This window comes from Erithacus rubecula, assembly GCF_903797595.1.
Source record: "Erithacus rubecula genome assembly, chromosome: 2".
Lineage (NCBI taxonomy): Eukaryota > Metazoa > Chordata > Aves > Passeriformes > Muscicapidae > Erithacus > Erithacus rubecula.
The window spans coordinates 102263045-102333809 of NC_136685.1; the positions used below are offsets into that span (position 1 = coordinate 102263045).

The window sequence follows — 70765 nt, forward strand, 5'->3', positions numbered from 1 at the left end:
TTTTGTCTAACTCCCCTGTGAAGAGAACCTACCAACACTTAAAATGAAGTTCACAGTCTCACACCAACTCAGCACAGAATGTGAGAAATGTGAAAGCTTAAACTAAAGGCATCCATAGGAAGGACTCTGAGACCTTTTCCTGTGGTGTGAGCCCATGGAAGCAGTGGAGCCAAGGAAGATCTCAGCTAGAAACTGCACTTCAGGCAGGTTTTCTCTGTTTTTAGATGCTCTCCATGCTCTCTTTTAATTTTTTGCCTAGCTTTTCACTGCTTAGCAGCTCTGCTCACTCGCTTTAGATTTCTGTCCAGCTTTTCACTGGTTTCTGTAGTTCTAGTGGAATGCTGTTTGTCTCCCCCATTGTACATACGAGATCACATCATGGTCACCAGATATAACATTGATTGGAGCTATGGTCGGAGACAGGCGACACGACTCTCTGTGATCCATGTGACAAAAAGCCTCTTTATTGTTCTGAGCCCTCTTTAAAACGAGGGTCTGGATTTCCTGGGCATACGCATGTGATTGGATGGGAGTTTGGATTGCTCAGCTCTCTGACCAATGGATCGTCATTGGGTGAAATCCATGTTTGGGTTTGAATATATGTTATCACTGTTCACCTAGGGGCCTGTTTGTTGAACTAGGCTAATCAAACTGAATCTCTTATCCATGGCTAAATTAATTGCCTAGCTACAAGCCAGCTTTTGCTGTGACAGGAGTGTTGATCTGTTGGGGGGTACAAAGTCTCTGCAGAGAGATCTGAACAGGCTGGATCATGGGCTGAGGCCACCTGTATGAGGTTCAACAAGGTGAAGTGCCCCATCCTGACTTTGGCCACAACAACCCCATGCAGGCCTCAGGCTGGGGGCAGAGTGGCTGGAAAGCCACCCAGCAGAAAAGGTCATGGGGGTGCTGGTTGGCAGTGGCTGAACGTGAGCCAGAGAGTGCCCAGGTGGCCAAGAAGGCCAAGAGCATCGTGTCCTGGTATGTGCTTTAGTGGTGGCCTTGGCAGTGTTAGCAGTCTCAGGTTATCAGGGGGATTCTCTGGTCTTAAAGGTGTTGTCCAATGGAAACAGTTCTACCGTTCTAAACTTCCATTCCTTTTGAAGGCACTAGTCCCAAATAGACCTGCGTTTGTGTTTTTAAGGAATTCAGCATCTACCTTTCCTTGAAAGTAAAAGGAATAATGCTTTAAATGCTCTTGAAACACTGTTATTCTTTGGCCTTAAGGTGTGTGTTTGAATTGAGGTGCTTTTGTACAGAAAGGTTGGCCTTTTCCATGGGATAAATGCAGGCAACTTAGCTGCAATGGCACTTGTTTCATCTGCTTTTCTGCTTCTTTTCACCATGGGTGGCAAATTTGGGAATATTTGTCTTGTCCTTTCAGTTCTGGCTCAGATTTGCTCACGGATGTGTTGTAAAATCTTATCTACCCATTTCTCCTGAAAAAATCTTGCTGACTGGTGGAATTGCTAGAGACAAGGCTTTCAACCCAGTTGCCAGCATTATTAGCCCAATGTCCCTGCTTAAATCCAAGTATGCTCATATTAAAAAGGAAGAAACTATTCTAACTTCCTTGCCCCCTCTCCATTTTTTTAGTAGCTCTTGGGGCAAGTGCTGTATGGCATTCCAAGGCTTTGTTATCAAATGTGAAAGTGTTGAAGTGTTGTTGCTGCTGTAGCAGCACCCTGAGTTCAGTGGGAACAATTCCAGAGCACTGGGTGCCACAACAGTGGGCACGGTGAGAGACTCGTCTCCACTGCCATGGTCATCCAGCCGTGGGGAGAGCAGCTGCTGGGGCTGCCCCCATTCTGCCGACAGCAGTTTGCCTCCAGCATGTGGACTGTGTGGCCATGCTTTTGACAGAATGTGGAAAATGCATTGTTTGAATATATTTTTATGTTGTCTACCTACACCTGACTGGAGCAGTCTGGAAGGCAGGATGCCCTGTGGGCAGGGCCATGGCAGGGATCAGTGGCTGTCACTTGCACTGGCAGTGTCATTTTTCCAGGCAGGCTCCTGATACAGCTGTGGGGGAAGGCATCAGCAGCTGAATCAGGCCCAGGGAGCAGCAGCAGCACATTGAGGAGACCCTCATCTGCAAAGAGCCCCTGACCCCCTTTGCTCCCCCATGGCAGCACAAGATGATTCCACTGCAGGTGAAGGGTTGCAGCAGACTGGAGACTCCTTCAGCCAGGACTTGCTACAATATCATTCCTGCAGCTGTGCTGGGAGGATGATGGCTGCAGCAGGTGTGTCCATACTCAGGAATGCTGCTCAACTCAGGGAGGCAGAGTATGTACAAAAGCTGCATTCAAAGCACTGATCATGAAATTCTGGAGCCACTGGCAAGTGCAGCAGCTCTTCTTCATTCCATACAAGTGAGAGCCCAGCCTTGGAACCTGTCCCTGGGAGCAGGGAAACACTATGAGTATAGTTCTGAATTTTCAGGGACAGTCAAAACGAGAATCCTTTTGAGACTGATGTTGCAATGTTGTGTCTGCAGGAAAGAAAGCAGGATTAAACCCCTGCCACAATGAAGGAGAATCTTTGCATGGCCAATTTACACCCTACAGATACACTGATCATATTGGCCTACTGAATACTGGGAGCATCTAATGCAGAGTGCAAAGCTTCTTTGAATAGATAGGAGAGATGAGACTTGAAGAAATAGCTTTGCTGATGCAGGAAAATGGATCAGACCCACTGGTCCCTTGGCTCATGCTCAGTTCTGCCAAATCAAGCATGATTAGTTTTAACCACTCTGTTGGAGAGTATTTCAGAAGGATCTGCCTCATGCTATTTCATTAAGAAAATTTTGAATAGTCAAGAAGTGCCAAGATCAGAAATGTTTTGAGGCAAATCATGTTCATGTTTGGTTTGGGTGTCTCTGCAATAAAGAAAACAGGAAATAAACCCCCAAAGCAATAAAGCAGAACAAAGGTGGAAGGTTTGATCAATTTGTTCCCTACAGGTATTGGCCAACTGAATTCAGGGGTCATCTACTGGGGAGTGCAAAGCTTCTTTTACTTCCAATGCCTGGTGCCATTGTTTATGTACCACCACTTTATTTGTTGTGAAGAGAAATAAACAAAATCCCACACCAACAAGTTGCAACCCAGAACTGAGTGGAAATTACAGAAATGAAGGCCTTGAAAAGTAGTTTTGGAAAGTATCAACTTCCTAGACAAACCCTCAGGCCTGGCTGGGCCGGGCCCGGGGCTGGCTGCCCTTGGGAAGGGAAGGGAAAGGGATGGAATTGGGTTGGGGGCTCTGTTGCCATGGAAACAAGAGAACCACAGGTGAGTGCATCACAAAGGGGCAGCCCCGCGCTGGGGCTGGGAAGGTTGTGGGTGACACAGACACAGCGACAGGAGACGCGTCTGGCTCTGCCTGTCTGTGCCCACTGCTGGTGATTGGAGTCACCCCACCTTGTTCTAGGGCTGGGGACCAGGCTCCTGTCGCTCTCTACTCCCAGAGAGTTCCCAAATTGAACCCCAGATACTTCTGCAAGGCAGAAGCACGGGTACAAACATGGATTTTACTGGAAAAGGAAAGACCACAGAAGGAAAAGGTGAGGATAGAAAGGAGCTGCAAGGCCTGAGCCAAATGGAGAAAAATCCCACCAGCTTTCAGGGAAAATTGGTTCATGGTGGTCAGTACTGGCTCTATGTCAGAGTTGGTGGCTGACAGCTACAGGTGACCCTGCAAAGACACCCATGGCACCACAACATTCTGTCATCAGTTTACACTGCTTTCTCCTTTTTAACAGTAGCCAAATCACTCATACTATCAGCCAGGTCAGGGACTGTGGCCACAGCTGACCACAAACTGGACATGGTCAGGAGGTGCAAGTCCTGTTTCTTTCTTTGCCATCAATGTTGGGTCTCACTACAGATAAATTTCCTGGGTTTCCTCTCCTTGGTGATTGGATCCAACACTGAGGATGATCTTACAGTGCTATAAAAACACCAGCAAGGCCTGCCTGCTTGCTGACAGCTCTTTGTGGTATGCAGAAATAGCAGTCACAGCTGTGTGGGCCTTTACTGGACTAACATAAAGAAGGAAACTTTTTCCCCCTCTTATCATTGGAGCCTTCTACTTTGCCCATCAGACTTGCTAACTCAATAGTATTCAGAAGGATTAAACACAAGATAGTTCCATAAAAATAAAACCCAAGAAATTTTCTCAAAATTCAAAAACCCCTCTAGTTCCTCACTCATTAGATATCTATATGGTGGGATGAAGGAAGGAGTTCACCTAACTCACCTGTTCCCTTGTGAGCATGGCTCAGCCTCACACAGAGGTAAGGTGGCAGCTGGGCTCCTCTCTGCCAGGAGGAAGAGTCTTGTGCCAGCCTGGAGAGCCTGTGCACATTGCCAGGGAACAGTTCTGCCCTGCAGGTGCCCCCTGCCATGAGCTATGCTGCTCCCAGTGCCCCATGGAGCTGTAGGGCTGCTCAGCTGTGGGGCATGGAGAGGAGCAGGAGGCTGCATGTGCAGCTGAGCCATTCCTGGAAAGCACAGGGCTCTGGGCTCCCTGCTGTCCCACGGCAGCCCAGAGGCCAGGCTGTTCCCCTGGCAGCTCTGTGCATGTGGTGTGCCCCTGGCCTGCCTCAAGGGGCTGCTGGCAGGAGCATGTTTCCCTGTGCAGCTATTTAGAAGTTTCCCGGAAACATGTCCCATGGAATATGGAGCTTCAGATGCTTTTATTTTACATTGTGGCCTCAGTTACATTTTGTGTCTCCGCTTTGCAGGCCTGACTGGCTACCCTCTTGCCCGAAAGTATTTCCTGGCAAATCCTTCTATGCTCCTTCCCTCCAAGCCATTGCCTCCCATCTGGAAGAGCTATCCTCCTACCAAGCCAAACAACTTGTTCAGAGGAGAGCAAGAAAATGGGGAAAATGGCACTGGCTATTATGGTGAAAGTAGAAACAACCAGGAGCTGAATTCAGAGGGAAAAGGTCATAAGGTAAGAAGACCAAGCTAAGTCCGGAGCAGTAGATTTTCAGTTTATGTGCTGTTGGAAGAGCTCGGAGAACTTTTCCTTTGGTGAGTGCCCAGGGAAGCAGCGGAGCCAAGAAAGATCTCAGCTGGACACTGCACTTCAGGCTGTCTTTGCAATGGGGGTGTACTGCAGAACTCATGTCCTGAGCGTGTATCAATAGCAGGAGAGATCTTTGAATGATTTCTGGGCTCTGTATTGGTTTATGCTCTACCTTATGGCTGAGAAAACCCCAAGAAGAAGGCAGAGCAGCTAAAGTTGTCCAATCTGGCCAAGCAATCCCCCTACATTTAGTAACCTACAGGTATCTGTTAACCATATCTATGTCTTGGTGGTGTTTTCTGTCAACTCTGTCTGGTTGGGAAGGAAAAAGCTGGAACAGGCAGTCCTGCAAAGCCAGTTCCAGGTTGTCTCAGCTTCTGAGTTGTACAGCCATGGTCTTCTGCACAGTTGCCTCTGATGCTATTTCTAGACTTCATCAGCTCTCTGGGCAGCTGTGTGCTCTGGCATGGCTCTGTCCAGAGGGAAGGGATGGGAGGTGGCCATGGGGAGAGCAGCCCAGAGCCCAGCCACACGATTGCCTTTGCAGCAGGGCCAGCACCTGCAGTTGTTTTGGGGTTGCCGTGGGGTGCAGGAGGAGGCAGATGAACAACAGCTTTGATAGACAGAAGGTCAAGTCAAAGGCTTGTGTACTTCATGTCAGCCTTGCAGAGAAAGAGCCCAATGTATCCCTGACAGGATTTGATCCTTTCACTGGAGTTTGAACTAGTCCTGATTTGGCTCCTTAGCTGTGCCAGAAATGATGGGATACTAAGGAAGGGTGTGCATCTGCCCCCACTGCCTCCACTCCCCTTCTGGGCCATGACATGGGGGCCCAGAGAAACTTGGGCAGGCAGAGAGCTTCCAGAGAGCAGCAGGGCAGGGAACTCTGCTAATCTTCCTGAATGCCAGTGAGGCTGAGATGCTGGAGGTGTGGGAGCTGGAGAGCACCTATCATCCCGAGAGCTCAGCAGCTTCTGGGCTGAAAGGCTGCTGGAGAACTGTAAGAGGGAGGGGCAGCAGCAGAAGAAATGAGGGACTTGAGAAAAGCAGGTTTTGACATGCTGCAGAATGGCTTTGTGGAGACGTGGCTGGAGATCAGCAGTGGCTGTGAGGTGCCTAAGGGGCAGGGAGAGAATAGTGATCTAAACCCATTCCCATACCATCCAAAAGGCCAGTGGAGACAGTGGCACCCCAGAACATCTTTATGCCAAACATGTGGATTCCAGCTGTGAATGTGGCCTCACTTGCAGAGAAGTGAGCATGAGGAGAGAGGTGGCAAATCTCGGACCAACCAATGGGCCCAACCTCAACACTTCCCTTTCCACTCCCCATCCAAGGCCGAGCTTCCCCATGCATTTCACTTGTCTTTTCCTGCTAGGTCCCAGTTAAAAGCATGGCTAAATGTCTTGAGCCACAAGTGGTGGAAGGCTGGATGCTTGATCTCAGCACGGTGTTCTAAATTTTCCAGGCTTCCTTGCTGTATCCCAGTGGTGGGGATATGAAGAAGCGGTCACTGGGACTGCCTTTGATCCCCCCTATACGCAAGGCAGCAACTCTGGATGCCCAAGAGTCCCAGGAGATGAGGTAAGCCAAGGTGTCTGCTGCTCCACTGTGCTGCTCAGCTCACTCTTCCTGCCTCATGAGGTTCTTTTGCACAGTCAGCTCTCCCATGTATTTAGGCAAACCTCTGTATTCACCATTTTGCCCATCTCTGATGATCCAGCCCAATGTCAAATCCCACACCATGTGTCCCAAGAGCAGAGGTAGTGGTGGGGAAGAGGAGGCAAGGCTTAGATGCACTTCAAGGCCAGTCCTCTGCTGGGTATGGCTATTGATTCCCTCTGTAATGTTTGTGGTGTCATTTGGGAACTGTATTGCTCAGGTCTGGATCCTGAAGATCACTGAATACTGTGATCCTTAACTGGCAACTTCAGCATCCACAAGAATATGTTTGGACAAATATGGGCTGCTGGAGAGGTGTCTGCAAATTCCAGTTCTGCTTCTTTTACTCTTAACATGGGGAGTCGTTGTTCATGTGCCAACATTTCCTTTGTTGCAAAGAGAATTACCGACAACCAACAAAACTAACCCAGAACTCAGTGGGAGTTACAGATAAAAGGCCGTGAAAACTGTCTTTGGAAAGCAATTCCTTGATGGGTGTAATTGTCAGATTCTGGAGACCGCTGTGAGTTGCCAAATGGTGGGAAGGGATCCCAAAGTAAATGCCAGGAGTAACTTCTCTGTGCCTGGGCCTCCACTGTGAAATGAGATCCCAGATAAGTTTTGGGGTATAGATGTACAGTCTGATCAATGTTGGATATTGAGGCCTGGGATTAAAATCCAAAAGGGCAAGGTGCTAGGGAAGAGTTCAAGGGGTCTACCTGATGGACAGATATTGCTTTGGATGGGTGTGAGAAACTGCAGCTTTCAAGCTTATCGAGATGATAAAAAAGAATGAATAACAAGAGAGAAGGAGTCACAGAAGTATCATTCCAATTGAAAAGCTTAGGTAGAGCTTTTAAAGTGCAATCTAGATATCCTTGCCTAGCAGCTGAGTTGGAGAAAGCCTTTTTCTTGAAAGAGCAATGGGGTGGAATATCCTTCTCTGGACACAGCACTGCTCTGAATACATGTAGCACGAGACTGGCCCCAGTGTAAGGCACGAGCAGGCAAAGTCAAGCTTTGGCAGCAGCACCAAAGTAGCTGCCCCCCACACAGACTCATGTCTCAGCTTAGCAGGTCTTGCTGCTTCAGAGAGGCTTGTAGGAGCCACTGGGCTCCAAAAGGAGAGTCAGCAAAACTGGGGAGTTAGGATGCAAGTTGAAAAATGATTGCTGTGTTTCAGCTGCAGCTTGGTCAGCTGTGTCTGACTGCAGCAACTGAAAGCTTAAGGACAATTCATCAGCTTTGCATCATGTTATGTTGATGTGTTGCATTTCCTGTTTCTTCTGAGTGACCAAGCTAGGAAGGTTTGCCTCCTTTCATGCTACACTCTTCCCTCCATTCTCTTTCTCCCTCCTCATATGTTCATTTGTCCTCCATTTTCTCAAGGGCAAGATCCAGCAGCAGAAGCAAAGAAAAGAAGTCTGAACATGCAGGTAGGTACAGGGCATGTCTGTCCTAAAATGCCCATTGGAATCTTAACTCAGAGGTGACATTTTGAGAGCTTGGATAAAAACCATTCTTTTAACAATTTGTTTAAAATAATTTAAATGCCTTGATGGGCTCAGTGGACTCTCACAGATCCCAGTCACTGGGAGTGTGCTCCAGTGGTGCAGTGAAAATTCCTCCAGTGTGGAATGTTGGGTGGAAGGAGCTGGAGTGGGATCTTGGGACCCTAGAAATGCAGCACAGGATAAGGAAACAATCCACTCCATTCCACACACGCCTTTCATCTCCATGCAGCCTTTCTAGTGCTACAATTAGTAGAGAAAATGAAGGCATTTAGCATGAAATGAGAAATGTTCCCACTCCTTACCCCTGCCCTTGAAGGAGAAAGCCTTTCCTTGGGGTAGTTTCTGAGCTGAACCCTTGGAAATCTGAAGGAGATTCACGGACATTGCCTGGTTTTGCACATGAAAAAATAAAGAAACCTCCTGTGACAGAAAGTCATTTTGAATTTTCCAGTTAAGGAGCAGGAAACTTCCAAATGGATGCAGCCTATGCAGGGTCTGAGTTAGTCATTCCCTGACAGCACAAGCCCAAAGCCACTTATGGCAGGTCCACAATAACAAATCTCTTTCCCGACTCTCTCTCTCTCTGTGTCATACACACAGGCTGAGGCTGGGTGAGGAGATTCCTACTGACTTGCCCCAGTCCCCGCCTTGCCTGATCCCTGACAAGTAGAATTGTGCCAGACAAAATGTGGTCTCTGGTGCAGCTGTGTCAGCCAATGCCTTCCAGTTGAAAGCCTCCATGAAAGTCTGTTTTTGTTCCTTTGCCCTCTTCTGGGCATGCAATGATATGAGAGATGAGACTTGAAGAAGTAATTTTGCTGATGCAGAAAAAGGGATCAAATCCCCTGGTCGCTTTGCTCAGTGTTAGTTCTGCCAAACCCTGTATACAGCCCCTTTGGAGTGACTCCTTCATTGCTGATAAGCAGCTGGAATGCTTCATGCAGCTAGGGAGAAGTATTGCTCAGTAAGTACAGTGACATTTTTGCTGGACTCATGCTGGAGTAGAAATGAGCTATCTCGCTTAACCTTACCTGTCTCTCTTTTATTACTGACCAAAGCATTCTACAGGAGGAAAGAACTCGGTTTTAAGACTGTAATTCCTCTCTTACTGCATGGCTGCCCTATGATTTTATCCTGTGTGAGGCCATGTAAAGATTGATTAATCCTCTGAGTTTAATACCTCTGTTGGAGAGTATTTCAAAATTATCTGCCCTCTGCTATTTCCATTAAGAAAATTTGAATGGCCAGTATTAGTCAAGATCTAAAAACGTTTTGATGCACATGATGTTTTTCTTGAGTTTGGATATGTCTGTAGGAAAGAAAAAGCTGGGAATAAACTGATGGAAGAGTGAAGCAGAGCAAAAATGGTAATTTGCAATTGGATGACCAATTTTTTCCCTGCAGAATTGGGCTTCTTGAATACTGGGGACATATAATGGGCAGCGCAAAGGTTCTTTAAGTTCTAACATGTGCTGCCATGGTCCATTTGTCAGGACCTCCTTGGTTATGAAGACAAATAAAAGCAACCAACCAAACCCAGCACTGAACTAATTGGGAAAGGCCATGAAAACTAGTGTTGGAAAGCAATTTCTTTCTATATGTAATTGTCAAATTCTGAAGACCACTGTGGGTTGCCAACTGTTTGGAAGTAAAGGGATCCCAAAGTAGTGGATGGGCAATGAGCAACACAAAAGCAAAGGAGTAGAAGCTCTCTCTCCTGGCTTGCCAGCTCCATACTGCTCAGAGGAATTACAGTGATGCTAGTTTCATGAAAAATGAAAATAAAGCAATTTTTTGAATCATTTATAACTCCCTTGGATGCCTCATCCATTAGATGGATTGATTTTAAAGGTGGGAGTTCACCTAACTCACCTGTTCCCTTGCGAGCATGGCCCTTGCGAGCATGCCACCTTACACAGAGGTAAGGTGGCAGCTGGGCCACTCTCTGGGGGGAGAAAGGGTCTTGTGCCAGCCTGGAGAGCCTGTGCACATTGCCAGGGAACAGTTCTGCCCTGAGGTGCCCCCTGCCATGAGCTATGCTGCTCCCAGTGCCCCATGGAGCTGTAGGGCTGCTCAGCTGTGGGGCATGGAGAGGAGCAGGAGGCTGCATGTGCAGCTGAGCCATTCCTGGAAAGCACAGGGCTCTGGGCTCCCTGCTGTCCCACGGCAGCCCAGAGGCCAGGCTGTTCCCCTGGCAGCTCTGTGCATGTGGTGTGCCCCTGGCCTGCCTCAAGGGGCTGCTGGCAGGAGCATGTTTCCCTGTGCAGCTATTTAGAAGTTTCCAGCAAATGTGTCCCATGAAACATGGAGCTTGAGATGCTTTAGATTTACATACCACCTCTGTTACATTTTGTGTCTCCACTTTACAGGCCTGACTGGCAATGTTATTGCAAATAATCTTCCCAGGCCACCTCCCTCTATGCTCCTAACTGCCAAGCCCTTGCCTCCTATCTGGAAGAGCTCTCCTTCCGGCAAGCCAAGCATGATGTGCTATCCAGAGAAGGAGCAAGGGAAAAATGGCACTGGCTACAATGATATCAGCAAAAAGAAGCAGGAGCAGAGTTCAGAGGGAAAAGGACCTGAGGTAAGGAGACCAAGCTAAGTCCTGTGTAATAGGTTGTCACTTTATGTGCTATAGTGAATCCTGGAGAGACTGATCTGGAACAGAGACTAGAGTTAAAGGAATACTGTAGGTATTTATTAAGAGGCCTTAAAAGGATACACCTTGGGCAGTACAAGAGCTTGGGCAGTACAAGAGCCTGGCCAGGGCTACACCCAAGATGGATCCAAGATGGATCCCGCTCATATTTTTTGCACTTTTATAAGTTTTGGTCCCATTTACATATTGAGGGTCAATGGTCCAGTTACAGCTTCAGGTAACGAAGTTCCAGCCTCCTGGTCCTCTCCCTTCACTTTGCCATTATTTATGCTTTTTGGGTAGTGGTTGTCTTTGATTCTCAAGCTGGAAAATGAATTTTGTGTTAAACTACGCTGTGAAGAGAAATTACCATAACTAAATATGAAGTACAGAGTCCCACACCAAGTCAGAACGAAACCTGTGAAATATGAAAGCTAAATCTTAAGGCATCAATAGGAAGGACACTGAGACCTTTTCCTGAGGTGTGAGCCCAGGGAAGGAGCAGAGCCAAGAAAGATCTCAGCTGGACACTGCACTTCAGGCTGTCTTTGCAATGGGAGTGTAATACAGACTCCATGTCCTCAGCATGTATCAATAGCAGGAGAGATCTTTGAATGGTTTCTGAACTCTGTTGCGGCTTCTCCTCTGTCTTATGGCTGAGAAAACCCCAACAAGAAGGCAGAGCAGCTAAAGTTGTCCAATCTGGCCAAGCAATCCCCCTACATTTAGTAACCTACAGGTACCTGTTAACCATATCTATGTCTTGATGGTGTTTTCTGTCAACTCTGTCTGGTTGGGAAGGAAAACAGGTGTTTGCTGGAACAGGCAGTCCTGCAAAGCCAGTTCCAGGTTGTCTCAGCTTCTGAGTTGTACAGCCATGGTCTTCTGCACAGTTGCCTCTGATGCTATTTCTAGACTTCATCAGCTCTGGGCAGCTGTGTGCTCTGGCATGGCTCTGTCCAGAGGGAAGGGATGGGAGGTGGCCATGGGGAGAGCAGCCCAGAGCCCAGCCACACGATTGCCTTTGCAGCAGGGCCAGCACCTGCAGTTGTTTTGGGGTTGCCGTGGGGTGCAGGAGGAGGCAGATGAACAACAGCTTTGATAGACAGAAGGTCAAGTCAAAGGCTTGTGTACTTCATGTCAGCCTTGCAGAGAAAGAGCCCAATGTATCCCTGACAGGATTTGATCCTTTCACTGGAGTTTGAACTAGTCCTGATTTGGCTCCTTAGCTGTGCCAGAAATGATGGGATACTAAGGAAGGGTGTGCATCTGCCCCCACTGCCTCCACTCCCCTTCTGGGCCATGACATGGGGGCCCAGAGAAACTTGGGCAGGCAGAGAGCTTCCAGAGAGCAGCAGGGCAGGGAACTCTGCTAATCTTCCTGAATGCCAGTGAGGCTGAGATGCTGGAGGTGTGGGAGCTGGAGAGCACCTATCATCCCGAGAGCTCAGCAGCTTCTGGGCTGAAAGGCTGCTGGAGAACTGTAAGAGGGAGGGGCAGCAGCAGAAGAAATGAGGGACTTGAGAAAAGCAGGTTTTGACATGCTGCAGAATGGCTTTGTGGAGACGTGGCTGGAGATCAGCAGTGGCTGTGAGGTGCCTAAGGGGCAGGGAGAGAATAGTGATCTAAACCCATTCCCATACCATCCAAAAGGCCAGTGGAGACAGTGGCACCCCAGAACATCTTTATGCCAAACATGTGGATTCCAGCTGTGAATGTGGCCTCACTTGCAGAGAAGTGAGCATGAGGAGAGAGGTGGCAAATCTCGGACCAACCAATGGGCCCAACCTCAACACTTCCCTTTCCACTCCCCATCCAAGGCCGAGCTTCCCCATGCATTTCACTTGTCTTTTCCTGCTAGGTCCCAGTTAAAAGCATGGCTAAATGTCTTGAGCCACAAGTGGTGGAAGGCTGGATGCTTGATCTCAGCACGGTGTTCTAAATTTTCCAGGCTTCCTTGCTGTATCCCAGTGGTGGGGATATGAAGAAGCGGTCACTGGGACTGCCTTTGATCCCCCCTATACGCAAGGCAGCAACTCTGGATGCCCAAGAGTCCCAGGAGATGAGGTAAGCCAAGGTGTCTGCTGCTCCACTGTGCTGCTCAGCTCACTCTTCCTGCCTCATGAGGTTCTTTTGCACAGTCAGCTCTCCCATGTATTTAGGCAAACCTCTGTATTCACCATTTTGCCCATCTCTGATGATCCAGCCCAATGTCAAATCCCACACCATGTGTCCCAAGAGCAGAGGTAGTGGTGGGGAAGAGGAGGCAAGGCTTAGATGCACTTCAAGGCCAGTCCTCTGCTGGGTATGGCTATTGATTCCCTCTGTAATGTTTGTGGTGTCATTTGGGAACTGTATTGCTCAGGTCTGGATCCTGAAGATCACTGAATACTGTGATCCTTAACTGGCAACTTCAGCATCCACAAGAATATGTTTGGACAAATATGGGCTGCTGGAGAGGTGTCTGCAAATTCCAGTTCTGCTTCTTTTACTCTTAACATGGGGAGTCGTTGTTCATGTGCCAACATTTCCTTTGTTGCAAAGAGAATTACTGACAACCAACAAAACTAACCCAGAACTCAGTGGGAGTTACAGATAAAAGGCCGTGAAAACTGTCTTTGGAAAGCAATTCCTTGATGGGTGTAATTGTCAGATTCTGGAGACCGCTGTGAGTTGCCAAATGGTGGGAAGGGATCCCAAAGTAAATGCCAGGAGTAACTTCTCTGTGCCTGGGCCTCCACTGTGAAATGAGATCCCAGATAAGTTTTGGGGTATAGATGTACAGTCTGATCAATGTTGGATATTGAGGCCTGGGATTAAAATCCAAAAGGGCAAGGTGCTAGGGAAGAGTTCAAGGGGTCTACCTGATGGACAGATATTGCTTTGGATGGGTGTGAGAAACTGCAGCTTTCAAGCTTATCGAGATGATAAAAAAGAATGAATAACAAGAGAGAAGGAGTCACAGAAGTATCATTCCAATTGAAAAGCTTAGGTAGAGCTTTTAAAGTGCAATCTAGATATCCTTGCCTAGCAGCTGAGTTGGAGAAAGCCTTTTTCTTGAAAGAGCAATGGGGTGGAATATCCTTCTCTGGACACAGCACTGCTCTGAATACATGTAGCACGAGACTGGCCCCAGTGTAAGGCACGAGCAGGCAAAGTCAAGCTTTGGCAGCAGCACCAAAGTAGCTGCCCCCACACAGACTCATGTCTCAGCTTAGCAGGTCTTGCTGCTTCAGAGAGGCTTGTAGGAGCCACTGGGCTCCAAAAGGAGAGTCAGCAAAACTGGGGAGTTAGGATGCAAGTTGAAAAATGATTGCTGTGTTTCAGCTGCAGCTTGGTCAGCTGTGTCTGACTGCAGCAACTGAAAGCTTAAGGACAATTCATCAGCTTTGCATCATGTTATGTTGATGTGTTGCATTTCCTGTTTCTTCTGAGTGACCAAGCTAGGAAGGTTTGCCTCCTTTCATGCTACACTCTTCCCTCCATTCTCTTTCTCCCTCCTCATATGTTCATTTGTCCTCCATTTTCTCAAGGGCAAGATCCAGCAGCAGAAGCAAAGAAAAGAAGTCTGAACATGCAGGTAGGTACAGGGCATGTCTGTCCTAAAATGCCCATTGGAATCTTAACTCAGAGGTGACATTTTGAGAGCTTGGATAAAAACCATTCTTTTAACAATTTGTTTAAAATAATTTAAATGCCTTGATGGGCTCAGTGGACTCTCACAGATCCCAGTCACTGGGAGTGTGCTCCAGTGGTGCAGTGAAAATTCCTCCAGTGTGGAATGTTGGGTGGAAGGAGCTGGAGTGGGATCTTGGGACCCTAGAAATGCAGCACAGGATAAGGAAACAATCCACTCCATTCCACACACGCCTTTCATCTCCATGCAGCCTTTCTAGTGCTACAATTAGTAGAGAAAATGAAGGCATTTAGCATGAAATGAGAAATGTTCCCACTCCTTACCCCTGCCCTTGAAGGAGAAAGCCTTTCCTTGGGGTAGTTTCTGAGCTGAACCCTTGGAAATCTGAAGGAGATTCACGGACATTGCCTGGTTTTGCACATGAAAAAATAAAGAAACCTCCTGTGACAGAAAGTCATTTTGAATTTTCCAGTTAAGGAGCAGGAAACTTCCAAATGGATGCAGCCTATGCAGGGTCTGAGTTAGTCATTCCCTGACAGCACAAGCCCAAAGCCACTTATGGCAGGTCCACAATAACAAATCTCTTTCCCGACTCTCTCTCTCTCTGTGTCATACACACAGGCTGAGGCTGGGTGAGGAGATTCCTACTGACTTGCCCCAGTCCCCGCCTTGCCTGATCCCTGACAAGTAGAATTGTGCCAGACAAAATGTGGTCTCTGGTGCAGCTGTGTCAGCCAATGCCTTCCAGTTGAAAGCCTCCATGAAAGTCTGTTTTTGTTCCTTTGCCCTCTCTGGGCATGCAATGATATGAGAGATGAGACTTGAAGAAGTAATTTTGCTGATGCAGAAAAAGGGATCAAATCCCCTGGTCGCTTTGCTCAGTGTTAGTTCTGCCAAACCCTGTATACAGCCCCTTTGGAGTGACTCCTTCATTGCTGATAAGCAGCTGGAATGCTTAATGCAGCTAGGGAGAAGTATTGCTCAGTAAGTACAGTGACATTTTTGCTCGATTTATTCTGAACTAGAAATGAGTTATATCATTAAATCTTTCCTGTTGTGATTTTGTAATTGTCCTGACCATCCTACAAGGGAAATTAAATCTTGATTTGTTGCACTCTTTCCTCTCTTACTGCATGGCTGCCTTATGATTTTATCCTTTGTGAAGCCTTTTCAAGAATCAGTTATAACAGCTGTGTTGGAGAGTATTTGAGCAGTATTTCCATTAAGAAAAAAATTGATTTGTCATTATCAGCAATGATCTGAAACATTTTTGGTTGGGTCATATTTATGTTGGGTTTGGATGTCTCTGCAGAAAGAAGGTAGGGAATAATCCCCCCCAAACAGTGAGGTAGATCAAAAGTGAGACTTTTCGATGATGAAATTATTCCCTACAATTACAGGCTTGCAGATTACTGTGGACATCTAATGTGGAAAGCAAAGCCTTTGAGTCTAACATGTGGTGCCATTGTTCGTGTACCAGCAATTCCTTTGTTGCAAAGACAAATAAAAAAATCCCAAAAGTGCAAAACCTAACCTAGTATTGAGTGGGAGTTACAGATACAATGGCCTTGATAACTCATTTTGAAAACAATCACTTCCTAGACAGTGTCAAATTCTACAGACTACTGTGAGTTTCCAACTCTTTGGAAGGAAAGGGATCCCGTAGTAGTGGGGAGGCAACGTGCAACACATCATGTCGTAGAACCCTTCTCTCCTGGATTGCCACCTCCACATTGTTCAGAGAAAATTCAATTATGCTAGTTTCATGAAAAATGAAAAAAACAACCAGTGTTTGCAGTAAATAAAAAAAGCATTGAATTCCTCACCCATTGGATGGGTTGATTGTAAAGGCATGAGTTCAATTAACTCACTTCTTCACTTGTACCTGATCTACAGCTTCTTCAGGGTCTACAACAGAAACCGAGAGGACAAAGGGAAAGAGCCCTTGGTGTGTGATAGGAGCTAGGATGCCTCTGTTCCCAAGGAAACTCGCTGACCTCTTCAGAATGGAGACCTATGTGCAGAATCCCGACCTTGGGAATGGAGGTCTGGGCTCCCAGCCGGCTCAGGGGACCTTGGCCCAGGAGCCCGGGCAGAGGCAGCTGAGCAGCACTGTCCCCGGGGTCACTGCCAGGGAGGAGGACAAGGGGAAGGGCCAGCGTGGCTCAGCCTCACACAGAGGTAAGGTGGCAGCTGGGCTCCTCTCTGCCAGGAGGAAAGGTCTTGTGCCAGCCTGGAGAGCCTGTGCACATTGCCAGGGAACAGTTCTGCCCTGCAGGTGCCCCTGCTATGAGCTGTGCTGATCCCAGTGCCCCATGGAGCTGTAGGGCTGCTCAGCTGGAAAGATGATGTTTACTAAAATCAGCATAAGGACAGATAAGAATCTCTGTCAAGAGCAATCTCCATCTCTGCCCTTCTCTAGCAAACACAGAGGCTGTCCAGCATTGGGGGCTGAGGCCTTCATCATGCAGCAGGTTTCAGTCTGCTGGCCAACACAGTAATGTCATGTCTGCTGCCAGTAATCCATCCACTGGGAGAAGAGGGTCTAGGCATATGTCCCTTGCTGGTCTCATGCACCATCTCTGGGTCTTATGAGAGCTCTGCCGTCTGGAACCTGCCTTGCCTGTTGCCCAGCATGACGTTTTTGGGGGCTTGAAGTCTGCCAGAGATTTACAAGAACCTTTGCTTCCAGTACCAGGCCTCCCACTGAGCCAGGCCAAGGAGACGGATCATCCCAGCAGTCCTGGTCTTACGAGTGACAAAGACCTGAGGGACGGCTTTGGAAAGGTAAGGGATAAGGACAGGGATAAGCAGACTTCCTTTCCAGTGGCTGTGTAGTTCTTGGCCCAAAATGTCCCTGAAAATCATAATCTTCCATTCTTGGGGAATTGGGATTCTCTTGGGAATGTATTTGACAGCTACAGAGCAATTGCTTGGCTGTTTCCAGTGGTGCCAAATCACTGGTTTGGAGATGGTGCTAAGGTCTTGCCTGAAGCATTCTTTATGTGCAAAGGCCATTTTAGGGAAGTTCTGAATGGCAGTGCCAAGCTACACATCAGTGTAGGTGGGCAAAGGGCACCCTAAGAAGCAGAGAAGCAAAGAATCTAATGTTGAGTATAAGCAAGGGTACAAAATAAAATGGGAGAGTTTGATTTTTCTTGGTTACAGTTCTGGCTGTATCTCAGAGCCCACTCATTCTCAGTTTTTCTGCTCCTTAATATCAAGGTTTCTGCAACTTGTTTTCACATGACTCCTCCTTTTGGTGTCTTGGTCTCAGAGACCAAGTCATCCTGAGTCCTTCAGAAGCGAGGAAGTGAGAAACAGCTGCAATTCCTGGCCATGAGTGTTAAGAAACAGCTAATTACCCCACCTTGCTGCATATTGCACATGGTTTTTATTCTCCTGCTGTGGCCTGTAGGAACTGAACTGCCTGTCCACTGGTCATGGGAGCTCTTCATTTGTTTTGGAGCATTCCTATGACTTTCATGCTTCAAACAGGGCTTCCTGTCATAGGTTGCAGTTGGAGCAGCATAAGGTTGTGGCACTGAAGTGTTCCACTCACTATGTGTAATTGCCAAGGTGAGGATGGGAGACATTCTCCTGAAACTATTGAAATGTACATGGAGCTGGATTAAAGGCTATGGCACTCTATGGACTCTGTACTCCTGATGAGATTTTGTGTCTGGTTTGTGTGTCTCTGCTTACAGTCTGTGATGTATTTCCATTGCAACTAGGTCTGTGCTCCATTGTGCAAGTTGGCTATAAAGAACTTAGAGCGGAAAAAAATTGAGCTTTTGGAGAGAGAGATGAAGAAAAGGAGAGAAGAGAAAACATCCTGGCAGCTGCCTCCACAGGCAGTTGCGCCCAGGGATGCAGCTGAAGCGAGTAAGTGGTGGCTACACTTGTGATTCTTTTTGACCACTTGCTTGCCCTTTGCCCAGTGTTGCAATCAGACTGTTCCTCTTGCATCTGAGTGGAAGCTTGCATAGGATTGATTTCCATCCCCCAAAGAAAAATCCAGAGGCATGAAGTGTCTCGCCCATGGTCTCACTAAGTCACTAACACAATATCAGCTTCCCACCTTCACCTCTAAAGTCTTCCAGAGTAGAAAATTCTCTGTTGCAAAGTCAACTGGGTCTTCAGACTCTATCCTGGAGAGTGGGTTCCAGGGAAGGTGAGTCCAGAAAAATGATTTTCAACCAAGGTGCATCCTGGAAGAAACCAAATTCAATTCCTCCTAGTGAAAACACCAGAGAACCTTCTCCCGCCACTCGCTGCCGAGGAGCTGGTGCTGCAGAGCTGTGCTGAAGCCCCGAGGCAGTGCTGCTGTTGTAGCCTCAGGAGCCAGCAGTGTTCCCCAGTGAATCCTGGCTGGGGGCTCTGGCTGCAGTGCTGTGTGCACTGCCCTGAGGGCAGCAGCAGGGACCTTCGGGGACAGCACTCAGCCCCAGGGCATCATGCAGGGTTATCTGCACTGTCTTTTGGGAACTTCCTCAGCCAGCCTCTGAAACAGGAAAACAAAAACAAAGCAACACTGGATTTTCCTTGTTTCTTAGGGGAAGCATCACTGCAGTTTGTTTTCAAATGAAAGGAGGGTAGATTTAGATTAGATATTAGGGAGAGTTTTTATATAATGAAGGGGATGAAATGCTGGAAGGGTTTGCCCACAAAAGGTGTTTCTGATCCATCCTTGAAGGGGTTTGAAGGCCAGTTTACATAGGCTTTTGAGGAATCTGATCTAGATGAAAATGTCCCTGCTCCCAGGGGTTGGACAGGATAGTGGTTAAAGGGGCCTTCCAACCCAAACTCTTCTAGGATTCTGTGATTGTGTGATCCTTGTCCCGTGTTAGTGTGCCAGTGTTTGACTTGAAGTTCTTTGGGATAAGAGATGTTACCCAGCTCCAGCAAGTTTTCTGGCCCATTCCATCATCACTCTGTCCAGCACCCTCCACTTACAAGCTCCTCCTTACAAGTCCCTGCAGGCTTTAGGCTACCACCTGTCAATGGCACAGCTTCCAGTGTGCAGAGAAAACACCCTGATAATGCCTTGAAGAAGAAGGTCTTGAGTAAGCAGGACAAGGTGTCTTTACTGCCCAGTGTGCCCATCATCCATAAGGAAGGCAGCATCCCATGCAACTCCTCAGGTAAGCCTGCTCCATGGCAGCTTTTTCCCCCATGGGTTTTTCCTTGCACAAAGAGCACAAACTGCCTCCTGCCTCAGCCAGCACAGCTGGGCTCTTTGGTACACAGACTGTCCTGAAAATGAACAGCAAATATACTTTTGAGTTCCTCCAGCTTGGTAGTACTGCAGCAGTTGGTTCTTAGAAATCCACTGGAAAATTGAGCTGAATAAAGTAGTGGTAAAGGCCTAAGCTCTTGGCTTTTGCCCATCCAGATAGTCCAAAGTACAGTGCTGGTGCCAGGAGGCAGCTGTAACTGCAGGGAGGAGCTGTGGGGCAGTGTGCCAGGCTGTGCTCACTGAGCACCTATGAGTATCATCACAATCAGTTGTCCACTCACCATCTGGGCCCTCTGCCTGTGCTGCTGCCCAGCTCTGCAGCCAGCTTTTCTGCTATCCCAGCAAGGGCAGTCTCTGCATAGCAGTCAGTGGCTTGGTGCCATCATGCTGCTGCTCCCAGAAGTGCCCAATGGCTCCTGGCTGCTGCCATCCCACAGCCTGCAATGCCAAGAGGGAACAAGCAGTGTCTCCTGTGTCACCACACCCAAATACAGCAGCTGTGTGTAGCAGCTGATAGCCAGGAGGGGCTGCCTGGTGTTCCCAGGCTGTTTGCTGCCTGCAGGAAATGCACAGCAGACAGTCCCTAGTGGCTCTTGTCTCTCCTTTGTGGGTAGCCTGCCCGTGCTATGATCCAAAGTAGAGTGAGATAAGAATGAGGGAGTTAGGAATGCTACTTGGAATGCTCTTTTCTAGTGATGCTATTTCCACTTTCAGAACTGACCAGAATCGTGTCTGGGATGTTGAGGCTTGGCTTGTTACTGTTCTGAGGCAACTGCAGGTCTTTCCTTAGGGAGTTGCAGAGTGCCTCAGTCCTCAGGGCTGGGGGAAATCAGGGTGCTGGGACAAGAGAGGCCCCTGGCAGGGGTCCCTCCGGGGGTAGACATTCCCACTGCTCACTCGTCTGGCAGGGAGTGGGAGCTCTGCAGCCTCAGGAACCTGCTGCTGGCTGTGCTGCCTGTGGCACTTGGGAGCTGGCAATTGCTGTGTGGGCAATTGTCAGGTTTAGCCCAGAGCTGTGCCCAGCTGGGGGGGGCTGGGAGAATGCAAGGAGTCCCAGGAATCAGAGAGCAGGGAAGTGTCTGGGTCAGAGTCAGAGCCAGTTTGCAGCACATGGAGCCCTGACTGGAGCTGGGGCTGCAGCCGCTCCATGGCGGGGCCGTGCCCGGGGCTGCAGCGCTCAGGGCTGACCCTCTCCTCACAGTGACCTCGCAGATGGCCCCTGGTGCCCAGCGCCGAGAGGAGCTGCTCCGTGGGCACGGGCACAAGAACACAGCCTGTCCTGACCCACAGCAGTCCTTGCTCCAGGCACTCTCCCTGCTCCGCAGCGACGACTGGTAAGAAAGGCCCCGGTCACTCCGTCTCCCTCTTAGCATTAAGGGAGGTTCGAGTGAATCTTGCTGGTGCCTCTGAGCCCCGACAGCCCAGAGGGCCAAAGGGCACTGGGGAAACCACTCCAGAGCAGTGAGAGGATCAAGATTTGAGAGCAGCCTTTTCTAGGCCTTGGTCTGCAGCTGTGCTCCAGCTCAGCAGGTCTGTGCTGTTTCCTTGCTTTGCCTGCTGCTCCATGGAGCTGCAAAGGGAATCTTGAGAGAAGAAAGGAAGCTGTGGGACGAGATGATTTTCTGGCTGAAGGCAGAAGCAGGATGGTAGCAGATCTGAGTGTAGAGATTTGGGTGCCTTGGGGCACTGGCCCAGTGGGACTGAGTAAGATTTCTCTCTGGTCCCACTGCTGACAGCAATGGCAGGTGACAGGGTCTCCCTGTGATCTCCTGCATGTGAGTCCCAGAAGCAGCTCCAGGGAGTTCATCTTACTGAGAAGTGGACTGAACTGTGCTTTCAAGTCCCTCAGCCTGTCATTACTCCTGAAGGGCTCATGTCCAAAGAGAAGGAAAAAGAAACTAAATTTTCTAGGAATCATGCACTTTTGGAATTCAACTTTTCCTTCTCACTGCTTCATATGGGCCTGAAATGTTTTGTCAGTACTCACCATGTGTTCCACAATTGGACACAGACAGAAGGAGGCCCAGAGGTGATAAGCCTACAAATGTTAGGTGATACTGGTTGTCTTTTTGATGTCTGTGTTAGCATCGAATCACTGGTGGATGCTTCATTCACACAAGGGTAAGGACTCCATCCACCCTAGGATAAGCATGAAAAGAACCATGATGCATCTCCTTGTGCAATCACCTTTGCTTTGCCCTTTCTCTTTTGCTTTCTCTTCCCCATTTCTGTTTGGTGCCCTATGAGGTGCAGAGAGCTTCTGCAGGTGTGGGGGGTCCAGGTAACACTCAGGGGTGCCTGTGGGATATGTCTCCAGCCCTGTGCTGCTGCCCTGATGCCTCACACACCTTCCTATTGCTCAGGGCCTGCACAGAGGACGTGCTGAGAGACAGAGTTGTTTGCACCTTTTCAATAACATGTTGCTGTTGTGGGGATTGTTTTAGGGAGGGGATTTTAGGAAATGGCAAGGTTTCAACTGTTCTTGCTTAGGTGTGGAATCTTCTGGGTCATCCTGCTGCTTTTTGGGGGAATGTGGAGGTGGAGTGGAGTGGGTGGCAGTCAAGCCTAGATTGTAGAGTGGAAACTCAGCTCCAGAGTGCCAGTGTAGACTCTCACTGCTGAGCTGCCTGCTGGAGCTTGCAAAGAAGGGAAATGCCCCGGTAACAACCAGATGGGACTGTGTCTTGGGGACAGGTACAGGGAGGTGACAAGGAACAGCAGCAGGGCCCAGTCTCACAGCTTCTAGGAAGCAGTGACATAGGGACTGGACATAGTGCCAGAGATTTTAGAAAGGCTGTCTTCTAAAACAGCCACAAATGCAGACTCTGAAACCCCTCTATTTGCCTCGTGGATTGGTGCATGCTTTTGACAACCATGGCATCCTGTAGTAAGGAGCTCCACAGTTTCATGAAGTACTCCTTGAAAAGCACCTTCCATTGTTTGACAGAGCTGCCAGCCTGCTAATTTCAGAGGGTGCTGCCTAGTTCTTGAGTGGAGAGAAAAATCCATCTTTTTGGTACTTGCCTTTCAGGGAGAAGAAGGAGAAGGGACTTGTCAGCCTCAAACACCTGGCTGGGTGCCATTCAGAAGTCCTGCTTTCACAACTTCGTGACATTTGCTTGGCAGTTACCTGCGAGGTGAGAACATTGTTCTGGATTGCCCCCTGTACTTCATGCACGGTGTGTAGAGTAGATACGAGCTTATTCATCTCCGTGTGTGCTCAGGGACTGCCTTAATTTCTGTTCTTAGACCTTATATTTCTAATGTCTGTCAGCTATCTATAGGATCTGTGTGTACATGTAGCTGTATTTACCGGTAGGTCGGGTATCTGACACTCATCTTTGAGTGAGCTGCCATTATAATGAAATGTGAAAATACCAAAACAGATACACTAATTGTTATTTTCCAGAGTCCTAATCTCTGCCTGAGTTGTAATTCAACACTGCAAATTAGCCTGTAGACCTGAGCCTGTGTTTTTTGTTTCCTGGCTGAGTGCTTCAACTGCTGGTGTTGCTTTTTTGAACAGGAGCACACAACTCTTTATCCTTATGGCTTGCGCCTTTATGGTTTGAAAGTAGCACTTGCTTTTATTTGTTTCTTTGTTTTTCAAATACAAGGGCCTAAAATCAAAACATTTGACATTATAGAATGGTTAAGTAGATCACTTTCGTGAAATTTTTAGTTTTAGGCCTGCAGTAAGCAGGTCTGAGGACAGAAATTGGTGCCAGAGTAAGTGCCTTTCTGTGCTTGTGCTCTTCTGCTCTTGTTATGTCTTTCTGTTCCTGTGGACACAGTGGGACGCGTCATCATCTCCTGGGACTTTTCTCTAAGGCAACTGGTTTTCTTTTTGAATTGGTTCTTATGTTTCCCCTCATGACTTCCCCAGGTGACCAACCTCCGATCAAAGGTGTCCTACTCGGCCATTGTCACTCTGGGAGAGTTTTTTGCTACCTTGAAGAAGGACATGGACTCTGAGGTGGATGAGGTCGTTCGAGTCATTCTCCAGATGCTGCGTAACTCCCCAGAGTTTGTTGAGAAAGCAGCCAATCAGACCCTGGGGATCATGGTGGAGAATGTGACTCCTGTACGAGCAATGACTGCTCTTCTGGACAGTGGAGTCAAGTAGGTTCTTCTTCTTCTAGTGATATTCTTCACCTTCTAGAGTGCAGGTGGGGCAACGAATGAGAAAAAGAATGGGAATGGTGGGAGGGAAGGTCCTGTATCCTGCATTTTCTGTCAATTCAGTGACTGTATTCTCCAGTCCACCTCATTTCTTTCCTCTTGTCCCCTATTTCTGCCCTCCTGCAGCCCATGAGTTCTCAGAAACACAGAATTTAGAATATGGGGAGTTGGGAGGGGCCATCAGGATCATCGGGTCCAGCTCCTGGCCTTGCACAGAACACCCCAAGAGTCACAGCATGTGCCTGAGATTGTTGTCCAAATGCTTCTTGAACTCTGTCAGGCTTGGTGCTGCGACCACTGCCCTGGGGAGCCTGTTCCAGTGCCCAACCACTCTCTGGGTGAAAAACCTTTTCCTGATATCCAACCTAAAAGTCCTCTGGCTCAGCTTCCTGCCGCTTCCTGGAGTTCTCCCAGTCTGTCAGAGTTGCTAGATGTGGGGAATGGTGGGGAAGTGAAAGTGCCTGCAAAGGCTAAGGATAGAGTCTTGCGCTTTTGTGGGAAGAGGGACAATTGCAATTGCAGCTGTGAGCGCTCTTTGATATTTCACGGCACTAACCACGGAGGCCCTGGGGAAAACCATGAATCCTCATTATGCCATTAACTTGAGAAATAAGGAGGGTACTTGCTGGGGCATGGAGCACATGGGGGAGAATGTGCTGGGTGTGGCACAGCCTGCAGAGCAGGTGCAGCTCCTGACAAAAAGAGTCTTTCATGATTATCCTGGCCTTAGAGCTCTACTTTCAATTCAAACTGATGTTTCATGTTAGCCTTGAGATGATGAATCACTTTACAGGCACCTTCACAGACCAAATGCTATGGAACAGCTGATGCAAATGCTGCCTTAAGTGTTGGTTTTGGTCCTGGTAATTGCCAAAAGACACTGTCTAGAACAGGACAAGCAGGCTAAAATGACTGCCACTCTTTCCTCAGCTTTGGAATAAGGTGAAACATTCAGATGTATCCCTTGCCAAACCTCACAGAAGAAACAGGCTGCACTGCTTTATATTATATATTTATATATTTAGCAACTTCACAGCCCACAGTGTGTTTTCCCTGTATTTTTTTTTTTCCAAAGGTCTGCAGATTTGGGGATAAATGGCTGGAAAGAGTTTCAGTGTTGGTGCCCTCTGATGGGTCAGCATGAACTGTCTTTCATTTCTAAAGAATTCATATGTAATCTATTTCTTTAATCTTTCTCATAGTAAATTGTGGGACAGAAATGGAGTATCAGATAGTGCAGGGAGACTGTGCAGGAGCAACTACAGGGAGCACTCTGGCCAAGGCCTGTGCTACTGTTGCTCCTTCTCCCTGTGCCCCAGTGTTTGCTCTCCCCTTCCCAGGAGCCGCCACGTCCAGGTGCGGAAGTGTGCGGCCGAACTGCTCCTGTCCTTGCTGGAGAAAATTGGAGTCACGGAGATCGCAGGCACAGCCAGGGCTGAGAGGCTGGCGCACGCAGCAGGGACACTTGCTCAGGACTGTCACAAGGACACAAGGTAATGATCTTCATTTCACCTCCTGAGACAGGAAAACTGTTTGAGCTCTGTCTGTAAAGACAAAACCACAAAAGAGTGGCAACTAAAGGAAATATTAAGTTATGTCACTGTGTGGGTAAGGGCCATAAAATCATGGAATACCCTGAGTTGTATGGGATCCATCAGGATCATCGAGTCCAGCTCCTGGCCATGTGCAGGACACACCAAGAGTCACTCCATGTGCCCCAGAGCATTGCCTAAATGCTTCTCCAGCTCTGTCAGACTTGGTGCTGTGACCACTGCTCTGGGTTGCCTGGGGAAATGACTGCACTGGGTAACCTGAGGTTGTCCAGCAAGAAGGAGCATTGCCAACTTCCTGTGACTTGAAGGATTCTTTCCTGAGATGAAAAGAGCTCCGATGAGCCCGTCAAACAATTTTGTTTGTTCTTAGGTGCGCAATGCAAAGGCAAAGTGTTGTCTAATGTTCATCACTGAAGGATCCCAAACATCTATTTCTCATTAACTTAGGATTTTCCTAGAAATATTACAGGGCTCTTTAGCCAATGTATTCAGTCTTTCTAAACCTCTTCTGTAGATTTCTAGAGTGCTGTTATCTGTGGCTCAATGACCTCCAAATTTCTTCTTGAAGAAACCTGTGGTCTTCTAGTGGCAAAATCATGCCATGCCTCCAAAATCCCCTTACTCTGATGACTGAATTAATAGCTGCCAAGAACACAGGGGGAACTAGCTGCCCCTGTGCATACATAGAGTATAGAATTATCAATAGGAAGCATGAGATGTTTTGTTCTGGCTTCCCTGCCAGTTAAAGAAAGGCAAATGATTGTGAAATGACAGCAAGGCACTGCTAATAGGATGGGATAACAAAGCAGATGGGTTTCCTTGCTCCCTGCAATCCTTTGATCCCATAGAAGCACACCCGCAGCTTCAGAGTGAAATTGTGTTTTTCTCTCTCTTTGCTGAGTAGGTAATGCCTTCTCATGCAAGGATTGCACCTGATGAGTTTAGGGTATCAGCCTCTTCTGCTAACACTCTTCCTTTGTTTGTTCACTGTTCTTTCTTTACCTTCCTTTCTTCCATCCATCCATCCATCCATCCATCCATCCATCCATCCATCCATCCATCCATCCATCCATCCATCCTTCCTGCCTTTCTGCCTTTCTTCCTTTCTTCTTGTCTTCCTTCCATCTTTCCGTAGGCATTATGGACAGGAGATGGTGAAGTTGTTTCTGAATCACCAAGAAGGTAAAATGCTTTTGGAACGATCCATTCCTGCCTGTGACCTGGAAGATATTCTGAGAAGAATTAAGAAGAGAGTAAGTGCTTGGCAGGATAGAGATGTCTCCTTTGTGCAAGTATTGCCACTGCTAATAGAGATCAAACATACCTAATCTGTCTTTATCTCATTTCCCTTCTGTTGAATCATTTTGCTCCTGGAAATGAGCTGTTAATCCCCAGCCTGTTCATCTGCAGACCACAAAGGAACTGATATTATTAGGGAAAAAGTGGGGTTTTGAATATTTTGAATATTGGTCACAAACAGGAAAGGGGAGGAGGAGAAAATGGCTTTACAATTAAGGGAAACCCCCCTATGCGCTCTCCCTACTCTGCCCCCAGTAAAGCAATTAAGTGAGAATGGTGCTTCTGAAGATAACAGAGTCTTTGCAAAAGACACTGGAAGCAGTAATGCCAAGAACATTTCCAAAAATGCAAAAGATGTCCAAGTCAATCCTAATTACTAGAATTACTGTCTGTCTTCTGGGAATATTGCCCTTCTGTCAAACACTGTGGAGCTGGAAGAAGCTTGGTGAACTCAGCAGCATCCAGTAGAAAATAATTTGTTTGTTTGGGGGGATTTTTTATCCTTTTTTTATCTATATAGTAGAAGGGAGTGTGCCCTTGTGCAAGAACAGGGAGAGCCAGGTTGAACCAAATCACCTTCTGACAAAATGGGCCTACCCCCAAAGAGTCCAAATTTTTCTGCTGCTTCCTTTAAAAACACTCATTGCCTACCAGTTTGCATCATTCCCATTTATGCTCAAGACTCATGAATTTGGGATTTTAGACTGCTGCTCAGTAAGGCAGCACCCATAACCTCCCTCGAGCTATTGCAAACAAAGAGTTGGCATCACTGAATCTCTGGTCTATTTCCTTCTGTAAGTTAGGAAATGTTTCTCTAAGCCTTGTTAGCAGTGATCCTGGTTCTAACTTGTGTTTTCAACAGGGAATTTCCTATTTTATATTCTAAAGATCCATGGGGTTTTTCTATGTCTTTGTAGGGGATGGAAGAGCAGAGGGGTGAATGCCCATCTGTCAAGAGCCCTGTGAAAAAGAGGAGTGATGGCTCAAAGAAACCTCAGGCCACATTGTCTTCTAGTCAATGGTACCAAGCATTTTTGTTAGATGTGATAAAGCACATGACAGGCTTGACATGTCTCTTCTTCAGTAAAATCCTTCTAGCAGAGATGGCCAGAGATTGTTTCCTTTCCCTACAAATAGTCTTTGATAAAAAAATGCCTACATCTGCATTAATAATATTTGCAGATTGTCTCCCGTAATGATTGTCATGAGGTCCACGTTGTTTTTCAGAGCCTCATGATTTTCTAGCTTGAAATCACATCATTAGGAAAGCTCCTCTAGATGTTTTGCTCACAATTATCTGCAGGTATTATCACCAACAAGTGGTAATTTGGTTTTATTTTCCAGGGTGAAGTCGACCTCTGATGGACGCCTCCTGCAGCGTCCAAAAGTCCAGGTCACATTACCTCCAGCTATGGATGAAACAGAGAGCCTCCAGAAGCTTTATGATCTCCTGGAAGCCAAGGGGTTTGAGGCACGGATGGAAGGAGTGGCACTCCTCCTAGACCTGTGCAAAAACAGCCCCAAGCTTGTCGCCACTAACATTGTCCAAGTACGTAGGGTATCTTCACTGTTCCTTCTCTTTGGCTCCTCTGCCAGGCCTGTAGCAGTGAAGTTAATTCAGTGTGTCTTGGCACTACATCCTAGCTGTTTGGGACAGGCTGGTCTCTGTTACCCAGACCAATTTAATTCAGGTCCAGGCTTCGGACAAGTTCTTTCAGTCCAGCTGTATTTGTCTGGCACGTGCCTATTGATGCTGTTCATCAGATGATGACAGAATTTTCCACTGGTGTAACTTCTGCAGCCTCCTGTTCCCAGTTGGTGAAGTGAAGGGAATCCAGCCACTGAAAGCATGGCAGTTATTCTCTAGACACAAAATGGATTTGGATGGGGAAGAGAAGTATCAGGCTGGGTTGGTTTAAACCAAATGTTTTTAAACTCCATCTTGTCTTGAACAGGCACAACTCTGGCTAGTTGCTTCCAATCTTGTCTCCATTCCACTTGGTAAAGAAGGTGCACACTCTTCTTGGGTTTTTTTGTTTTTGTCTTTGGAAAAGGAGAAAAAAAGGGCTAAGGACAGATCTCTTCAATCTCTTCCCAGTAGCTGCTTTACCCCATTCTGTAGAAAATGGTGCCTAATAATCACAGAATCACTAGGCTGGAAGAGACTTTCAAGATCATCGAGTCCAAATGTGTCTGTCAAAGGACTGAACCTGCTCTAATGAGGGCTATACAGCACATTACATTTCACAAATCTACCTGTTAGACAAATAGTATGGATTTTATGGAAGAGTTGATCAGAGACCTCCAGACACAGGTTCTGAGACAGACAAAATAAAACTTAGATCTCCTCCAGCCATAGTTTTGGCAAAATCATAATTGCCCTCAGTACTTGAGGCAACTGTATCAAAAAACAGGTATTGTAAATATCTGCTTCCATACTTCTAAAGAAAAGGAAGTCTTTTGAATTAATAAATTGAATTAATTTAAGGATTTATAGGGGGAGAGAAACATCATAGGAACTATTCTGTCCCCACCCAAACCTCTTAAGAATAGATGAAAATCTTTACTCCAAAATGAGGTTGCACAGCCACTCCAGTGAGTTGCCCACAGGAAAACAGTGAAATTGTACAAGGAAGAGCTGAGCTGACCTGACAGAAAGAATCACTTTCATCTTTTACATTGCTGAGTGCTCATTTCTACATCTCCTCTTCAAACAAGGACATTTTAATCCAGCTTTCATGATGTTTGTTCTCTTCACAGATTTTTGATTATTTTGTCCTGAGAATATTTGATACACACAAGAAAGTGAAGCAGATGGCACTGGACGTGCTGGCAGAAATCATAGTCATCCTGGAAGATGCCATGAACCCGGTGATCATCCGTTTGGTTGAAGGAATTACAAGAAACCTGAACTCAAAGGACCCTGGGGTTCATGCCACAGCTGTGAATGCTCTGGAAGAATCCATTGCTCATTTAGGTAAGGCTCACCCCTGACATGGACTCTCCTCAGCTGTGTCTCTGCCTCTCTGACACAAGAGAACACTGAGAGTCCTGAGAGCTCTTGTTGCCTGTGGGATGCTCCAGCTGACATCCACCAGAAGCTGTGGAGGTGCAGTCCTTACACACCAGTCCCTCAACAGGCTTGAATGTGAATCAGCATTTCCCAAAATGCCAGGAGCCCTCCTGAACTACAGGTTTGCTACAATTCAGAGGCAAAGGGGTTTTTGGAGTTTCCTTGGACCCCATTTGACTTCCCAAATTAATAGCCTTCCTGTTGGCATGAAGGGACACTGGCCTATAAGGCCTTCTGCACAGCAGCCTCATGAAAGGCTCCACATTATTGGCATTAGCTGCCTATTTTATACCTCTCTTCTTTGTCTTCATTTTTCAAAGGGGAAGTTATGATCCATCAAGTTCATTTCCTTAAAACAAACAGAAAAAAATCCAGTTGTCAGTGATGCCTTGTTCTATGTGTTGCATGGAGCAGAGTGGCTGTAGCAAATACCTACACAGGCAAGGGCTGCTCTAAATTCCTTTGCTGCAGAGATTTATGTCAGCTCTGAAAATGCTGCACTGGGGAAGTTTGCCTGAAAAATGGAGTGTTGAAGAAGCAGATCTTCAAGGGGAGTTTCTACTTTCATCACTTCAGCTGCTCTGTGAACTCATGACCTGCCTGACTCAGTGCATTTCTGTATCCCAAGTCTGGGCTTCTTCCTGTTTGCTCTGGAATGCAAAACCTTTTCACTGCTTATATATTCTTGAGGTCTATAATGTGAAATGTTTAACATAGCTTCTGGTACAGCAGACAACTTTGCACTTACAAATGTGAATGGAGAGCTTTTCTTTGGAAATTTAAATCCCTCCCAAGTAGACTGGAATGAAAGAAGTAAAGGATTCAAAAATCAGCAGAAATCCACTTGGTTTTATAAATTGGGACTGCCCCTGCCCTTTTCCTCCCCACTGTCCTTTCTTCTATGACCTCAAAAGAGTGAGCAGAAACATGTGTTTCTCCTGTAGATAAAGTATCACTGATGAAAGAGTTCAGCCACCAATGGAGTCAACTAAGTGGCCAAGCTGTGCTGGAGGTCACAGAACGTATCACAGGTATAGGCTCCCCTTCTAAGCCAAGAGCTCTTCCCCTGGAGTATTTACAGGCGATGCCTGTGAATAGACAGCCGAGCAGCTGCTCCAAATCAGGAGGTGTTGAGCTTGTCCCTCCTACCCCATCCTCATGGCAGGTGTGTTTGGCAGGTTTTCCCTGGCGGCTGCAGAGCTGTGCAACACCTGAGATGGGGGCTGAGCTCTCACTGGAGCATCTCAGAACCCACCTGCAGGAAAGGCAGGGGCTAAAAATACCCAGCTGGCTCCTCTCTTGGAAACTCAGGGACATCTGTGATCCTTTAGGGAAAATGGTAGCAAGTGCTGTTGCAGGGGATCCGTTTGTTTTGTCCTCACAAAATTCTTGTTTTGCTCTTGGAAAGTTTTGAGGGTGAACCCTGCAGTGCTTGGGAGTCACATCTTAGGTCAAAACTCAACACACAGATTAGAGGCACGGATTTGGTGCAAGACAGCCTTTGGAGGCAGAGGGGCAGAAGCAGAGTGCTGAGGCTCCCTGCCTGTGCTGTCGAAGTGGCATTGGACTGAGCATCTCAGGGTGTGCAAACAGTGTCTTCCTGTGTCAGCACTGTCCTAAATGCTACAAATGCAGCTGATAATTGATTCCTCAGAGGAGCTTGCTATGTCAGCATCAGCCAAGGAATGGAAAAATTATAATCTTAATGTATGGTAGACAAGATGATTTATAGCACTGCTTTAAGTGGGGCTAAATCCACTGCTAAGTGTGCCGGCATCTTTAAATGCAAGGTTTCATGCACTTTGTGTCTTCATTAGGAATGTTGAAATGGCAGTCTTCAGTAATTTGGAATGTCACAGGCCCTTTAAAGAGCATTTGAAAAAAGTAGGTCTCCAGGAAGAAGGAATTTAGTTTTAGAGTTATTTTGATCTCTTTTTCAAATAAAGGAAGTAAACATAAATTAGGACTACTTTACAAAGAGCAGATGTTCTCTATGTGATCTTGTAGGAACAGGCAGCAGTTTCTAAAATCCCATAGTAACAATGTCTTTAATTACCTTTAAACTCAAATGAAATCCCATTTTGAAACGGTTACCATAACTCTTTTCCTGCTTAGTAGAATTGATTTCGGGTACTTTCAGGAGCTGTTTAAATGTTGATGACTGGTAGTGGATTTACAGCATAGAGAAAATGAAGTCTCTTCCACCACAGAAAAAAAAACTGGCTACTACATAACATTTTGCCTGATCAGAAAATAAGAATGGTCTCCAGACCATTTCAGGGTTTGATCTCTCAGCCAAATCTGCCATGCAAGAAGCCTGTTGGTAGTAAACTTTAGTCTGTGTTTGATATAGTTCAGTTCAGAAAATGAGCAAGGAGCAGGCTTCATAGAGAATGCAAGGAAACACTCATGTTTTGGTTAAATTTCAGTCCCTGTGTAGCATCTTTCTCTATTCAGCGTTTTCAGTGCACATTGTAAGAAAAATGCCATTAACTTTGGGAGGGGAAATGCCATTTAAATATGGAGATGCTCAAATGCCTTGGCAATGGGGTCTGGGTAATTATCTAAGACATCCTGAGTTTTAAAACAGCTGTTTGTTGGAAGGCACAAAAGGATTCTGCCAAAGACACCAGCTAGTCACTGATGTTTCTAAACCAACTGTCAAGCAGCACCCATCTCTGCTGGGCTGGAGTTTGGAAGTGTGGTCTAATACTGCCCTTTGCTGTGTGCCACTGAGATTAGATCTCAGTGCCAGATTAGACTTTTGGCACTTGACATCAAGGGTCACAAAAATGGAATCTTGCCTTTTTTATCAGAAATCTCTCAATTGCTTCTCTGTGGTGCAAGATTTCCAAATCTTCAGTATGGGTTTAGACAGCTTCTTAATGGAAATAAAAGGCAAGCTGACATTTCAGCCATTAATCTGTTCACTGCATCAGTCTGTAGATGCAGAAAAAGATTGTGAAATAATTTAGTAAAGGTACAAAGGCTCAAATCTACAAGGCTCCATTTGGAGAAATTAGTCATGAGGGGTTGGTGGTTCTGTTTTGGGGAGGATCAGCAGCTTTGGCCATTTCTGGATTGTGGAGCTCTGTGCGCTATTTTGCTGCTCTTAGCCAGAGAGGCTTCCAAGAAGCAAAATTAGGGGTAGATCCTTGTTTGCATTGAGGTTGGTGGTTAAGAAGCTTGTGTCTCTCTCCTGGCAGAGCTGGTGAAAGGGGTTCATGCCAGGAGCCCTGAAGTTGTCCAGCGCTACGCCCTGCCTGTGCTCTGGTCCTTGCTGGAGAACAAGGCGCTGCCTGTCCGAGGTGCCAATGTCCGCATGGTGGTCACCAGGCTCGCCTCTGCCCTCTACAAGGTGATGGGCACCAAGCTGAAGAAATGTGCTGCCAACCAGCCCCCACATGTGCAGGAAAAACTCTCCAGCATTTTGGGCTGGTGAAGGCTTCGTGCTCTCCAGAAAGCAGACCAAGTGCTGAGATGGACACCACCAGATTTGACACTTTAGCTGCACCAAAAATGACAAAATACTGAGGAAGGGTGTGCATCTGCCCCTGCTCTTTCCACTGCCCTTCCTAGTCATGGCATGCTCAGGGGGCCTGAAGCAACTCCAGACTGAGGAGAAGGTGAAGGCTGAGCATGGCTCAGCCTCACACAGAGGTAAGGTGGCAGCTGGGCCACTCTCTGGCGGGAGGAAGGGTCTTGTGCCAGCCTGAGAGCCTGTGCACATTGCCAGGGAACAGTTCTGCCCTGCAGGTGCCCCCTGCCATGAGCTGTGCTGCTCCCAGTGCCCCATGGAGCTGTAGGGCTGCTCAGCTGTGGGGCAGGGAGAGGAGCAGGAGGCTGCATGTGCAGCTGAGCCATTCCTGGAAAGCACAGGGCTCTGGGCTCCCTGCTGTCCCACAGCAGCCCAGAGGCCAGGCTGTTCCCCTGGTAGCTCTGTGCAAGTGGGTCAGGATGTGCCCCTGGCCTGCCCCAAGGGGCTGCTGGCAGGAGCATGTTTCCCTGTGCAGCTATTTAGAAGTTTCCAGGAAATGTGTCCCGTGAAATATGGAGCTTCAGATGCTTTAGATTTGCACTGTGATCTCTGTTGCATTTTGTCTCCATTTTGCAGACCTGACTGGCTATAGTTTCCAAGAAGTTTTCTCTGGACATTCCTATGTACATTTGCCCACAAAGTCCTTGCTTCTGGTGCAGAAGAGCTCTTTCCTCCAAGCTCTGGAAGAAGCTGCCAACTGCTCGAAGATTGATTGAAGAATAGGATGCATGCATTAGCCTTTATAGTTATAGATGTAGATACGTTCTGATAGTTAGCTGTAGGTTTAGATAAAAGAGTTTTGATTGTTGGAGTGTATGAAACAGAGGTATCTCTCAGTTCCTCAGAGAGATCTTTCTGATTTTCTTTAGAGAGAGATCAGAATGCAGGAATTGAATTAAAACCATTAGATATTTATCTAAAATATATTAAGCCACTCATACATGAAATAGAGGTGTAAGCTTAAATTTTAAGTAAATCAGTAAGTTTAAGGAGATGAGAATATGTTTTAAGTGCCTTAAAGAGCAAAAGCCTTATGATCTACTTTAAAAAGCAAACTTCAAAAACATAGCTTTAGGCATATTAAAAATATAGTAAGAATACTGGTAATATTCTTCAGATAGAACATATTGGCTGTATGCATATGTTATACTAGAATTCTAACAGGTTCAGTAGAAATGTGTCAGATTCATGTTTTTAGCTCATTGGGTGGTTTATAAATAAGAATCCATGCACTAGGGAGAGATTCTCTCTCCTTCCCTCTTTCCCCACCACCATCATCACAGTGCGCAAGAAGGTTGGAGTTGCTGCTACAGCTTCTAACTCTGCACAGAACTATGGAACAGGCTGCAGCTTCTGCCTCTGCTCAGGACTCTGCATGGGGCAAAACATTTTGCCTCTGCTGAGGAGTCTCTACCTGGCCACAGCTTCTGCCTCTGCTCACGAGTCTGACACATGCTGCAGCTGCTGCCTCTGCTCAGGAATCTGCTTGGGGCCAAAGCTTCTATCTCTGCTCAGGATTCTGGACCAGGCTGCAGCTTCTGCCTCTGTTCAGGACTCTACATGGGACCACACTTTTTATCTCTGCTCAGGACTCTGCTTGGGGCCACAGCTTCTGCCTCTGCTCAGGATTCTGGACCAGTCTGCAGCTTCTGCCACTGCTCATGACTTGGGACCAGGCTGCAGCTTCTGCCTCTGCTCAGAAGTCTGGACCAGGCCAGAGCTTCTGCCTTTGCTGAGCACTCTGGACCAGTCTGCAGCTTCTGCCTCAGCTCAGGATTCTGGACCAGGCTGCAGCTTCTGCCTCTGCTCAGGACTGTGGACCAGGCTGCAGATTCTGCCTTTGCTCAGGACGCTGGATTAGGCTGCAATTTCTGCCTCTTCTCAGGACTCTGCTTGGGGCCAGAGCTTCTGCCTCTGCACAGGACTCTGGACCAGGCTGCAGCTTCTGCATTTGCTCAGGACTCTGCATGGGGCCACAGCTTCTATCTCTGCTCAGGATTCGGGACCAGTCTGCAGCTTCTGCCGCTGCTCATGACTTTGGACCAGGCTACAGCTTCTGCCTCTGCTCAGGACTCTGGACCAGGCCGCAGCTTCTGCCTCTGCTCAGGACTCTGGACCAGGCTGCAGCTTCTGCCTCTGCTCAGGACTGTGGACCAGGCTGCAGCTTCTGCCTCTGCTCAGAAGTCTGAACCAGGCCAGAGCTTCTGCCTTTGCTGAGGACTCTGGACCAGTCTGCAGCTTCTGCCTCAGCTCAGGATTCTGGACCAGGCTGCAGCTTCTGCCTCTGCTCAGGACTGTGGACCAGACTGCATCTGCTGCCCCTGCTCAGGACACTGGACCAGGCTGCAGCTTCTGCCTCTGCTCATGACCCTGGACCAGACTGCATCTGCTGCCCCTGCTCAGGACACTGGACCAGGCTGCAGCTTCTGCCTCTGCTCATGACCATGGACCAGACTGCATCTGCTGCCTCTGCTCAGGACTCTGGACCAGACTGCATCTGCTGCCTCTGCTCAGGACTCTGCTTGTGGCCAGAGTTTCTATCTCTGCTCAGGACTGTGGACCAGGCTGCAGCTTCTGCCTCTGCTCAGGACTTTGGATCAGGCTGCAGCTTCTGCCTCTGCTCAGGACTATGCATGGGACCAGAGATTTTATCTCTACTCAGGACTCTGCTTGGGGCCACAGCTTCTATCTCTGCTCAGGACTCTGCACCAGGCTGCAGCTTCTGCCTTTGCTCAGGACTCTGCATGGGGCCACAGCTTCTATCTCTGCTCAGGATTCTGGACCAGGCTGCAGCTTCTGCCACTGCTCATGACTTTGGACCAGGCTACAGCTTCTGCCTCAGCTCAGGACTCTGGACCAGGCTGCAGCTTCTGCCTCTGCTCACGACTCTGCTTTTGGCGACAGCTTCTATCTCTGCTCAGGACTCTGCTTGTGGCCATAGCTTCTACCTCTGCTCAGGACTCTGGACCAGGCTGCAGCTTCTGCCTCTGCTCATGACCCTGGACCAGACTGCATCTGCTGCCCCTGCTCAGGACACTGGACCAGGCTGCAGCTTCTGCCTCTGCTCAGGACTCTGCTTGGGGCCACAGCTTCTATCTCTGCTCAGGACTGTGGACCAGCCTGCAGCTTCTGCCTCTGCTCATGACTTTGGACCAGGCTGCAGCTTCTGCCTCTGTTCAGGACTCGGCATGGGACCACACTTTTTATCTCTGCTCAGGACTCTGCATGGGGCCACAGCTTCTATCTCTGCTCACGACTCTGGGCCAGGCTGCAGCTTCTGCCTTTGCTCAGGACTCTGCATGGGGCCACAGCTTCTATCTCTGCTCAGGACTGTGGACCAGGCTGCAGCTTCTGCCTCTGCTCATGACTTTGGACCAGGCTGCAGCTTCTGCCTCTGTTCAGGACTCGGCATGGGACCACACTTTTTATCTCTGCTCAGGACTCTGCATGGGGCCACAGCTTCTATCTCTGCTCACGACTCTGGGCCAGGCTGCAGCTTCTGCCTTTGCTCAGGACTCTGCATGGGGCCACAGCTTGTATCTCTGCTCAGGATTCTGGACCAGGCTGCAGCTTCTGCCTCTGCTCAGGACTCTGGACCAGACCACAGCTTCTGCCTCTGCTCAGGACTCTGGACCAGACTGCATCTGCTGCCTCTGCTCAGGACACTGGACCAGGCTGCAGCTTCTGCCTCTGCTCATGACCCTGGACCAGACTGCATCTGCTGCCCCTGCTCAGGACACTGGACCAGGCTGCAGCTTCTGCCTCTGCTCATGACCATGGACCAGACTGCATCTGCTGCCTCTGCTCAGGACTCTGGACCAGACTGCATCTGCTGCCTCTGCTCAGGACTCTGCTTGTGGCCAGAGTTTCTATCTCTGCTCAGGACTGTGGACCAGGACTGCAGCTTCTGCCTCTGCTCAGGACTTTGGATCAGGCTGCAGCTTCTGCCTCTGCTCAGGACTATGCATGGGACCAGAGATTTTATCTCTACTCAGGACTCTGCTTGGGGCCACAGCTTCTATCTCTGCTCAGGACTCTGCACCAGGCTGCAGCTTCTGCCTTTGCTCAGGACTCTGCATGGGGCCACAGCTTCTATCTCTGCTCAGGATTCTGGACCAGGCTGCAGCTTCTGCCACTGCTCATGATTTTGGACCAGGCTACAGCTTCTGCCTCAGCTCAGGACTCTGGACCAGGCTGCAGCTTCTGCCTCTGCTCACGACTCTGCTTTTGGCGACAGCTTCTATCTCTGCTCAGGACTCTGCTTGTGGCCATAGCTTCTACCTCTGCTCAGGACTCTGGACCAGGCTGCAGCTTCTGCCTCAGCTCAGGACTCTGCTTGGGGCCACAGCTTCTATCTCTGCTCAGGACTGTGGACCAGCCTGCAGCTTCTGCCTCTGCTCATGACCCTGGACCAGACTGCATCTGCTGCCCCTGCTCAGGACTGTGGACCAGGCTGCAGCTTCTGCCTCTGCTCAGGACTCTGCTTGGGGCCACAGCTTCTATCTCTGCTCAGGACTGTGGACCAGCCTGCAGCTTCTGCCTCTGCTCATGACCCTGGACCAGACTGCATCTGCTGCCCCTGCTCAGGACTGTGGACCAGGCTGCAGCTTCTGCCTCTGCTCAGGACTCTGCTTGGGGCCACAGCCTCTGTCTCTGCTCAGGACTGTGGACCAAGCTGCAGCTTCTGCCTCTGCTCATGACCCTGGACCAGACTGCATCTGCTGCCTCTGCTCAGGACTCTGGACCAGGCTGCAGCTTCTGCCTCTGTTCAGGACTCTGCATGGGACCACACTTTTTATCTCTGCTCAGGACTCTGCATGGGGCCACAGCTTCTGCCTCTGCTCACGACTCTGGACCAGTCTGCAGCTTCTGCCTTTGCTCAGGACTCTGGACAGGACTGCATCTGCTGCCTCTGCTCAGGACTCTGGACCAGGCTGCAGCTTTTATGTCTGCTCAGGAGTCTGGACATGGTTGCAGCTTCTGCCTCTGCTTAGGACTCTGCTGGGGCCACAGCTTCTACCTCTGCTCAGGACTCTGGACGAGGCTGCAGCTCCTGCCTTTGCTCAGGACTCTGGACCAGGCCAGAGCTTCTATCTCTGCTCAGGACTCTGGACCAGGCTGCAGCTGCTGCTTCTGCTCAGGACTGTGGACCAGGCTGCAGCTTCTCCCTCTGCTCAGGACTCTGGACCAGGCTGCAGCTTCTGCCTCTGCTCAAGACTGTGGACCAGGCTGCAGCTTCTGCCTCAGCTCAGGACTCAGGACCAGACTGCATCTGCTGCCCCTGCTCAGGACACTGGACCAGACTGCAGCTTCTGCCTTTGCTCAGGACTCTGGACCAGACTGCATATGCTGCCTCTGCTCAGGACTCTGCTTGTGGCCACAGCTTGTATCTCTGCTCAGGACTGTGGACCAGGCTGCAGCTTCTGCCTCTGGTCAGGACTTTGGATCAGGCTGCAGCTTCTGCCTCTGCTCAGGACTATGCATGGGACCACAGCTTGTATCTCTGCTCAGGACTCTGCTTGGGGCCACAGCTTCTATCTCTGCTCAGGACTGTGGACCAGGCTGCAGCTTCTGCCTCTGCTCAGGACTCAGGACCAGTCTGCAGCTTCTGCCTCTGCTCAGGACTCTGCTTGTGGCGACAGCTTCTATCTCTGCTCAGGACTCTGGACCAGGCTGCAGCTTCTGCCTCTGCTCAGGACTCTGGACCAGACCACAGCTTCTGCCTCTGCTCAAGACTGTGGACCAGGCTGCAGCTTCTGCCTCAGCTCAGGTCTCAGGACCAGGCTGTAGCTTCTGCCTCTGCTCATGACCCTGGACCAGACTGCATCTGCTGCCTCTGCTCAGGACTCTGCTTGGGGCCACAGCTTCTATCTCTGCTCAGGACTGTGGACCAGCCTGCAGCTTCTGCCTCTGCTCATGACCCTGGACCAGACTGCATCTGCTGCCCCTGCTCAGGACTGTGGACCAGGCTGCAGCTTCTGCCTCTGCTCAGGACTCTGCTTGGGGCCACAGCCTCTGTCTCTGCTCAGGACTGTGGACCAAGCTGCAGCTTCTGCCTCTGCTCATGACCCTGGACCAGACTGCATCTGCTGCCTCTGCTCAGGACTCTGGACCAGGCTGCAGCTTCTGCCTCTGTTCAGGACTCTGCATGGGACCACACTTTTTATCTCTGCTCAGGACTCTGCATGGGGCCACAGCTTCTGCCTCTGCTCACGACTCTGGACCAGTCTGCAGCTTCTGCCTTTGCTCAGGACTCTGGACAGGACTGCATCTGCTGCCTCTGCTCAGGACTCTGGACCAGGCTGCAGCTTTTATGTCTGCTCAGGAGTCTGGACATGGTTGCAGCTTCTGCCTCTGCTTAGGACTCTGCTGGGGCCACAGCTTCTACCTCTGCTCAGGACTCTGGACGAGGCTGCAGCTCCTGCCTTTGCTCAGGACTCTGGACCAGGCCAGAGCTTCTATCTCTGCTCAGGACTCTGGACCAGGCTGCAGCTGCTGCTTCTGCTCAGGACTGTGGACCAGGCTGCAGCTTCTCCCTCTGCTCAGGACTCTGGACCAGGCTGCAGCTTCTGCCTCTGCTCAAGACTGTGGACCAGGCTGCAGCTTCTGCCTCAGCTCAGGACTCAGGACCAGACTGCATCTGCTGCCCCTGCTCAGGACACTGGACCAGACTGCAGCTTCTGCCTTTGCTCAGGACTCTGGACCAGACTGCATATGCTGCCTCTGCTCAGGACTCTGCTTGTGGCCACAGCTTGTATCTCTGCTCAGGACTGTGGACCAGGCTGCAGCTTCTGCCTCTGGTCAGGACTTTGGATCAGGCTGCAGCTTCTGCCTCTGCTCAGGACTATGCATGGGACCACAGCTTGTATCTCTGCTCAGGACTCTGCTTGGGGCCACAGCTTCTATCTCTGCTCAGGACTGTGGACCAGGCTGCAGCTTCTGCCTCTGCTCAGGACTCAGGACCAGTCTGCAGCTTCTGCCTCTGCTCAGGGCTCTGCTTGTGGCGACAGCTTCTATCTCTGCTCAGGACTCTGGACCAGGCTGCAGCTTCTGCCTCTGCTCAGGACTCTGGACCAGACCACAGCTTCTGCCTCTGCTCAAGACTGTGGACCAGGCTGCAGCTTCTGCCTCAGCTCAGGTCTCAGGACCAGGCTGTAGCTTCTGCCTCTGCTCATGACCCTGGACCAGACTGCATCTGCTGCCTCTGCTCAGGACTCTGCTTGTGGCCACAGCTTCTATCTCTGCTCAGGACTGTGGACCAGGCTGCAGCTTCTGCCTCTGCTCATGACTTTGGACCAGACTGCAGCTTCTGCCTCTGCTCAGGACTCTGCTTGGGGCCACAGCTTCTATCTCTGCTCTGGATTCTGGACCAGGCTGCAGCTTCTGCCTCAGCTCAGGATTCTGGACAAGGCTACAGCTTCTGCCTCTGCTCAGGACTCTGGACCAGACTGCATCTGCTGCCTCTGCTCAGGACTCTGGACCAGGCTGCAGCTTTTATGTCTGCTCAGGAGTCTGGACAAGGTTGCAGCTTCTGCCTCTGCTTAGGACTCTGCTTGGGCCACAGCTTCTATCTCTGCTCAGGACTGTGGACCAGGCTGCAGCTTCTGCCTCTGCTCAGGACTCTGGACGAGGCTGCAGCTGCTGCCTTTGCTCAGGACTCTGGACCAGACTGCATCTGCTGCCTCTGCTCTGGACTCTGCTTGTGGCCACAGCTTCTATCTCTGCTCAGGACTCTGCACCAGGCTGCAGCTGCTGCTTCTGCTCAGGACTATGGACCAGGCTGCAGCTTCTGCCTCTGCTCAGGACGCTGGACCAGACTGCATCTGCTGCCTCTGCTCTGGACTCTGCTTGTGGCCACAGCTTCTATCTCTGCTCAGGACTCTGCACCAGGCTGCAGCTTCTGCCTCTGCTGAGGACTCTGGACCAGGCTGCAGCTTCTGCCTCTGCTTCAGAGTCTGGACCACGCCAGAGCTTCTGCCTTTGCTCAGGACTCTGGACCAGGCTGCAGTTTCTGCCTCAGCTCAGGATTCTGGCCCAGACTGCATCTGCTGCCTCTGCTCTGGACTCTGCTTGTCGCCACAGCTTCTATCTCTGCTCAGGACTGTGGACCAGGCTGCAGCTACTGCCTATGCTCAGGACTCTGCTTGTGGCCACAGCTTCTATCTCTGCTCAGGACTGTGGACCAGGCTGCAGCTTCTGCCTCTGCTCATGACTTTGGACCAGGCTGCAGCTTCTGCCTCTGTTCAGGACCCGGCATGGGACCACATTTTTTACCTTTGCTCAGGACTCTGCATGAGGCCACAGCTTCTATCTCTACTCACGAGTCTGAGCCAGGCTGCAGCTTCTGCCTTCGCTCAGGACTCTGCATGGGGCCACATCTTCTATCTCTGCTCAGGATTCTGGACCAGGCTGCAGCTTCTGCCTCAGCTCAGGACTCTGGACAAGGTTGCAGCTTCTGCCTCTGCTCAGGACTCTGGACCAGACTGCATCTGCTGCCTCTGCTCAGGACTCTGGCCAGGCCCCAGCTTTTATGTTTGCTCAGGAGTCTGGACAAGTCTGCAGCTTCTGCCTCTGCTTAGGACTCTGCTTGGGCAACAGCTTCTATCTCTGCTCAGTACTGTGGACCAGGCTGCAGCTTCTGCCTCAGCTCAGGACTCTGGACCAGGCTGTATCTGCTGCCTTTGCTCAGAACTCTGGACCAGTCTGCAGCTGCTGCTTCTGCTCAGGACTCTGGACCAGGCTGCAGTTTCTGCCTCTGCTCAGGACTCTGGACCAGGCTGCAGCTTCTGCCTCTGCTCAGGACTCTGCTTTTGGCGACAGCTTCTATCTCTGCTCAGGACTCTGCTTGTGGCCACAGCTTATACCTCTGCTCAGGACTCTGGACCAGGCTGCAGCTTCTGCCTCTGCTCATGACTTTGGATCAGGCTGCAGCTTCTGCCTCTGCTCATGACCCTGGACCAGACTGCATCTGCTGCCCCTGCTCAGGATACTGAACCAGGCTGCAGCTTCTGCCTCTGCTCAGGACTCTGGACCAGGCCAGAGCTTCTGCCTTTGCTCAGGACTGTGGACCAGGCTGCAGCTTCTGCCTCTGCTCAGGACTCTGGACGAGGCTGCAGCTGCTGCCTCTGCTCAGGACGCTGGACCAGGCCAGATCTTCTATCTCTTCTCAGGACTCTGGACTAGGCTGCAGCTGCTGCTTCTGCTCAGGACTGTGGACCAGGCTGCATCTGCTGCCTCTGCTCAGGACGCTGGACCGGGCTGCAGCTTCTGCCTCTGCTCCGGAGTCTGGACCACGCCAGAGCTTCTGCGTTTGCTCAGGACTCTGGACCAGGCTGCAGCTTCTGCCTCAGCTCAGGATTCTGGCCCAGACTGCATCTGCTGCCTCTGCTCTGGACTCTGCTTGTCGCCACAGCTTCTATCTCTGCTCAGGACTGTGGACCAGGCTGCAGCTACTGCCTCTGCTCAGGACTCTGCTTGTGGCCACAGCTTCTATCTCTGCTCAGGACTGTGGACCAGGCTGCAGCTTCTGCCTCTGCTCATGATTTTGGACCAGGCTGCAGCTTCTGCCTCTGTTCAGGACTCGGCATGGGACCACACTTTTTATCTCTGCTCAGGACTCTGCATGGGGCCACAGCTTCTATCTCTGCTCACGACTCTGGGCCAGGCTGCAGCTTCTGCCTTTGCTCAGGACTCTGCATGGGGCCACAGCTTCTATCTCTGCTCAGGACTGTGGACCAGGCTGCAGCTTCTGCCTCTGCTCATGACATTGGACCAGGCTACAGCTTCTGCCTCTGTTCAGGACTCGGCATGGGACCACACTTTTTATCTCTGCTCAGGACTCTGCATGGGGCCACAGCTTCTATCTCTGCTCACGACTCTGGGCCAGGCTGCAGCTTCTGCCTTTGCTCAGGACTCTGCATGGGGCCACAGCTTGTATCTCTGCTCAGGATTCTGGACCAGGCTGCAGCTTCTGCCTCTGCTCAGGACTCTGGACCAGACCACAGCTTCTGCCTCTGCTCAGGACTCTGGACCAGACTGCATCTGCTGCCTCTGCTCAGGACACTGGACCAGGCTGCAGCTTCTGCCTCTGCTCATGACCCTGGACCAGACTGCATCTGCTGCCCCTGCTCAGGACACTGGACCAGGCTGCAGCTTCTGCCTCTGCTCATGACCATGGACCAGACTGCATCTGCTGCCTCTGCTCAGGACTCTGGACCAGACTGCATCTGCTGCCTCTGCTCAGGACTCTGCTTGTGGCCAGAGTTTCTATCTCTGCTCAGGACTGTGGACCAGGCTGCAGCTTCTGCCTCTGCTCAGGACTTTGGATCAGGCTGCAGCTTCTGCCTCTGCTCAGGACTATGCATGGGACCAGAGATTTTATCTCTACTCAGGACTCTGCTTGGGGCCACAGCTTCTATCTCTGCTCAGGACTCTGCACCAGGCTGCAGCTTCTGCCTTTGCTCAGGACTCTGCATGGGGCCACAGCTTCTATCTCTGCTCAGGATTCTGGACCAGGCTGCAGCTTCTGCCACTGCTCATGACTTTGGACCAGGCTACAGCTTCTGCCTCAGCTCAGGACTCTGGACCAGGCTGCAGCTTCTGCCTCTGCTCACGACTCTGCTTTTGGCGACAGCTTCTATCTCTGCTCAGGACTCTGCTTGTGGCCATAGCTTCTACCTCTGCTCAGGACTCTGGACCAGGCTGCAGCTTCTGCCTCTGCTCATGACCCTGGACCAGACTGCATCTGCTGCCCCTGCTCAGGACACTGGACCAGGCTGCAGCTTCTGCCTCTGCTCAGGACTCTGCTTGGGGCCACAGCTTCTATCTCTGCTCAGGACTGTGGACCAGCCTGCAGCTTCTGCCTCTGCTCATGACCCTGGACCAGACTGCATCTGCTGCCCCTGCTCAGGACTGTGGACCAGGCTGCAGCTTCTGCCTCTGCTCAGGACTCTGCTTGGGGCCACAGCCTCTGTCTCTGCTCAGGACTGTGGACCAAGCTGCAGCTTCTGCCTCTGCTCATGACCCTGGACCAGACTGCATCTGCTGCCTCTGCTCAGGACTCTGGACCAGGCTGCAGCTTCTGCCTCTGTTCAGGACTCTGCATGGGACCACACTTTTTATCTCTGCTCAGGACTCTGCATGGGGCCACAGCTTCTGCCTCTGCTCATGACTCTGGACCAGGCTGCAGCTTCTGCCTCAGCTCAGGACTCTGGACCAGGCTGTATCTGCTGCCTTTGCTCAGAACTCTGGACCAGGCTGCAGCTGCTGCTTCTGCTCAGGATTCTGGACCAGGCTGCAGCTTCTACCTCTGCTGAAGACATCGGACCAGGCTGCAACTTCTGCCTCATCTCAGGATTCTGGACCAGGCTGCAGCTTCTGCCTTTGCTCAGGACTCTGGACCAGGCTGCAGTTTCTGCCTCTGCTCAGGACTCTGGACCAGGCTGCAGCTTCTGCCTCTGCTCAGGACTCTGCTTTTGGCGACAGCTTCTATCTCTGCTCAGGACTCTGCTTGTGGCCACAGCTTATACCTCTGCTCAGGACTCTGGACCAGGCTGCAGCTTCTGCCTCTGCTCATGACTTTGGATCAGGCTGCAGCTTCTGCCTCTGCTCATGACCCTGGACCAGACTGCATCTGCTGCCCCTGCTCAGGATACTGAACCAGGCTGCAGCTTCTGCCTCTGCTCAGGACTCTGGACCAGGCCAGAGCTTCTGCCTTTGCTCAGGACTGTGGACCAGGCTGCAGCTTCTGCCTCTGCTCAGGACTCTGGACGAGGCTGCAGCTGCTGCCTCTGCTCAGGACTCTGGACCAGGCCAGATCTTCTATCTCTTCTCAGGACTCTGGACTAGGCTGCAGCTGCTGCTTCTGCTCAGGACTGTGGACCAGGCTGCATCTGCTGCCTCTGCTCAGGACGCTGGACCGGGCTGCAGCTTCTGCCTCTGCTCCGGAGTCTGGACCACGCCAGAGCTTCTGCGTTTGCTCAGGACTCTGGACCAGGCTGCAGCTTCTGCCTCAGCTCAGGATTCTGGCCCAGACTGCATCTGCTGCCTCTGCTCTGGACTCTGCTTGTCGCCACAGCTTCTATCTCTGCTCAGGACTGTGGACCAGGCTGCAGCTACTGCCTCTGCTCAGGACTCTGCTTGTGGCCACAGCTTCTATCTCTGCTCAGGACTGTGGACCAGGCTGCAGCTTCTGCCTCTGCTCATGACTTTGGACCAGGCTGCAGCTTCTGCCTCTGTTCAGGACTCGGCATGGGACCACACTTTTTATCTCTGCTCAGGACTCTGCATGGGGCCACAGCTTCTATCTCTGCTCACGACTCTGGGCCAGGCTGCAGCTTCTGCCTTTGCTCAGGACTCTGCATGGGGCCACAGCTTCTATCTCTGCTCAGGACTGTGGACCAGGCTGCAGCTTCTGCCTCTGCTCATGACTTTGGACCAGGCTGCAGCTTCTGCCTCTGTTCAGGACTCGGCATGGGACCACACTTTTTATCTCTGCTCAGGACTCTGCATGGGGCCACAGCTTCTATCTCTGCTCACGACTCTGGGCCAGGCTGCAGCTTCTGCCTTTGCTCAGGACTCTGCATGGGGCCACAGCTTGTATCTCTGCTCAGGATTCTGGACCAGGCTGCAGCTTCTGCCTCTGCTCAGGACTCTGGACCAGACCACAGCTTCTGCCTCTGCTCAGGACTCTGGACCAGACTGCATCTGCTGCCTCTGCTCAGGACTCTGGCCAGGCCGCAGCTTTTATGTTTGCTCAGGAGTCTGGACAAGTCTGCAGCTTCTGCCTCTGCTTAGGACTCTGCTTGGGCAACAGCTTCTATCTCTGCTCAGTACTGTGGACCAGGCTGCAGCTTCTGCCTCAGCTCAGGACTCTGGACCAGGCTGCAGCTGCTGCTTCTGCTCAGGACTCTGGACCAGGCTGCAGCTTGTGCCTCTGCTGAAGACATCGGACCAGGCTGCAACTTCTTCCTCATCTCAGGATTCTGGACCAGGCTGCAGCTTCTGCCTTTGCTCAGGACTCTGGACAAGGTTGCAGCTTCTGCCTCTGCTCAGGACGCTGGACCGGGCTGCAGCTTCTGCCTCTGCTCAGGACTCTAGACCAGGCTGCATCTTCTGCCTCTGCTCAGGACTCTGGACCAGGGCAGTGCTTCTATCTATGCTCAGGACTGTCTACCAGGCTGCAGCTTCTGCTTCCAATTCAGACTCTACACCAAAAGTTTTTATCATGGTGTTCAACTCTTCGGACTCTTCGTTTTTTGAGACTGATGTGCCTTTATAATAAACAACTTTCCATCAACGAATGACTGCTCTGCTCTTTTGAAGATCTAAACCCATTACAGTCTCAACATTTAATGATGTGCTTCATTTTTAAAATTTTAAATAAACTCACTATTTTACAAAACAAGAAGGGAATCCAAGACCAGCACCTGCCAGCCTAGAGGCAATGTGCTATGGTTATGAGAGTTCAGCTCACTTGGTGTGCCGTGTGTCACCATACAGTTCCTCGCTGGGCCTCTCCTCTTCCTCCTTTGCCATGTTTCCTTTGTGTCATTTGTCCTGCCATTTTTGACTTGGTATTACAATAGAGGGCCACCTATTGATATGTTTGGGGACAGTGGGCACAACAGATTCTGTACAATCTAAAGTTTTCCACCTAGATGTATTTTATGCTCACAAAAGGCCTGAGCAAAGAAGCAAAGAGGGTGTGCCCAAATCACAGAACTTGGCTCCTTAGGAATCTCACAGAGATCTGGCTCAGAGGTGTTTTCAATCACAATTTCATAGGTTAGAAGAGGTCATGGGAAAAGATGCACTGCTTTGAAAAATACATTTGTATGTATATTTACCCAGCACAGCAGTCCAACAGTGTTGTTTGCATGTCTTCTGCAGAAGAATGAATGGACTGTGAGGCCAGCAAGTGACAAAGGTTCCTCAAATCTATTTATACTCCTAAATGGCATTCAGCTCAGAGCTATGGGATAATACTCTAGTTCATCCCACACACATTCTGCCTCCAAGAAAAGCTTGGGTTGGCTTCTTAGAGTGAAATAAATAGAAGAGTAATAAAATGGACAATACTTGTCACTTTGGAATGACTCTTCTGCTTTCCAATGTCAAACCCTGTACCTCATACTCCCAAGGCTTGTTACAAACAACTGTTTGATATTGCTTAAAAATTCACAGGCACATTTATCAGGGAAAAACAGATGGAATATTAAACAAGAGCTCTACAAAATCTCTTGGCAACATTCACACTAGTACTTGCTAATCAGTTAAGGCCCAGCAAGGAAAAAAAACAACAAACAAAGTGCGGTTAATCAAAACAGAAATTAACGAAGAACTCTGTGTGTGTGTCTGTGTGTGAGTGTGTGTGTCTGTGTGTCTGTGTGTTTACGTGGGTTTGACAAAGGGACAGAAAGGAAAAGGAATATGGCCTAAAAGCTTAACAGCACTCAAGATTAACAGTAGTTAAACTGGAGCCTCCAGAAGAGGGGCTATTGGCCCAGGATCCATTGTTGATTGGCAATCCTGCGAGTGCAGCAAACTTGAGAGCTCGCTGGCTTGGAGAGGCCCCATCCTGAGGGAGGTTGCTGCTGGCAGCCACTGTGGTCCAGGAGAAATCCAAGGGGCTCCATTTGGATGCTGTTTATGGCCACAATAGAGAGAGCCTCAGCCATAAAATGCTTCGTCAAGGCCACAGTTTGGGTCAGCACCCTGTCTTTGAAAGTGTGACAAGAAGAATGTTTTGCCATCCAGGCAAGAAAAGCAGTTCCCAAGGCTGTTCACTGGAAACCCCAGGAGCTCGTTAGACTGCACAAGTTCCTGGGAGCACTCCATGTTTCGGATAAGCTCCAGAGGAGCTGAGCCCAGGGGCTGTTCAGCAAGGCCGAGTCTAATGCATGTTTCTCAGATCACAGAGTGGCCTGACAAGGCTGAGGGGATTCACCACCACAATCTGAAGCATGAAGTTTTGATGTAGGGTAAAAAGCCCTGGCCCAGTGGAACTGGGCTGTTTCCTCAGGCCTGTGGGAGAATCACAATGCAGATCCTTGTGCTATTAATTCCATCTCTCCCCACTTTTCCAAGTTCTTGGTGGCAAAGTCACTTAGGTTAGACACAGAGCTCACAAGAAGTGCTCCTGCAGTTTTCTGCACAATGAATTAAAGTGAGATTACAGATCTCAAATCATGGTCTGTTACGTTTGACTGACTGATCTGAGGAGTTTCTGGAGCAGGAAACTTGCATCCTCAAATATTTACTGTGCATGGCATAGAGCACAGAGGAAAGATTTAATGTTAAAAGCATCGCCCCGGCAATGCTCTTTTGACAAGTTCTGCCCTGAGCTTTCCTTAGGAAGATCTGAAAGGTTCTCGCCAGCAGAGCAGGGCTATCAGCTGTGAAACAAGTGTTGGCACAAGCAGCAGCTTACCCAGGGCAGCAAATGAAGAGCTGGGAAGGAGCTGATCTGAAGGCCAAACCTCCTCAGCTCCTTCCAAGAGGGCTGGAACAATTCCTCATTCCAATGAGGTGGAGTGCTGGACATCCCAGCTCCGTGTGATGACTGGACACAAGTTTGTCCCACTGAGTGTTGTGATGGTTTCTGCAGGAGCTCTGGACTCCTGTGTGTGCTGAGGAGAGGAGGAGCCAAGTGCACTGACACACCTTTGCCTTGAGTATAGCCTGGCCTTGACCAAACACACTGAATGGTTTCCCCTTTGGCCCACGTCTCAAAATGTCAGGTCAGCTGTTAGACAACTCAGGTTGGTTTGGTGTAAAAAATTTCCCTCAGAAACACCAGGTTTGTCTTCCTCTGTGCCTTCCCCTCAGCAGTCTTGGGGATGTTCCTGTGAAGCCATCTGTCTAACACAGTTTGAGACACCTTAAAACAGGACTCTATGGAGTAAGTCGTGTTCTCTCAACTGTTCCAATAATCCCTTTCCAGTAACACGAAATCAATACTAACAGATGAAAGTGGAAAAACCCCAACTGTTCATTAACAAACAGAATGTCTACAAAGCAAGGAAATAAAGTAACTAACTTCCGGGTATCAGTCAGACCTCACTGTCACCCCACTGGAAGAAAGACCCAAAATGCCAGAGGATGACCTGCATTACAAGATGTGCCAGGTTCTCTCTCAGGAAAAACAGGAGCTATCACGGAGCAGTTGTAGCTGCAGATGAAAGTTCAGTGGCTCGTCTGGTGTCGACTTTCTCCCAGTGGCAGAGCTCCATGGAACGGTCATGGCAGGTGAAGCAGCTGGGCTGGAGCCTCTTGCAGTCTTTTCTCCCCGGCACGTCTCAGCTCACAGACTCCTGGACTGTGAGCAGGGCCGCTCTGCTTCTGCAAGCACCATGACCCTGCTCTTGGAGTTTTTCTGCTAGGAGAGCCCTGCATAGTGCTCCACATATCTTTCATAAAGACCATAAAACAACTCCAAACACTCCGCCTACAGCAGCTTTTCACACAGGGCTGCAGAAATCCAGGACAACTGCAAGTGAGTGTTAGAAGGATTTTGTCTTGCTCCTGCCAGCGGAATTCTCCATGATCTCATGCAATTTTATTCAGATGTAACATGAGAGCTGAGATTTTTTTTTATTAAAATGCTTGATGATGAGTAACAAGCCTTGGGAGCATGAAGTACAGGGCTGACATGTGAAAGCATGAGGATGTCCTCCAAAGTGATCAGTTTAATTGTCCATTTTATTACTCTTCTATTTATTCCACACTAATAAGGCAAGTCAAGCATTGCTTGGAGGCAAAACAAGCATGTGATACACTATGGTCACTCGCAGGGTCAGCAGTGATAAAGCAGGCAATCTGCTTCATTGTGGACCACTACAGAGCTACATCCCAATGTGGATTTAAGGAGCATGGTATTGTTAACAGCTCTTTTCCTGCATGAAATACAAAAAGAAGGTCCCAAATCATCTTGTTGCAAACATGCAGTAAAGAAGTGATCCTGCTATACTGATGAAGGTAATGCCTATACTGTAGAGCCTTCCAGGAGGGTGCTCTGCAGAAGCTCTGATGGATCAGTGTCCTTTCAAGCCAACAGCAAAGCTATTCATCTGGGAAGTCAAATGGGGCCCAAGCAAACTCCAAAAACCACTTCGCCTCTGAATTGTAGCATAGCTGTAGTCCAGGACCTTCTCTCCAAACGAGCAGCACAGAGCCAAGGGCTCCTGGCATTTTGGGAAATGCTGATTCACACTCAAACCTGTTGAGGGACTGGTGTGTAAGGACTGCACCTCCATAGCTTCTGGTGGATGTCAGCTGGAGCATTCCACAGGCAACAAGAGCTCTCAGGACTCTCAGTGTTCTCTTGTGTCAGAGAGGCAGAGACACAGCTGAGGAGAGTCCATGTCAGGGGTGAGCCTTACCTAAATGAGCAATGGATGCTCCTGTCACATACTGCCACGAAACCCCCCCCCAAAAAAAAATTGTGTGCACACTCAGGCTTTGTGTGGATGAAATTATTTCATCCTGGCCAGAACAACATCCTGGCCAGAATATAGTGATATCTTGATTCTCTAGCACTAAAAATGTTGTTGGAGAGTTTTTGCTTTTATCGTAGTTTTGGTGACATCCTGACACCCTTAGCAGTCTGTTTTGAATATTAGTTATTACAAATGGCACATTGATTCCTTCCCAATCACTGTCTTGGTGGCTGCCCCTCTCTCTTTTGTTCTGGGGCTCCCTGCACTTTTTCCTTTGGCAGTTGTAAAATCTCTGCCACTTTTCTTGCCTGTACTTTACTTTTTCCTCATTTCTCCTTTCCTCTTTCATACACCGGAGGTACCTTTCTAACCAACTCCTTCAAGGGTTCACTCTGCCATCTGTCCTCCCGTCCACCCGCAGTGTCCTGATGTCCCATTGCACACACCTGTTTCTCCTCCTTTGGCCCGAGTATCACTGGCAGTGGTGTGCACAATCACTTCAGATTCCCAACCAAAACAAAATTTCGATAAAGGCCTTCAAAAAGAGCTAATTCCCCTGGCCTAATTTCTTTCAGTTTATATACAAAAAGAGATAGAGCAGTCCTTTATGCAAATAAAGGGGGAGAGCCCACCATGGAACACACCCAAGAGATTTTCCCTCTGAAGGTTCGCCAGGGGGCAGCCTCCTTTAATACTAAACTCCCAGCTGCATGTTGCCTTCCTCCTTCCAAAATTAGCTAACATACAAGGAAGACTTCCAGAACCACCCAACACATATCATCCCATGAATCTTTCATATTAAACCAAAATGCCAAAAGTTCCAACTTGCACAGACCAATCTCTGTGTTTCAGGACTTAAGATAAGTGCGCTGTGTAAAAGCTGGTCCTAAAAGTTGCAAGATATGCAAAGAGCAGTTTCAATAACATCAAAAGAATTTTCTTCTGGTGTCAAAGCTTTCATAAACACTTTAGGTTTACTCCAAAGACTCTGAAAGCAAACCGATGCACTAGACCAAAGACTGGCCTTGCGATGCCAGGGCACTTTCTCTGCCCTGGCTGTTTTGATCTGCTGCTCCGCCACCTTCGGCCGAGCACGGAGAGGCCGCGGCCTGGGGCCCTCAAGATGGTGCCGGGGATCCCCCGGGGCAGCGGGCAGGGTCGGCTCTGAGGGGCGGCACAGGCCGCATTTCCCCCGAGCCAGCAGGCCAGCGGCGGGGAAAGGCGCGGCCAGAGGGGCACGCACAAAGGCCCCGGCTCTCCGCCAAGCGGGCGGCCAATCGTCAATGGCCGCTCCCGCAGCCGCTGGCAGGGCCGTGTCTCCTGCAGCCGCTGGCGCTGCACCTGCAGGGCCGTGTCCGCCTCCGCTGGGCTCCCCTGCGCGGCCGCCAAGGACAGCGACGCGCTGGAGCAGGAGCCCAGCACGGACACCCAGCTGCTGCCAGGGTGGCGGCAGCTCTCCTGCAAGGAAAGCCTGGCACGGCCGGGCTTCTTCAGCCTGCAAAAGAGACTTAGGCTTAGGCTTGACCCAGTTGTGGCCTTCCAGTACCTGACGGCAACCTGAAAGAAAGATGCACAGGGACTTTGAACGAGGGCGGACAGAGATAGCACAAGGGAGAATGGATCCAAATGGAAAGAGAGAAGGTTTACGTGAGGGATTCAGAAAAAAAGACTTTCCTGCAACAACAGGATCCCCAGAGAAGCTGCGCATGCCCCACCCCTGAAAGTGTACGAGGCCAGGCTGGATGGAGCTCAGGACAAGTTGCTCTGGTACAAGGCGTGCCAGACACAGCACGGGGTTTGCAGCCACGTCATCTTCCAGGTCTCTTCCAAGCCAAAGCACGCCATGACTCCGTGATTCTGGGATACCTCCCCTCCTCATCCTCTGGCAGAAAGAGAAACTTGGCAGCAAGTTCCAGGTTGCACACCATGTCTTTTGGCAGCCTGCAACCATCTCAACAGAGAACGAAAAGAGGTGACCATAAGGACACGATTTCTCTTTTCCACTTGAAATTTCAATGCTCCGCTCCTGTCCACACCGGAAAAACTGTCGGAAGAGGCGATTCTTCCCCACCAAATGCATCATCTCACCCAAAGGAAAAGCCACAAACCAAGGGTCTTCTTTAATCCTACATTGCTTTATTTGCTTATTTCTCTAATAGGAAGGTGTAAAAGTGAACAGTATGTGGATAAGACAGATTGCTTAGAGAAGACTAACTTGACTACTAACTCTCACTTGGTCAAGATCCTTGATCTTCTCCCACAGTTGATGCATAATTGACTGAAGTCTGAGGAAATTTCAGTTAAAAAGGTACAGCCTAAGGTGACACAGCCATTAACGGCATATAAACTCATAAAAGTTAGGAAAGTTTTCCAGCTGAGATGTATTTCTACTCTTTGTTAGATGAGAAGCCTCACATTATTGTCAGCTATGTTCCCAAACTGCATGACACCTCCTGGGAAGGCAATATACAGCTGGAAAAACTCAGGGATTTCCTGAAGCAGCACTGAGCTGCAGCAGCTCTCTGACATCCCTTTAAATCATTGTCATTGCTGATACATTACAAAAATACTTTGAAAATTAAGGAAAGCTATTAATTACTAGTCAAAACTCCAAGACCTGTTATTCTTGAGATATATTTTTCTGGTTTAGATTCCTTTGGGGAAAGGTTTTCTTTATAGTTAACAAAACCACTTACCACATATTTATGTGCTTTTCTTCTGAGTGGTTTCTGGGTTACAAAGGTTTTTTTTATGTGATCATATTATGTTTTTTATGATCATTTTGAAAGTAGTGAAGTCGTGTCTTTATGATGTTTTAATTTGATCTAATTGGCTCCAGTCATCTTAATGACCTGCTGTATTCACCATGAACACACATACATGCCTATGTTGTGAATGTGTTGGAAGGCAAGTATTAATGATTACTTCTTTGGTCCTAAAACCTCCCTAGGTTTTAGAGAGGGTTTTATTGTAAAGCTTTACAGCTTGTCTCTTCCTTAGGTGCAGCCCCACACGCTACACACACATGAAAAGAGAGAAGTTGGGACTCCAGGGGATGGTGGGGAATGTATTTATCAACTTCAGCTAAACAAGTTCAAACATCATCTTTCAGGTCTTCTTTCAGGGTCTGTCATCAGTTTGGGAGGAAAAGGGAATCTTCCATCACAAGAGTACATGATCTGTGTCCTTGGATTTGAGCCTAGCTCATGACATTCTTTTTAATGGATAGATTCTTTAAAATTTAATTTGTGAATGGACCCGAGTGTGTGTCTGGCAGCGTTCTCTGCAATATCATGCTGTGGCTAACTCATGGCATGCTCTGCTGGAAGCTGTCATTTCACATCTAATTGTTTGGTTACAAATGTATGTGTTGTGGCTAAAGGAAATGTTTTACTGTCTATCCTCACTGCTAAATCTAAATCCTCCTCTTCTGGGCATCACTTGTTACAATCTGGTGACTGAGTTCTGAACTCCAGGACAGAAGTGGGCATTGAGAAATTTTAGAGATGCCCTGAGCCATTTGCTCATTAATTGGGTCCACCATTGGCAAAAATACAACGTGTGTTAATATGCTGTAAAAACCTGTTGCCATGAATTTCCCTTTCTGGCCTTATTTCTGTAATTCTGGACAGCTGCATTTTCTGCAAAGGTCTGATTTTTGTTACTGAAGGCAGTCACAGAGCTGAGTTTGCAGGGTGGTGTGTTGGGGGCAGCAGCCTGCCCTGTTTATCACAGTTGTTTGGCATCAGCATCCAGCACTGTGTGGAAACACCCTGGATGGAACAGAGAGTGAGTTACAAGGTGTAAACACATTCCTGATGCTTAATTTAAGTGGAAGGTCCTATTTAAAATATCTCCTAATTAGGTGCAAGAAAATTTGCTGGAATGTGCCTTTCCACACTGGTGGTGTTGAGTCATTCCTCAGGTATGCTGGTGCTGGAGCAGAGCATTGTGACCCTTAAGGCTAATACTTTTGATTTCCTCCATCCTTGGATATAGTTGGTCCTTTTTACTGAAATAATAATAAAAAGAAGAAAAAGTCTAATGTATGACAGAAAAACAAACTAAATTCCCATCACTACAGTCAGCTGACAAGGAGAAGGGGTTAGAATGGAGATATTTATGCTCCTTTAAGTGCAGTGGTTGCTGCTCCCACTCTAATATGTTCCCTGAGTAGTCAAAGCCAATGCTCAGTACTTGAAAATTAATCTTTGATGCATGAGATTTTGTCTGCCTGAATTTTGCTGGTCTCATTTTAAATGGTGATAGAAATTGCTTACTGTAGCAAAACACAACATTAACCCCAGAGTGTGTTGGCACTTTGTGATTTATGCTGGTTTAGTCTCTGATAATTATGCAGCCTGTCTCCCAAACCTGGATTTAGCTTATAAAGTGTGTTGGCACAGGCTTGGGGCTCAAATTAGTTCACTAACTGCTGATCCTTCATTTCCTTAGGGTAGCAAAAAGGTTTAAAATTGGAGCCCCTCAGAGGTCATTACTTTCATATCATTTATTCAGATTAATAATAATTTTATGATTGTGTCTGGAATGTTTTAAAAACAGTACAGCCTAATTTTCATTCTTGAAAGCAAAGAATAGGATTCTTTTTTGTGCTGAAACTGCACATTGCACAGCCAAAAATATGAGGAATTATTTGCAAATGGAAGTAATCAGATTGTAAGTAGCAAGCAAGGATTTTCTTTCTACTATTTTGAAATAAAGCAAAAGGAATAATATGAAGCTGGAAGGTGCTGTGATATTTTTGGAATTCTTCACTCCCCCACAAACCTCACAGTTGAAGTTTAAAGGCTCTAGTTTGGTTTCGGGGACTTTTTTCCTGATTATGTTTTGAAGGAATAACACAGATAAAAAGAAGGACTGTTTTGTGAGTTCTTTATCTGTATTGTATTTGCTTTAGACCAGGCTTAAGTGGATAGGATGAGAAGATCTTTTTTTACCCAGCAGAGGAATTTTGAGGCTGTTCCACATAAAAATGTTTTGATCTATATACTTAGGGGATTTTTTTGCTGAAAACTGAGGTCAAGCATTTGAAACATTTTTCTTTAGGAAAAAATAGCAGGTGTGAGACTATGGGGTATAAATAATGTTTTAATTGCTGTAGGAAGGAATCTAAATACTGATTAATCAGATAGTAAAAACAAGTAAAATGGGTATTATTTTACATGTTGAAGATGCTGTTTCACTACTGGTGAAACAAGAGTATAATCCAGAATGTTTTGCCTTCAAATATGGGGATCAAATTCACATGGGTTTTGTTGTTGTTGTTGCTGTTCAGCACTAGTAATTAGTTCCCCCTTTATTTTAGATTTCTGATAGCATCCCCCTTCTCTTAATGCTGCCTTCACACAGATCTTTTTTTCTTGAAATTTTGTTGAACTCGTCAGGCAAGTTGAAGACCATACACTAGGATTTTTTTATTAATTTCTTATAACTCTTAATTTCTTCCTTGCTTGGTATTTGTGAGTTTTTGATGATATTTGTGGAGGTTCTTGAGTTGTCATCAGTGCTTTTTTCCCTTTTCCAAACATAAAAAGGCCAAAGCAAGTGATGGAGGGGACACATTTACTGCTATATATCAGATTATTTACACCAGTGCCTGGCTTGCAAGTGTTGTACCATTCATTCTCCTCTGAATAGATGGCATTATCTTTTAGATTATTAGCTGCTAAGAAAAAATAGGTTCTGTATGTGATTAATTTTTGGACATTTACAGGCTACTTGGAGAAGTTTTTAATGGATGTGGTACAGGGTTCTCAGCTTGCTGGACTTGGATTGAAGTTTCACTGCTGGGAATACAGAGCAGCTTTGAACTCCATCGTCTGCAGGGCACAGCAGTTTGATCTGGGATTTAGACTTTCTGGATGTCTTTAAATGTGAGCAGAAAACCCAAAGTGTGACTTTAAAGACTCAGCAGTAATCTAAGGGTCTGAAAATAGCTCTAGAACCAGCTTTAGGAGGAAACTGTACTAATGAAAGATCTAGTACTCTAAATTTTTGATGGCTGTTTCTGACCTTGTGTTGGTTTGTAGGTGAGTATAATTTGTATAATAAAAATTATGCAGTAAGAAGCTAGAAGAAATTATTAATTAAGCAACTATCACAAACTTTGAATTACATCTTCTCACATACCCTTGCTTAGCTATTTGTTATGATATGAATCTCTCTTCTGGCTCCTTGAGAAAGTGGGTTATACTGAAGTTCCTCTAAATCAGTGGGCTGAAGTCTAGTATTCCTAGTGATATGTCAGAGAGATGGACAGAGAAATGTCTGACCATCTTCATGTTTCAACATGACAATGTGTTGGAGCTTCACTGCACTCTTAAGTATGGTTCCTATTTAGTTTTTCAATAAAAATATATGGTAGCTTTCCAAGGCTTATAAATAAAAACATTCATAAAAGTGAAATGGTTTGCAGCACTAAAAATAACCCCTTTGATATCTGATTATATCTATGTCTGTCTGGATCACTTTTTTCTTTTTTTGCAACTTTCTCACTACACTTTCAGTATAATTTTATACAGTGTTTTCATTAGAATTAAAACAGTGGGTTGGCTTTGAGTAAGTAAGAATACAGTAAGAATATTGTTAAAATATCTCAGTCTTCATGGACTGTAAACATCAGGTCATCAAGACAAGACTATAAACTGTTTGAAGTACCCAGGAACACAACCGTTTCTATTGAAGTGTTTTTGTTTTAACAGCTGCATTACTCAATTTTAATTCTCCAACAAAATTGGGGAAACTTCACATATATTTATATGTGACATAGAGAGGGGAGAAAAAAAAAAACCTTGAGAGTTTAAGAGGTGTCATGGACCCAAAATAATGTCATGTAAATACACTCTGAAAATCCACAGTTTTGAAAAATCACTCAAGTAAGACTGCATTTATGTCATGTATAATCCTGTCAGAGGTGTAATCTTGTTCAAAAAAACTTCCCCCCGCTGTGTGGTTGTTTTTTGGGGGAGTTTGGGGGTGGTGGTTATTTCTTTGTTTGTTTTGTGGATTTTTTTTTTTGTTTGGGTTTTTTTTTTGTTTGTTTTTTTTTTTTGTTTTGTTTTTTTTGTTTTTTTTTTTTTTTCACAGGGCATAAGAACTCCCCTCTTGTTGTGATTTATTGCTAAAGAATATTTATTTTCTGCCTTGCTTAGGGACTACCACTGCATTAGCTTGGGAATAATTAGGGTAGAAGTAAAGAAAACTTGTATTATGCAGGTTTCCCACCATGGGGAATTCAAAGGAATCAGAGAAGAGGCAGAAGGTCCCCAAGGGAGGTTTCTGAGTCTATCAGATACATGGATATCCTTTTGCACCTACATATCCATGAGTCCTTTATCTTTATGGAACTTTAATTTTTAGGTTGGAGTATCTGGGGTTCTCTCTGCATTCCCCAGATACTTTTTGTCCAGTTAATGTGACTTGTAACACCTTTAAGATCTCTAAAACCACAGTAAGATTTCCTTTCTTTTTTGTATTCCCTGTCTCTTTGTTGTTGGTTTGAGACAAGGCTTCTTTTAGCTTTCCTACCAGCTGGTTCTGTCAAAAAGAGCAGTTAGTTCATGGGTCAGAGAATCCCTTGTGATCATACACAGAGGGTGAGGCTGAAAATGAGAAAGGACTTCTTTGGTCTGTTTTTTAGTAACAGTATTTTAGAGGCTCAATGACCATGAATCAGAAATGAGTAAACACGAATGGGTAAATCCCCTCTATGGCAGACACAGCATTTCTCTAAGGTGGAACAAACCCTCACCTCCTATACAAAAGAGCTGGGGGGCTCTGGCCTTTTTCACATGTTGTGATGCTGCTTGGTGTGTTGTGCTTGGCTGTAGCAAATGAAGAAATTGTAGCTTCAGAGCTCATTCCACTGCTCCTCCCCAACAGCTCAGAGTCACCCTCATGCCTGCAGGGATGTAAAATTTTAAGAGCTTAGATCAGAATGCAGGAATTGAATTAAAACCATTAGATATTTATCTAAAATATATTAAGCCACTCATACATGAAATAGAGGTGTAAGCTTAAATTTTAAGTAAATCAGTACATTTAAGTAAATGAGAATGTGTTTTAAGTGCCTTAAAGAGCAAAAGCCTTATGATCTACTTTAAAAAACAAACTTCAAAAACATACCTTTAGGCATATTAAAAATATAGTAAGAATATTGGTAACATTCTTCAGATAGAACATATTGGCTGTATGCATATGTTATACCAGAATTCTTACAGGTTCAGTAGAAATGCGTCAGATTCCTGTTTTTAGCCCATTGGGTAGTTTATAAATAAGAATCCATGCACTAAGGAGAGATTCTCTCTCCTTCCCTCTTTCCTCACCACCATCATCACAGTGCGCAAAAAGGTTGAAGCTGATGCTGCAGCTTCTAACTCTGCACAAAACTCTGGAACAGGCTGCAGCTTCTGCCTCTGCTCAGAACTCTCCATGGGGCCAAATATTCTGCCTCTGCTGAGGACTCTCTACCTGGCCACAGCTTCTGCCGCTGCTCACGAGTCTGAACCATATTGCAGCTGCTGCCTCTCCTCAGGACATGACCATGCTGCAGATGCTGGCTCTGCTCAGGACTCTGGACCAGGCTACAATTTCTGCCTCTGCTCAGGACTCTGCTTGGGGCCACAGTTTCTATCTCTGCTCAGGACTGTGGAGCAGGCTGCAGATTCTGACTCTGCTCAGGACCCTGCTTGGGGCCACAGTTTCTATCTCTGCTCAGGACTGTGGAGCAGGCTGCAGATTCTGCCTCTACTCAGGACTCTGTTGGGGCCACAGCATCTATCTCTTCTCAGGACTGTGGACCAGGCTCCACCTCCTCCTTCAGATCAGAACCCTAGACAGGACTGCATGGCTGCCTTTGCTCAAGACACTGGACCAGGCTGCAGCTTCTGCCTCAGCTCAGGACTCTGGACCAGACTGCATCTGCTGTCCCTGCTCAGGACACTGGACCAGGCTGCAGATTCGGCCTCTGCTCAGGGCTCTGCATGGGACCAAAACTTCTATCTCAGCTCAGGATTCTGGACCAGGCTACAGCTTCTACCTCAGCTCAAAATTCTGGACCAGATCGCATCTCCTGCCTCTGCTCAGGACTCTGGACCAGGCTACAGCTTCTGCCTTTGCTCAGGACTCTGGACCAGTCCAGAGGTTCTGCCTTTACTGAGGACTGTGGACCAGGCTGCAGCTTCTGCCTCAGTTCAGGACTCTAGACCAGGGTGCATCTTCTGCATCTGCTCATGACTCTGGACCAGGCGGCAGCTTCTGCCTCTGCTCAGGACTCTGGACCAGGCTGCAGCTTCTGCCTTTGCTCAAGACTCTTGACATGGCTGTAGCTTCTGCCTCAGCTCAGGACCCTGGACCAGACTGCATCTGCTGCCCCTGCTCAGGACACTGGACCAGGCTGCAGCTTCTGATTCTGCTCATGAATTTGGACCAGGCTGCAGCTTGTGCCTCTGCTCAGGACTCCGCATGGGACCACAGATTTATATCTGCTCACGACTCAGATTGGGGCCACAGCTCCTATCTCTGCTCAGGACTCTGGACCAGACTGCATCTGCTGCCTCTGCTAATGACTTTGGACCAGGCTGCAGCTTCTGCCTCTGCTCAGGACTCTGCATGGGACCACAGCTTTTATCTCTGCTCAGGACACTAGACCAGGCTGCAGCTTTTGCCTCTGATCAGGACTCTGGACCAGACTGCACCTGCTGCCTCTGCTGAGGACTCTAGAGCAGACTGCAGCTTCTTCTTCTGCTCAGGACTCTGGACCAGGCTGCAGCTTCTGCCTCTGCTCAGGACTCTGCCTGTGGCCACAGCTTCTATCTCTGCTCAAGACACTGGACCTGGCTGCAGCTTCTGCCTCTTCTCAGGAGTCTGGAGCAGGCCAGAGCTTCTGCCTTTGCTGAGGACTCTGGACCAGTCTGCAGCTTCTACGTCAGCTCAGGATTGCAGGCCAGGCTGCAGCTGTTGCCTCTGCTAAGGGCTCTGGACCAGGATGAAGCTTCTTCCTTTGCTCAAGACTTTGGACCAGACTGCAGCTTCTGCCTCTGCTCATGACTTTGGATCAGGCTGCAGATTCTGCCTTTGCTCAAGACTCTGGACAAGGCTTCAGCTTTTGCCTCAGGTCAGGACACTACATGGGGCCACAGGTTCTACCTCTGCTCAGGAGTCTGGACCAGACTGCATCTGCTGCCCCTTCTCAGGACACTGGACCAGTCTGCAGCTTCTGCCTCTGCTCATGACTTTGGACCAGGCTGCAGCTTCTGCCTCTGCTCAGGACACTACATGGGACCACAGGTTCTACATCTGCTCAGGAGTCTGGACAAGGCTGAAGCTGCTACCTCTGCTCAGGATTCTGGACAAAGCTGCAGTTTCTGCCTCAGCTGAGGACCCTGGACCAGACTGCATCTGCTGCCCCTGCTCAGGACACTGGACCAGGCTGCACCCTCTGCCTCTACTCATGACTTTGGACCAGGCTGCAGCTTCTCCCTCTGCTCAGGACTCTGCATGGGACCACAGCTTTTATATCTCCTCAGGACTCTGCTTGGGGCCACAACTTCTATCTCTGCTCAGGAGTCTGGATAAGGCTGAAGCTGCTGCCTCTGCTTAGGATTCTGGACAAGGCTGCAGCTTCTGCCTCAACTCAGGACCCTGGACCAGACTGCATCTCTTGTCCCTGCTCAGGACACTAGACCAGGCTGCAGCTTCTGCCTCTGCTCATGACTTTGGACCAGGTTACAGCTTCTGCCTCTGCTCAGGACTCTGCATGGGACCACAGCTTTTATCTCTGCTCAGGACTCAGGACCAGACTGCAGCTTCTGCCTTTCCTCAGTACTCTGCAAGTGGCCACAGCTTCTGTCTCTGCTCAAGACTCTGGACCAGGCTGCAGCTTCTGCCTCAGCTCAGGACTCTGGACAAGACTGCATCTTCTTCCTCTGCTCAGGACTGTGGACCAGGCTGCAGCTTCTGCCTCTGCTCGAAACTCTGAACCAGGCTGCAGCATCTGCCCCTGCTCAGGACTCTGGACCAGGCTGCAGCTTCTGCCTTTGCTCAGGACTCTGCACGGGACCATAGCTTCTATCTCTGCACAGGACTCTGCGTTAGGCTGCAGCTGCTGCCTTTGCTCAGGACTCTGCTTGTGGCCAAAGTTTCTGCGTCTGCTCAGGAGTCTGGACAAGGCAGCACGTTCTGCCTCAGCTCAGGACTCTGGATCAGACTGCATCTGCTGCCTCTGCTCAGGACTCTGGACAAGGCTGGAGCTTCTGCCTCTGCTCAAGATCGGCTTGAGACCACAGCTTCTTTCTCTGCTCAGGACTGTGGACCTGGCTGTAGCTTCTACCTCTGCTCAGGACTCTGAACCAGGCTGCAGCATCTGCCTCTGCTCATGACTTTGGACCAGGCTGCAGCTTCTGCCTCTGCTCATAACACTACATGGGGCAAGAGGCTCTACCTCTGCTCAGGAGTCTGGACAAGGCTGTAGCTGCTGCCCCTGCTCAGGATTCTGGACAAAGCTGCAGCTTCTGCCTCAGCTCAGGACCCTGGACCAGACTGCATCTGCTGCCCCTGCTCAGGACACTGGACCAGGCTGCATCTTCTGCCTCTGCTCAGGATTCTCGGCCAGGCTGCAGCTTCTGCCTCTGCTCAGGACTCTGGACCAGGCTGCAGCTTCTGCCTCTGCTCATGACTTTGGACCAGGCTGCAGCTTCTGCCTCTGCTCAGGACTCCGCATGGGACAAGAGCTTTTATATCTCCTCAGGACTCTGCTTGGGGCCACAGCTTCTATCTCTGCTCAGGTCTCTGGACCAGAATGCGTCTGCTGTCTCTGCTCATGACTTTGGACAAGGCTGCAGCTTCTGCCTCTGCTCAGGACTCCGCATGGGACCACAGCTTTCATATCTTCTCAAAACACTACATGGGGCCACAGGTTCTACCTCTGCTCAGGAATCTGGATAAGGCTGAAGCTGCTGACTCTGCTCAGGATTCTGGACAAGGCTGCAGCTTCTGCCTCTGCTCATGACTTTGGACCAGGCTGCAGCTTCTGCCTCTGCTCAGGACTATGCAACTGGCCACAGCTTCTATCTCTGCTCAGGACTCTGGACGAGGCTGCAGCTTCTACCTCCCCTCAGGACTCACCATGGGACCATAGCTTTTTTCTCTGCTCAGGATTCTAGACCAGGCTGCAGCTTCTGCCTCCGCTCAGGACTCTGGACCAGACTGCAGTTTCTGACTCTGCTCAGGACTCTGCATGGGGCCACAGCTTCTACCTCTGCTCAGGAGTCTGGACAAGGCTGAAGCTGCTTCCTCTGCTCAGGATTCTGGACCAGGCTGCAGTTTCTGCCTCAGCTCAGGACTCTGGACCAGACTGCATCTGCTGCCTCAGCTCAGGACTCTGGACAAGACTGCAGCTTCTGCCTCTGCTCAGGACTCTGGAACAGGCTGGAGCTTCTGCCTGTGATCAAGATGGGCTTGAGACCACAGCTTCTATTTCTGCTCAGGACTGTGGACCAGGCTGCAGCTCCTGCCTCTACTCATGACTTTGGACCAGGCTGCAGCTTCTGCCTCTGCTCAGGACTCTGCTTGTGGCCACAGCTTCTATCTCTGCTCAGGTCTCGGATTGTGCCCACAGCTTCTATCTCTGCTCAGGACTCTGGACCAGGCTGCAGCTCCTGCCTCTGCTTAGTAATGTGGACCAGGCTGCATTTTCTGCCTCTGCTTAGGAGTCTGGACCAGGCCAGAGCTTCTGCTTTTGCTGAGGACTCTGGACCAGGCTGAAGCTTATGCCTCAGCTCAGGATTCTCAGCCAGGCTGCAGCTTCATCCTCTGCTCAGGACTGTGGACCAGGCTGCAGCTTCTGCCTTTGCTCAGGACTCTGCATGGGACCACAGCTTCTATCTCTGCTCAGGACTCTGCGCCAGGCTGCAGCTGCTGCCTTTGCTCAGAACACTGCTTGTGGACAGAGTTTCTATCTCTGCTCAGGAGTCTGGACAAGGCTGCACGTTCTGCCTCTGCTCAGGATTCTGGACCAGGCTGCAGCTTCTGCCTCAGCTCAGGACTCTGGACCAGACTGCATCTGATGCCTCTGCTCAGGGCTCTGGACAAGGCTGGAGCTTCTGCCTCTGCTCAAGATCGGCTTGAGACCACAGCTTCTATCTCTGCTCAGGACTGTGGACCTGGCTTCAGCTTCTGCCTCTGCTCAGGACTCTGAACCAGGCTGCAGCTTCTGCCTCTGCTCATGACTTTGGACCAGGCTGCAGCTTCTGACTCTGCTCAGGACTCTGCTTTTGGCCACAGCTTCTATCTCTGCTCAGGACTCTGATTGTTGCCACAGCTTCTATCTCTGCTCAGGACTCTGGACCTGGCTGCAGCTTCTGCCTAAACTCAGGAGTCTTGACCAGGCCAGAGCTTCTGCCTATGCTCAGGACTCTGGACCAGGATGCAGCTTCTTCCTTTGCTCAAGACGTTGGACCAGACTGCAGCTTCTGCCTCTGCTCATGACTTTGGACAAGACTGCAGCTTCTGCCTTTGCTCAGGATACTACATGTGGCCATAGGTTCTACCTCTGCTCAGGAGTCTGGACCAGACTGCATCTCCTGCCCCTGCTCAGGACACTGGACCAGTCTGCAGCTTCTGCCTCTGCTCATGACTTTGGACCTGGCTGCAGCTTCTGCCTCTGCTCATGACACTACATGGGGCCACAGGTTCTACCTCGGCTCAGGAGTCTGGACAAGGCTGAAGCTGCTGCCCCTGCTCAGGTTTCTGGACAAAGCTGCAGCTTCTGCCTCAGCTCAGGACACTGGACCAGACTGCATATGCTGCCCCTGCTCAGGACACTGGACCAGGCTGCAGCTTCTGCCTCTGCTCAGGATTCTCGGCCAGGCTGCAGCTTCTGCCTCTGCTCAGGACTCTGGACCAGGCTGCAGCTTCTGCCTTTGCTCAAGATGCTGGACATGGCTGCAACTTCTGCCTCAGGTCAGGACCCTGGACCAAACTGCATCTGCTGCCCCTGCTCAGGACACTGGACCAGGCTGCAGCTTCTGCCTCTGCTCAGGACTCTGGACCAGGCTGGAGCTTCTGCCTCTGCTCAAGATCGGCATGAGACCACAACTTCTATCTCTGCTCAGGACTGTGGACAAGGCTGCAGTTTCTGCCCCTGCTCAGGACTCTAGACCAGGCCAGCGCTTCTGCCTTTGCTGAGGGATCTGGACCAGGCTGAAGCTTATGCCTCAGCTCACGATTCTTGGCCAGGCTGCAGCTTCTGCCTCTGCTCATGACTTTGGACCAGGCTGCAGCTTCTGCCTCTGCTCAGGACTCCGCATGGGACCACAGCTTTTATATCTGCTCAGGACTCTGCTTGGGGCCACAGCTTCTCTCTCTGCTCAGGACTCTGGACCAGATTGCATCTGCTGCCTCTTCTCAGGACTTTGGACAAGATTTCAGCTTCTGCCTCTGCTCAGGACTCTGAACCAGGCTGCAGCATCTGCCTCTGCTCATGACTTTGGACCAGGCTGCAGCTTCTGCCTCTGCTCATTACACTACATGGGGCAAGAGGTTCTACCTCTGCTCAGGAGTCTGGACAAGGCTGTAGCTGCTGCCCCTGCTCAGGATTCTGGACAAAGCTGCAGCTTCTGCCTCAGCCTAGGACCCTGGACCAGACTGCATCTGCTGCCCCTGCTCAGGACACTGGACCAGGCTGCATCTTCTGCCTCTGCTCAGGATTCTCGGCCAGGCTGCAGCTTCTGCCTCTGCTCAGGACTCTGGACCAGGCTGCAGCTTCTGCCTCTGCTCATGACTTTGGACCAGGCTGCAGCTTCTGCCTCTGCTCAGGACTCCGCATGGGACAAGAGCTTTTATATCTCCTCAGGACTCTGCTTGGGGCCACAGCTTCTATCTCTGCTCAGGTCTCTGGACCAGAATGCGTCTGCTGTCTCTGCTCATGACTTTGGACAAGGCTGCAGCTTCTGCCTCTGCTCAGGACTCCGCATGGGACCACAGCTTTCATATCTTCTGAGGACACTACATGGGGCCACAGGTTCTACCTCTGCTCAGGAATCTGGATAAGGCTGAAGCTGCTGACTCTGCTCAGGATTCTGGACAAGGCTGCAGCTTCTGCCTCTGCTCATGACTTTGGACCAGGCTGCAGCTTCTGCCTCTGCTCAGGACTATGCAACTGGCCACAACTTCTATCTCTGCTCAGGACTGTGGACAAGGCTGCAGTTTCTGCCCCTGCTCAGGACTCTAGACCAGGCCAGCGCTTCTGCCTTTGCTGAGGGATCTGGACCAGGCTGAAGCTTATGCCTCAGCTCACGATTCTCGGCCAGGCTGCAGCTTCTGCCTCTGCTCAGGACTCTGGACCAGGCTGAATCTTCTGCCTCAGCTCAAGACTCTGGACCAGGCTGCAGCTTCTGCCTCTGCTCATGACTTTGGACCAGGCTGCAGCTTCTGCCTCTGCTCCGGACTCCGCATGGGACCACAGCTTTTATATCTGCTCAGGATTCTGGTTGGGGCCACAGCTTCTCTCTCTGCTCAGGACTCTGGACCAGATTGCATCTGCTGCCTCTTCTCAGGACTTTGGACAAGATTTCAGCTTCTGCCTCTGCTCAGGACTCTGCTTGTGGCCACAGCTTCTGCCTCTGCTCATGACTCTGGACCAGGCTGCAGCTTCTGCCTCTGCTCAAGACTCTTCTTGTGGCCACAGCTTCTAACTCTGCTCAGGACTGTGGACCAGGCCCAGCTTCTGCCTCTGCTCATGATTTTGGCCCAGGCTGCAGCTTCTTCATCTGCTCAGGACTATGCTTGTGGTCACAGCTACTACCTCTGCTCAAGACTCTGGACCAGGATGCAGCTTCTTCCTTTCCTCAAGACTTTGGACCAGGCTGCAGCTTCTGCCTTTGCTCAAGATGCTGGACATGGCTGCAGCTTCTGCCTCAGCTCAGGACCCTGGACGAGACTGCATCTGCTCCCCCTGCTCAGGACACTGGACCAGGCTGCAGCTTCTCCCTCAGCTCAGGACTCTGGACCAGACTGCAGCTTCTGCCTCTGCTCAGGACTCTGGACCAGGCTGCAGATTCTGCCTCTGCTCAAGATCGGCTTGAGACCACAGCTTCTATCTCTGCTCAGGACTGTGGACCATGCTGCAGCTTCTGCCTTTGCTCAGGACTCTGAACCAGGCTGCAGCTTCTGCCCCTGCTCAGGACTCTGGACCTGGCCAGCGCTTCTGCCTTGGCTGAGGGCTCTGTACCAGGCTAAAGCTTCTGCCTATGCTCAGGATTCTCGGCCAGGCTGCAGCTTCTACCTCTGCTCATGACTCTGGACAAGGCTGCAGCTTCTGCCTCAGCTCAGGACCCTGGACCAGACGGCATCTGCTGCCCCTGCTCAGGACTCTGAACCAGGCTGCAGCTTCTGCCTCTGCTCATGACTTTGGACCAAGCTGCAGCTTCTGTTTCTGCTCATGACACTACATAGGGCAACAGGTTCTACTTCTGCTCAGGAGTCTGGACAAGGCTGAAGCTGCTGCCCCTGCTCAGGATTCTGAACAAAGCTGCAGCTTCTGCCTCAACTCAGGATTCTCGGCCAGGCTGCAGCTTCTGCCTCTGCTCAGGACTCTGGACCAGGCTGCAGCTTCTGCCTCTGCTCATGACTTTGGACCAGGCTGCAGCTTCTGCCTCTGCTCAGGACTCCACATGGGACCCCAGCTTTTATATCTCCTCAGGACTCTGCTTGGGGCCACAGCTTCTATCTCTGCTCAGGACTCTGGACCAGAATGCGTGTGCTGCCTCTGCTCATGACTTTGGACCAGGCTGCAGCTTCTGCCTCTGCTCAGGACTCCGCATGGGACCACAGCTTTTATATCTGCTCAGGACATTACATGGGGCCACAGGTTCTACCTCTGCTCAGGAGTCTGGATAAGGCTGAAGCTGCTGCCTCTGCTCAGGATACTGGACAAGGCTGCAGCTTCTGCCTCTGCTCAGGACTCTTGACCAGACTGCATCTGCTGCCCCTGCTCAGGACACTAGACCAGGCTGCAGATTCTGCCTCTGCTCATGACTTTGGACCAGGCTGCAGCTTCTGCCTCTGCTCAGGATTCTGCAAGTGGCCACAGCTTCTATCTCTGCTCAGGATTCTGGACGAGGCCGCAGCTTCTGCCTCTACTCAGGACTCTGCATGGGACCATAGCTTTTATCTCTGCTCAGGATTCTAGACCAGGCTGCAGCTTCTGCCTCAGCTCAGAACTCTGGACCAAACTGCATTTTCTGCCTCTGCTCAGGACTCTGCATGGGGCCACAGCTTCTGCCTGTGCTCAGGAGTCTGGACAAGGCTGAAGCTGCTTCCTCTGCTAAGGATTCTGGACCAAGCTGCTGCTTCTGCCTCTGCTCAGGACTTTGCATGGGACCACATCTTTTATATCTGCTCAGGACACTACATGGGGCCACAGGTTCTGCCTCAGCTCAGGAGTCTGGATAAGGCTGAAGCTGCTGCCTCTGCTCAGGATTCTGGACAAGGCTGCAGCTTGTGCCTCTGCTCAAGACTCTGCAAGTGGCCACAGCTTCTATCTCTGCACAGGATTCTGGACGAGGCTGCAGCTTCTGCCTCTGCTCAGGAGTCTGGACCAGGCTGGAGCTTCTGCCTGTGATCAAGACCGGCTTGAGACCACAGCTTCTATCTCTGCTCAGGTCGCTGATTGTGCCCACAGCTTCTATCTCTGCTCAGGACACTGGACCAGGCTGCAGCTCCTGCCTCTGCTTAGTAATGTGGACCAGGCTGCATTTTATGCCTCTGCTTAGGAGTCTGGACCAGGCCAGAGCTTCTGCTTTTGCTGAGGACTCTGGACCAGGCTGAAGCTTCTGCCTCAGCTCAGGGTTCTCGGCCAGGCTGAAGCTTGATCCTCTGCTCAGGACTGTGGACCAGGCTGCAGCTTCTGCCTTTGCTCAGGACTCTGCACGGGACCACAATTCTATCTCTGCTCAGGACTCTGCGCCAGGCTGCAGCTGCTGCCTCAGCTCAGAACAATGCTTGTGGAAAGAGTTTCTATCTCTGCTCAGGAGTCTGGACAAGGCTGCACGTTCTGCCTCTGCTCAGGATTCTGGACCAGGCTGCAGCTTCTGCCTCAGCTCAGGACTCTGGACCAGACTGCATCTGCAGCCTCTGCTCATGAATTTGGACCAGGCTGCAGCTTCTGCCTCTGCTCAGGACTCTGATTTTTGCCACAGCTTCTATCTCTGCTCAGGACTCTGGACCTGGCTGCAGCTTCTGCCTATGCTCAAAGGACTGGACCAGGCCAGAGCTTCTGCCTATGCTCAGGACTCTGGACCAGGATGCAGCTTCTTCCTTTGCTCAAGACGTTGGACGAGACTGCAGCTTCTGCCTCTGCTCATGACTTTGGACAAGGCTGCAGCTTCTGCATTTGCTCAGGACACTATATGTGGCCACAGGTTCTACCTCTGCTCAGGAGTCTGGACCAGACTGCATCTCCTGCCCCGGCTCAGGACACTGGACCAGTCTGCAGCTTCTGCCTCTGCTCATGACTTTGGACCTGGCTGCAGCTTCTACCTCTGCTCATGACACTACATGGGGCCACAGGTTCTACCTCTGCTCAGGAGTCTGGACAAGGCTGAAGCTGCTGCCCCTGCTCAGGATTCTGGACCAGGCTGCATATGCTGCCCCTGCTCATGACTTTGGACCAGGCTGCAGCTTCTGCCTCTGCTCAGGACTCTGGACCAGGCTACAGCATCTGCCTCTGCTCAGGACTCTGGACTAGGGTAGCGCTTCTCCCTTTGCTGAGGACTCTGGACCAGGCTGCAGCTTCTGCCTCTGCTCAGGATTCTCGGCCAGGCTGCAGCTTCTTCCTCTGCTCATGACAATGGACCAGTCTGCAGTTTCTGCCTCTGCTCATGACTTTGGACCAGGCTGCAGCTTCTGCCTCTGCTCATGACAATACATGGGGCCACAGGTTCTACCTCTGCTCAGCAGTCTGGACAAGGCTGAAGCTGCTGCCCCTGCTCAGGATTCTGGACAAGGCTGCAGCTTCTGCCTCAGCTCAGGACCCTGGACCAGACTGCATCTGCTGCCCCTGCTCAGGACACTGGACCAGGCTGCAGCTTCTGCCTCTGCTCAGGACTCTGGACCAGGCTGGAGCTTCTGCCTCTGCTCAAGATCAGCTTGAGACCACAGCTTCTATCTCTGCTCAGGACTGTGGACCAGGATGCAGCTTCTGCCTCTGCTCAGGACTTTGAACCAGGCTGCAGCTTCTGCCTTTGCTCAGGACTCTGCACGGGACCACAATTCTATCTCTGCTCAGGACTCTGCGCCAGGCTGCAGCTGCTGCCTTTGCTCAGGACCCTGGACCAGACTGCATATGCTGCCCCTGCTCAGGACACTGGACCAGGCTGCAGCTTCTGCCTCTGCTCAGGATTCTCGGCCAGGCTGCAGCTTCTGCCTCTGCTCATGACTCTGGACCAGGATACAGCTTCTTCCTTTGCTCAAGACTCTGGACATGGCTGAAGCTTCTGCCTCAGGTCAGGACCCTGGACCAAACTGCATCTGCTGCCCCTGCTCAGGACACTGGACCAGTCTGCAGCTTCTGCCTCTGCTCATGACTTTGGACCTGGCTGCAGCTTCTACCTCTGCTCATGACACTACATGGGTCCACAGGTTCTACCTCTGCTCAGCAGTCTGGACAAGGCTGAAGCTGCTGCCCCTGCTCAGGATTCTGGACCAGGCTGCAGCTTCTGCCTCAGCTCAGGAATCTGGACAAGACTGCATCTTCTTCCTCTGCTCAGGACTGTGGACCAGGCTGCAGCTTCTGCCTCTGCTCGAAACTCTGAACCAGGCTGCAGCATCTGCCCCTGCTCAGGACTCTGGACCAGGCTGCAGCTTCTATCTCTGCTCAAGACTCTGGACAAGACTGCAGCTTGTGCCTCAGCTCAGGACCCTGGACCAGA

The 70765-nt window shown here is 49.6% G+C and overlaps 1 protein-coding gene across 1 annotated transcript; it reads left to right on the forward strand.

Moving 5' to 3' along the window:
* Positions 1-3338: 3338 nt before the first annotated feature.
* Positions 3339-33282, forward strand: LOC306798748 (TOG array regulator of axonemal microtubules protein 2-like; the record flags this gene model as incomplete). Its single annotated transcript, XM_079298952.1, has 21 exons — positions 3339-3571; positions 4754-4968; positions 6512-6627; positions 8095-8141; positions 10589-10803; positions 12809-12924; positions 14391-14437; positions 16391-16675; positions 17187-17281; positions 18229-18379; positions 19468-19638; positions 20935-21067; positions 22765-22870; positions 23620-23855; positions 25256-25408; positions 26604-26721; positions 27685-27788; positions 28112-28316; positions 29528-29744; positions 30785-30871; positions 33047-33282. Exons 1-21 carry the CDS (start codon positions 3532-3534, stop codon positions 33280-33282), a joined length of 3093 nt encoding a protein of 1030 aa, XP_079155078.1. The 5' UTR covers positions 3339-3531.
* Positions 33283-70765: the final 37483 nt, after the last annotated feature.